Source organism: Epinephelus moara, chromosome 5, assembly GCF_006386435.1.
Source record: "Epinephelus moara isolate mb chromosome 5, YSFRI_EMoa_1.0, whole genome shotgun sequence".
Classification (NCBI taxonomy): domain Eukaryota; kingdom Metazoa; phylum Chordata; class Actinopteri; order Perciformes; family Serranidae; genus Epinephelus; species Epinephelus moara.
The window spans coordinates 13996700-14068582 of record NC_065510.1 but is presented as its reverse complement, the minus strand read 5'-3'; the positions used below and the strand labels follow the sequence as shown (position 1 = coordinate 14068582).

Genomic DNA, 71883 nt, shown 5'->3' with positions numbered 1-71883 from the left:
AAAGAAAAGAAGAGAGGCATTGTCAGTAGTTTTTTAACCCGCTATAATACAACTTCAAAGGTGTGTCAGTGCTTTATTATCTAGAATGTGGATGTGGGCCACAAGGGCTTTGTTTATAATAGTTTTCTTTACGCCTGACTTGCACTCCAAGTTTTAAAAGTCTTGGAGGTGTGTGTAGGTGTGAAACAAACAAACAAAAAGAAAGAAAGACAAACGTTGGTTTTAAACTCCAGCGCTCTCGTCTTTCTGACATTAACTCACACATGCACATACACATATCATGTATTATATATATCATGAATAATACTTCTATTTGATTTTATATATAAAGCCCAATATCATAAATCCCAATTTGCCTCAGAGGGCTTTACAGCATTTAACATCCCTCTGTCCTTGAGCCTATAGTTCAATAGTGAATCAGCATATGGTAAATGAGTGGTGACTCTTTATGGAAATAAAAGATAAAAACATTTTTATTTTGTAATTATTGAATATTAGTCTAGGGGAATCAATGAATTACATATTCATTACAACAATGAGTGTAGATAAGTTTGGGGACAGGGTGAAAAGCATTAAATATTTATAGATAAACATTATTTTTACAGACAAATTTGAAGTTATACAATTAAAGACATTTTGGTTTATGCGTCTGGATCAGGATAAGGCTCACCTTTCTGCGCAGGTCCTCGATGATGGCCTCATACTTGCTGTAGTCCCGGACCTCGGGGGTCTGCTTCTCATACCACTCTCGGATCTGAAGCTCCAGCTTGGCATTGGCAGACTCCAGGGAGCGCACCTTATCCAGGTAAGAGGCCAGGCGGTCATTGAGGTTCTGCATGGTCACTTTCTCGCTGCCTGAAATGCCGATGCTGCCCCCGGCACCTCCGCCACCTCCGAGCGCCCCTGCCAGGTCCAAGCCACCGCCAAGGCTGTTGGTGGGGTAGGATATCCTGACATTTTTCCCACCTGCGCCGGCATAGACGCTCGTGCCCCGCTTGGAGCTTGTCAGTGTGGGCACGGAGAACAAGGACGAGCTGGAAAGCGAATAGCGAGATGCGTTCATGGTGACTTCTGTTCTGGCTCGCGTGTAGCGTTGAAAACTTGTCAAAGTCAAAACGTGTCAAAGCCCAGGAGTGGTGGAGGAGCTGGTGATGAGAGGCAGCCTGTAGGATGGACTTTATAGGCTCTTCCGTGGAGGTGGGAGCGGCCGAACAGGTAGGTGGAATGATGCTGCTCGCCCCCATCATCACAGGTGTGACCACACAGGGCGTGGTGGAGGCATTCAGGTGTACTTCCCGATGTTTAACGACTGTCAGGGCACATAGGCGTGTGAGGCATTTTTCATTCAGCCTGTCAGGTTGAATTAAGCCTGTCTGATACACTTAATCTCAGGCGGAAACAAAAGATTAATATTCCTTTCATGGGCAGTCTGGCTAATTTGCTCGTAAAGTGGCCTCACCCAAAAAACTGTCTCACAAAAACCGACTCAAAAGCTAAATAATAGGACTATGTGTCAATTTCCTGATTGTACTTTTGTATTTTGACTGAAAAAAAAGAATCCACACATTCATACATGGCTCATTGTAGTGGAGGCTTTACTGAACTCAGGTGCACAGGCACATCTATCTGCCACAACCAGGGGGCGTATGTGGGGGAGTGTTGATCTATGCACACGACACTTGGTTCAGTCCTTTCACACTGACCGCCTCCCTGGGCTGGGGCTGCTATGGTGATTAATTGGCTCCTTATGTAGCAGGCTGCCAGAGCCTTATGTACACTCACACATTTAAAGGGACACTTTGCTGATTTTCACCCAGCTTTGTATCATAACAGTGTGGGTCGTATGTGTGAATTAATTGTGGTAAACTTCTCTCCATCTTGCCAGCGCCCACATCTCCTAGCTCATATCCTAACTCAGGGGCAGGCAACCTACGGCTCAGGAGCCACATGTGGCTCTTTGGCCCTTCTCCAGTGGCTCCCTGTGGCTTTGACAAAAAAATATATGAAAATGAACAGTTGTTTTTAACATTTTCATTTTCATTTAGGTAATTCTTACATTTTTTAATTGTATAATAAATGTGTAGCCGATACACTGAATAAAAAAAAAATGTTATAACATCTCATCACCCATGTGCATCATACTGTACATCCTAAAATTTGCCCAAACTCAAAACAACAGATTTGTTTGCTTCCACCACTAACGCTGCAAAGTCAAGTACCAAATGATTATTACTAGCACACTGCAGAGTAGCTACGTTGTTGTAAAACATATTAATAAATGCTCATGTAGACCTATTAGGCATGTTGCTTTTTTTTTTTTTTTTTGGCTCCATGCCACTAGCCACTAGCCACTAGAGACCATATTTTAGTGAGAGGCCGAGGACATTTTGGCAATTTTTGCAGGGCAGGTGGAAAGCAGAAAAAAGGGCATCCTCACATACCACTTTTTGTTTCCTTTTAAAAAAACAATTTAAAAGACATGTCTTGCAAAAGGGGCACTTATCTCGACAGAGGATGAAAGGGCAGATGCTTGAGCACTACCTGGGGCCTCGTCAGCCTTGTCATTCAAAGTGGCCTGCCCTTTATTATACGTAACTTTGAACCTTAATAAAAGGTAAACAGGTGACTTATATAAAAATGTATCCCCCGTTGATGAATAGCATGAATGTTGAAATTAGTTACAAAGGCCAAAACCGCTTTTTGTGCCAGGCTGTAAAGGCTTTAGGCTTCAGCTAGGCTTTATTTCTGCTGTAAAATTGGACATTTTAACATGGGGGTCTATGGTATTGATTTGCTTCTGGAGCCAGCCTCAAGTGGCCATTCAAGGAACTGCAATTTTTGGCACTTCTGTGTTGGCTTCACTTTTCAGCCGCGGAAGTTGCCACATGGTCATATTGCACCTATTTCAAAAGTATTTACCACACAGACAGACAGGTTTTATGCATCTTTCCAGCAGTGATACTTCTCTAAACCTGCTGTAAATATTCTCCCACACTTGCATGTAAAACTGTTGACACTACATGACACATTGCTGTCAAGGTGCTTGTAAACTTTTTGTGGAGCCATTTTGTTTTTGAGGTTACTTTAATTAAACTGATATGATCTTATAAGGCATTGGCACAATTCCCAAAGATCGCACAGTTAATTGACAACTTATTTGTTTCAGTGTTGCTGCCTCAGGCTGCTGCTGCTGCTGCTGCTGCTGTTGCATAAGCTGTTAAGCACTTCTGTTGACTTTCAGTTTTATGTCTCCAGCATAGTCGGATGTCAAACATAGGATCAGCAACTTGACCTCATAAGGTTCATGCTTGCACATGGATTTCTATAAACTCCAGAGGAGGTAAATGGAAAGTGCTGTCACACTACAGAGCCACATTCACACATTCACACAAGGGTGGCTACTGTACAAGGTGTCACCTGCTACTCAGTCAAACATTCATACACAGTGACACACAATTTGGGGTTCAGTACCTTGCTGAAGGATACTTCAACAGTCAGAATAGAGAAGTCGTCGTGATCAAACCGTCAACCTTATGTACAATGGGTCATGGTCTTTACTGAAAGCAAATCTATTTTTTCATACACTTGCAATTACTTGTGTGTACAGTATTTCTTATTTGTGTTGTAATGACAACCCAATCACCAGAAAATGAATTTGGCATTGTATGTTTCTGTAAATCAAGAGTACGTTACATCTCTACATTATTATGTCGCAGATAAGTTAAAACTTTTTCAACAATACTATGGTTAACATGTGGTTTTGTCTACGCAAACAAAACACTTGGTTGTTGCTTAAAATACCCAGTTTTGGATGCACAATCTCAGCTGGAAAAGGAACAGTGTCTCTGTAAAAAACAACCACTTTTCATGCCACTATCCCGGCAGCAAATGCCGGGTTGTTTCTGTTAAAAAAAAATAATTAAAAACCCCTTTTCACGGCAATATCCCCACTGGAAAAACAGCGACAAGTTGCTACAAAACACCTAAAGCAAAAAGCAGCTGGAAACACAGCAATGATTTGCTAAATAACAACCGCTTTCATTATTTGTCGATCATAAACAGTGGTCTGCATTGGTATGCAGCTTGGCAGGCGTCTCCCCTGGGTGACATGCATAATAATGATAATAAAAAAGTTAAACTCCTGATGAGACTTAAAATGCATATTTGTGACCAAACTCTTCTTTCACAATCCCCTCTCACACAGACAGAGGCCTGCAGTTTCCTTCAGATAACGATCATTTCATGCCATGTTGTGTTTTGATGATATCCTGGCAGGTCTGTGTTGACCAGTCTGTCAGTATTTTTTAATTCAAGTGACCTCGATTTGCAACAGGTGCTCTGCAGAGGCTAGTCACAGAAACACAGCATGCTGTCTGATCCGGCGTTGGCAGACACACATGACTGGGATGTTGTATTAGGATCCCGACTACAACCGTGTTTGATATTACAGTCATGTTTAGGAATCCTTCCCTCTATGTCTGCTGCCACGCTCGTAATGCTCTACTGTGCAAAATCTGTTTTGCAGTGCAGGTAGAAATTTATCTTGGCAGCAATAGTGGTACACCCCTGGATCTTACTTAGAGCGTATTATTTTTTCCATAGCAGCTGTCAAGCGGCCTTGTTTTAAATTCTAATAATCACTCTGAAACTGAACAGGCTCCAGTTCCCATGACGCATGTTTGTTCTCAGACACTTACAAAAACACGTCTATATATCATTTAAATTGTTTGTAATTACCAGTGCGGACCATGTGAAATGGATCAATCACATGAGACTGACAGGTGTCACACTGAAGTTAATGGGTGGATGAGCGGGTGCTGTGCTTTAATCAGGTGTTCCTAAGCTGTTAGGTTGTTTTGAGCTACCCTTTAATTTGCTTACAGTTTAATAGAAATTTAGGACACCTCCAGTTAACCTCTTCTGAGACAATTTAACTAATAACAGTGTTGAGCTATATTTCTCTGTAGGCATTTCTAAAGAACTGATAATCATGCTGACATGTAAATGCCCCCTGGGGCAAATATAAAAGGCTTATGATAAGCTGTTTTTATGTACTGACATTTGCCTAACAACACAGAGGTTTAAACTACGGTTACACTGACAAAGGAGATCAAACCAAGGTCAAAATGGCAGGAAATATTAGACTATGGAGAGACTAACACAGGAGCTGAAACTAGGCTCAAACAAAGGAGCCTAAAGCTGCTATATGCTGCAATATGTTCATATTAACAATGGATCAAATTACTGTGTAAAGTGAAAGAGGTTGCTTGTAGTAACAAACCCACAGAGAATTATCACACAGCTGTTTTTCCCCTCAGCTCTGCGGGGCGTTTTAGTGACTTTCGGCTCATTGTTTTGGTTTTAATGCAGAAGCTTTACTGTTTTTATTTACAGTCACCGCTGTTATCAGTGCCATTTGCAGACACAGCAATCAGTTGTTTCCCCCCAAAGAAACTCTCTTATAAACCTACTCAAAACCCACCTGCCTAGGACCAAATAGCAGACAAAGTCTAGCTGGTGAATAAGAGCATTAAGCAGGTAAAATCCAAATCAGAGTTAAAAGGATTTTTTGGACTTCAGCAGGTGGTCAGGACTATGTCAAATAAATGCTAATTTTGAGAAGTATTACCTTTTAGACATGCTAATATATCAGTGTTGTATGTTAGGGCTGCAACAACTAATCCATGAAATCGATTAAAACAATAATGAAAATAGTACTTGTAATAATAGGATTTCATCATCAGTTAGTTGGGTCTACATTATGACACACGGCATGTGCTAGGTAGCAGGCTGGCACTGGATCCATCGAGAGAGCTCGCCTAAATGCAGAAGGCATTACTGCGGAAACAAAGGCAGTGGAATCCCCATAGATCAAGGTGAAAAAAAAGTTAAACAACGTATTTATTATGGTTATTTGGAGGCTGATATCAAAAGGTAACACTTGATAAATCTAACAAATCACTTTATCAGGGGCCTGGCTACACCGATCCATCCCAAAACCAAGAGAAAACAGATGGACAGTATTTCTGTCCGTTATGTTTGTTTTTAAATTAACCTGGAGTCGAGCGTTTGTCCTTCAAAATGGATGCTAATAAGCTGAAATGAGGTCAGAGAGACACTGAAATAGGCTATGACGTAACATCATGGAGTTTTGCGAAAATTTCTAGCCATCAGTCAGAGACAGTCTAAAGTGAATCCTTTTTTACTTCACAACAGAAAGTTCAGCAAAATCTGAATTTGAAACTTATCCAGTCAAACTGTACCTGCATTTGACCTTTTTTCTACCCAGACTGAGAAAAAAAAATGACTATTTGTATGTTTTGCTCGCAGCCAATCCGCTTGGGTTCTTTCATTGGTCATGGTACATGTGGTTGGCTCACTGCTGGTGCAGCTTCAACCGATACAGTGAAGTGGATTGCGAGTTGGCAGTTCAGCGTGCTGAGATGCCAAAGAAAACATTGGAAAGTAAATCAAGTAGTTAATGGAATTCTTCCAATTACATGATGGGTATCAAAAAAGGCATAAAGAAAAAAGTATAAAATAAAGTACTCTGTCTGTATTGCTATCACCTGAGGGGAACTAATATTGGTAATGATTTTTTATAATATACAGTGATACCCAGCCCTTATTTAGAGGGGTGTCGACTCATAATGAACAAAGTGGCAAGTTTAATGAACTACTGTGCCCTTGTGTTGTAATGTCAGGCCTAAATCACTCACCTATTTTCTTTGCTCATTGTGTACAGATGAGATAAAAGGTCATATGACATATCAAAAAACCAAAGCCCAAGTGCAGCTCAGGTCTCTGTATCCCTCTACACCACCATGCTGTCCCAGAATGCCTTACTAATGACATGATAATCACAATAATTTGCCTTCATCTTGTTGTCAGGTTATCGCAGAGGTTAAACTAAACAAAGACGTGCCTCTTCTCATTTTAACTTATCACCTTACCAGACATAACCACAAGTGGTGCCTATCGCTAATGGCAGTCAGTCATTGACCACTTTTTTTTTTAATTCCCTGGTCAATAAATATAAGGGGTTTGGGTGGGCGAGTCAAAACGTGACAAAGCTGTATTCCAAGTAAGTTATTAATGACTATAGACCATTTTCACAACTGTCATTTTGATTGTCATAGTAGGAAAGGCACAAGTGAAATTGGTAACATTAACAATAGCTCAGTTCCATTAAGTGTCCCAGTAAGCTATTCCAGTGACAGCACGGACAATACCAGGGCCTCCCCAAAGTGGAATGCAGCTATCATTAATGTTCTTGGAGACACCTGTTTTTTCCTGTTATGACATGTAAAAATGTCCGCTGTGAAAAAGGTCTGTAGTCCACCTTCTCTTCCCCTGTCTCTATCAGTCGCTCACGTACACACTCACGCTTCGGCACTCTGTCCTTGTCTCAGTCCTCAGTCCTGACACTTGTTCCACTATTATGATTAAAGTTGGCATTTTGCGGGTCGGGTTTGGGTGGTTGATCAATGCAAATTTTTGTGGATATGGGCGGTGCCCTCTCCTTAACGGCCCTAACTTGTTGAGCTGTTTGAAATATTTGCCCATCCTTTTCATACATCATACTGAAAGGCAGCTAAGTGTGGCACTCCTATTGTAATTGTTTTGTGAGAAGCAAGTATGGTGTCACCCCGAGGTGCTTTCAAATGTCAAACAAATTATGACGAGGATAATAGTTTTTCAGCCCTTGTCACAGTACTCCATTTTTATCATAATGCTAATATTGAACGGGCTGAATATGATGTTAACCACCTAAGGTCCTCAGGTGTTAAACATTAACATTAACCTTTTGTTAGCATGAAATGTGTTAAAAATTATCTTATCCTTTAAAGCAAACTTAGTTTCATTTGTTGCGTCTTGCTGTGGTCCCTCGTTATTGCACAAGAGCCAGCGTGGGATAATGACACACTGTTTTCTAATGAATTCTGTGTGGTTTAATTTTCAACATTCTTTCCCAGGCAGTCAGAAGGAGCTGTCTGTTTGTTTCATGCAAATGTATCAGAAGTATGAAGCCGTTCCCTTCAGTTCCCTTTATTGTACAGTTGTAAAATACCCTCAAAGGAATTTCTTTCTTCTGTTTGCCACATTTGTCTTTGAGTCTATAAACTCTGAAATGTATGGAATGATGTGTGTCTGGTAGTGTTTTCAGACGGCAACCACATAATTCGCTGCTGGTATGATCAGCATTAAAGTCAGAGGTGTGGAGGGTTTGACAGAGCGAAGGGAACGTTCTTGGCTGAAAATGTGCACCTTCTGGTTCTGATAGTGTCGGAGGGAAGATGAGGATGGGCCTGTTGACTCTTGGAGTGTGTTTTTAAAGTCACTGTGTGGCTCAAGCACAAGTGATGAGCAGCTCTAGTTGATGGGACAGTGAGGTCTGCCTTTGGTTGTAATGCAAAAATCTCAAGTTATGATACAGTACATGGCCAAAAGTATGTGGATACTCGAACATAACTCTAGTTGCTTGTTTTGGGAAAACCTTCATTCCTCTCTCTTGAAAAGTGTGGCTCTTTGAAGTGAGCGTGTTCAGTGAGTGGAGGAGAGCAGCGACACCTTCAGTCAGCCAATCATCACACACACAGAAACGCAAATGAGCACACCCAACAACCAATCACTGGTCCCCAATGTTTGTCTGGGGAACTTCTCCTTTGTTTTTGCCCTAAACAAACTGCCTAATTACTGTAAGCTTCATTTTTCTCAAAGCAGAGTTTACAAGAGTGAGTTTATTCCAATGTTTGGATCCTCATGATACATCAGTTGCACAGTCAAAACTGGCCTCATAAAAAGGCAGCTTTAAAAATAGCTAATTATAAATCTAGTCAAAGTCAGTCAAGTTTAGCGTGACTTTATTTTGGCATTTCTTTTTAAAATCTTGTATATGTTTGAATAGTTAGTAATGATGTCCCAAATATACAAATTAGCGTGTGACATAATCCAGGGACATCTTATGACTATTCAAGTGGGCTTTGTTAGACTTGGGCAGTATCACAGTATTATGGTATACCAGGGTATTCAGATATCCCAACGGTATGTCGGTGAAGATTCTCAGTCATCCAGGTCATGGTAATCATAAGTGCTATATCGTAGGCAACTGGACTTGCTTGCGTTTCTTGTAGACGTTTCGCCTCTCATCCAAGAGGCTTCTTTAGTTCTGATCAGAACTGAAGAAGCTTCTTCAAGAAACGCAAGCAAGTCCAGTTGCCTAGACGATATAGCACTTATGATTCCCAACGGTATGTTTTTCAGTACCGTCAAAAACATAGACAGGCATTGCACATCATGCACCATTAGAGGTCAGTCTCTTCTGGCCTCTGCCATTGGTGGGGATAACGTTACAGGACTGTGAATAGCTGGCTAGCAATGGTAGAGAAAGAACATGGGGAAAACAGCATACTTTCACATCTAATTGGGTGAATTAAGGGTTAATTCAACCAAAGCAGAGTTGGTGATTGTTGGAGCAGTGGATAAACTAACCAAGACGGTTTCAGTGATTTATTTTTTTTTCTGTTGATTTTGAATGAACTATGTATTTATAATGACTTAACAAGACAATTAACTTAAATTCAGAAGGTTGTAGTTCTCTGTTTAAAGGCACTATGTGTAACAATTTCAGTTGTTCTTTGAGACAAACAAATTTTGCAAAAGTGTGTCCTAGCACATGTGTATTTACCTCCATCAGCGTATCTAAGTATGTCCGTAACTCCGAAATTCTCATTTACATATACATTGCGACCGGTGTCTCATCATGTACGTGCGCCATCTTGAAAATACAGGTACGTACAGGGACATACTTGAGAAATACAGTGACGAAAAGCAGCAGCAAGCAGGCTAGTCACAAGTGCCGGTGCATTTGAAAAAAGGCAAAAAGGCAACGTGACCAGTGATTTCAAAAAACGAGGGTCAACATTGGGGTAGCCTTTCCCAGGTGGAGAGAGTTGCTGCAGGAGAATCACAGCTAACAGTGGGTAACAGCTGTAAGCGACCAGCGCCGCTAACAGCACCGCTAACAGCTGTTAGCTGCTGTTAGCGCTGTTAGTGCTGTTAGCGGCGCAGTGTTGCGAGGAGAGGGATGAGGTGTGTGAGGTTGAGCCACTGGTCAGTTGTCAAAAGACAAGACGTGATTGGTTTGTTTCGATTTACACCCGCCCCAACAGTCCTACATTGTAAACACAGCCAGCATGTTGAGGAGGGGGTTTGTCAACTCGCGTCTCGTGTATCTGTGTAGGAGCCTGAATGAATACTCCATGAAGTATCGGATGACATGGTTTCATCAATGTTATCATAGCTTTTTGGTACACAGCGGCTACCGTTGTTGCAATATGCGTTTGAAACAGTGAGGCACTAGAGTGTGCTATCCGTTTGAATGCAATATACGATCTCAACACTAGATGGGAGAAATTCCTACACAGTGCCTGTTTAAGACGGAACATTGAGCTTGTGGAACGCAGCAAAGTTACTATTTAGGCTTTGGGGGATTAGGTAGTCCCGCACACAAATACCGTCATATACTGTATACCCTGCTAAAATTTCAGAAAGATATAAAGGTATGAAAAAATATATATAGCCTAATATAGTCTTTATACTGGCAATGCTGAGCCAGTCACTAATTTTGTCTGTCTGCCATTAATCTCCATAACAGTAGTCCGAATAGTATTTAATAATCATGTTTGAGTGGCAGGTAAACAGTCTGTGTGGAGAGGCAGAATACATCTGCCAAAATGCGATCTTGGAACCCACCGGCTATTGTCTGACGCCAATTAAGCTTTATTTTAGCTTCTTTTTTTTTATTCAACTGCATTCAAATCTGTTTATAGAGATTGGCCAAAGTGACTGGCACATGGAGGAGGAAGTCTTGGTCAGGATATCCGCTTGCCACACTGGATCAGCCCAAAATACTAGCCCCTGGCCACAAAGGCTTAAGATAATAACTGATGGCTTCCGAGAATGGTCTGCCATTTGATGATGAGCAGATAGCTTAAAACTTTAGGCTGATGAGACACGAGACCTGTGAGACTGAACCAAAACAGTAAAGTAGAGGGCCAGCTGTTCTTTGAGTAGACGTAAACAGTAGAGTTGGCTGATTATTTCTCATTGGTTTTTCACTATGAGCGAAATTTGGGTACCATGGTTGATTATTTTCAGTAAAGGCAAAGATAATGAGAACCTGACAGGTATAAATAAGTCCTGTTGGTTGCAGGTTGAGTGATGTGGTATACTTAAGACCCACTGTTATCCTTTACATATCAAGCAGAGGCACATTAAACCTGCTTTAGCTGAACATAGCCCCTACAGCATAGTCTGGTAGAGTTTATGTGAAGGTAATCCCTTCTGTGGTTTTGGATTTAAACCACAATACCTTCCAATCCAAAACTCAAGAGGCTTGCGTCATGATATCATGTTGGGACAAAAACCTTCTGGCATGGAATTTGTTTTATAACTGTTAGAGAATGGATCAAAGTGTTGTCTGTTGTCTGTCAAATGCCTCCAGTCAAATGATCCTTATACAGAAAACGAGGGATCAGATATGGAACGATCAAAGAGCTCCTAAGCGCCCACCCTCACGGGGAACAGAGGCAGAGGAATGTAAAGTCACAGAGGTCAGGTACATGAGGGAGCTCATAAGACTGGTCAGTGTTAAACCCGTAATCTGAGGCTGACTTGTTTGTTTTCGTCCTCTTGTAGGCAGTGTCCACCTCTAAGCCTCCACCTATCCTCCTGATATTTGCCCAACAAGTCACTACCTGCTTTTCCCAGGAGCCCTCAGTTACGTGATTCCTTTGGCCAAACACTCCTGCAAATGCCGTGCAACAGAGCGAGAGATTTCCTTGATCTTTGTGGGAGCAACATGACAACTCAAAACCGGCTCGGTGGCATTCCCTGTTTGCAGTCACAGCAGACATCATTTGTCCCAGACACTGAGAACAGAGCTTCCTGCAACGCCCTGACAGGTGTGAATTTTCCAGGATTTTACAACAACCTTATTACTCATCATCATCATCGCTGCTCTTTTGCCAACAGCAGGCCACCTTGCTGAGAGGTTGTGGGAGTGCGATGACGGTAAGTGTCCAAGCAGACTGTCTGGCACTGTTTCATTAGTCAGCATGCTGTGTGTGTGTGCGTTTAATTACAAATTTACATTAACATTTCCCTCCTCCCACACATTTCCCTACTTCACTCTCCTGTAATGGACAGTTCTTCCTCTTTCTCGTTCTCACTCCGTATCAGTCAATCAGTTCTTTTTCTGACCATACAAATGAGCGAAACCACAACTCTGGCGAACTGTCAGCAAAGCCACATGAGAACGTCAGCTGGTTACTCCTCCTCTCTTCTTTCTCTGCGCAAAGAATAAAAGATGAGACTACAGAGACAATATTTGTACAATGAGCAGATAAAAGTGCAGGCTCTCCTTTGATAATCCCAACATCCTGTCTCCCAGCAAGGCAGGCTTGTTTGCCATCTTCAAATCATCGGAATAGCAAATCCTCATACAATGTCTGCAAATTTAAAAAACTGGCTCCTTGAAGACAAATTAGGAACGGAGAAACACTTTAGAGACTATAAGAGTCTCCTTGCGCTGAAACCCCATATGAAAATAGATTCATATTCACACCTCATACATTTTTTGTAATGTGAGCAAGCATTTAATGTAAGTTGTGAGAAAACAAAAATAATTTTCTTCTTACAAAATCAAAAGTTGAAGAACTTGTTTTGGGCGGCACGGTGGTACAGTGGTGTCACCTCACAGCGAGGTTCCTGGTTCGCACCCGGGGTGGGGAAACCCCTCTGTGCGGAGTTTGCATGTTCCTCCCAGTGTGAGTTTTCAGTGGGTACTCCAGCTTCCTCCCACAGTCCAAAGACACGCAGGACGGGTGGTCTGAATGGTTGTCTGTCTCTCTGTGTCAGCCCTGTGATAGTCTGGCGACCTGTCCAAGGTGTACCCCGCCTCTCGCCCAATGTCAGCTGGGATAGGCTCCCCTACGACCCCTGACAGGACAAACGGTCCTGTGTGACTGAATTATTATTCAAATTTTATATACTTTGCATTATATTTTCGGGTCGTTCATTCGTCTGTCCCATTCTCATGAAGGTGATACCTCAGGATCGCTTTGAAGGAATTTCCTCAAATTTGGCACAAATGTCCACTTTGACTCAAAGATGGACCAATTAGATTTTTGTGGTCAAAGGTCACTGGGACCTCACAAACCACCTTTCTGGCTGATTATGACGACATTTCACTTGAATGTCTTAACAGGATAAAATGATGAAGTGATGACATTTTACACCCACAGTTCAAAGGTCAACTTCACTGTGACATCAAAATATTCTCCAAATACACTTTTCTGGCCATGACTCAGCGTCATAACTGAGGAACTGAGAGAATGACATTTAGTCGGATACTTAATGGGTGACACTAATCTTGGGTGTCTACCTTGAAACTGTGCTGATTGTATAGATCTTCTGTGCTGCGGGGGGGAAGATGTGTGTGAATCATCAGTGTAGCTCCTTTGCAGGAACATATTTACATATTTGAAGCATTGTCATGGCAAAATATGAGTCTAGACAGACAGATAAATGTTGACAGTAACTTGAGTGTCTGGTGGAGGCATACAACTGCGAGGCAGATTTTCTTCTTGTGCGTGTGTGTGTGTTCCACTTCAGTCTCACTTGGTCTTGTAAAACCAGTAACATTAGATGGCTAATATTGACTAATGTTTGTGAACTTAGAATGAACATTGCTGTGACCTGACATGCTAGTGTCACGTCAGCATTAAAAAGCTGAACTTTTGCAGCAGTGAACCAACACCTGTTTTGTGACAAGTTCAGCTTCTATGAACAAATTTGTGCCGTTGACCAATAGCAAACTGTCTTGCCTCTGACCTTTGAGGTAAGGGTAAGCTTGAGGAAGCTTTTATTAGCTGTGTTGCACCATCTTAACCTTCTCTGCTGGATAATAATCTACTCCACAAAAGAGGATCGGTTTGCAGACAGTGATGAGACAGCAGTCAGTAGCACAAAAAAACAATTCTTTAATCCATGATTTGAAGTTATTGTGATGATAGAGACCCGTCGAGCCAGCTGGCTTACTGACAGTTTGCGAAGTTGGTAGCTTGGAAGCTGATTCTGACTGACAAGCAAAGCATGGTCTCAGCTTGCCAGCACGTTAGCAGTTAGCTGAATCACCAACTAACTGCAAATTCACTGCATCATCAACCTAGATAAACTTTGCTGTGACATAGGGGTGATAATTTAGAATTTTTTGCGAGCGATAACTGGCCTTTGTCATCATTAATCCTTAATCATAAAAGGGCTGAAATCTTATTTGATTGTAGAGCTGTGTGTAGTGCTGCAAAGTGCTTTCTTGCCCACTCTCACTCTCTCTCATGACAATACTGCTGCAGGAGTGTGAGCTCCGTTCTGGGGACACTGAAAATCAGCCCACCCCGCACATTCACTGGATTGGGTCAACTGTTAGCATCACACGGCTAATGTTACCCTATGGGTTCAATGACAGAGTCGAGCCATTTCAGTATCGCTGTGAGTTTTTTGGAACCATTTAAAGGCTCAGTGTATGATGTTAGCCGCTGCTTCTGTGTTAGCTCGTGCCAACCAGGCAGATATTGAACTGATTGCTTTCATATAGGTTTCCACCCCTGCCTCTGGGTCATAAGCTTGTTGAGGGGTGCTTGTCTCCCTGGAGGAACATCATGGCATTGTCTTGGTGGCAGCATATTACTCCAGCCTGGGCAGGACCAGACTCCGCTGTCTCACCATCTCTATTTTTAACTGTTTTACCGATAGTATTAATCATTCAAATTTTTTTTATTGTCAGTTAACAGTTAAATGTTTAATTAGTTAAACACCTACTGTGACAGTTTTGGTGTGAGCGGACCTGCTACATTTTAGCATTTAGCATTTTAGCATTCACTTGTAGCCACAGTAGACACTGTTTAGCAAGTTGTAGCCTCACGTTAGTGGTATCAGAAAGTTCCAATTCCATAAACTTAGTAGTTGTATAGTGTCTCTGCATGACGTGACCTGTCACTCAGTTGGGGAGTCATGCCACGTTACAATCTTGTGTTTTCATTCTCCTGTAATAGTGAGCCGACTCATTTGTTTACATTTGGATCACAGCTTGGCATTTAAACATTCATTGAAATCGTCACACCCCACCTAAGCTTAACCAAACAAACATCTTATAACAACACTTTAAATATTTTCAGTATAGTACTGATGTCTGTGATGCTGCCATCTGCTGGATGTACAAGATAGCCATGGAAATGTCAGCGCTGAAACAAAGGGCTGTAGTTGTGGAGAATCTGTGTACATTGTATCCATGGAAATACTGAAGGGCACATTATAATATTTAGAAGATGAAACCTTTGACCCAGACAGACACAAACACTCAGTTATTCTAAAACCAGGCAACACTGTCATTGAGCAAGAGGTAACTCTGCACAGAGTTTGTGTGACTTAACACCAGAGCTGACTTTAGGGACACAGATTTCACAGTAATTATAGTACATGTATCGGTAACCTCTTATTAAAGCACCAGTCAAATACACACACACACACACACACACACACACACACACACACACAGGTCCTGTCACTGTGTCTCCCTGAACATTCCCTCCACAGCTTGTGTTGCTGCCTGTTTGAAAGCGGCTCAGTAATCCTGGATCAGAGAGCACAAAGGGCCCCAGAGTGCTGGTGATGTAAGCACTGTGTCCAGTGCGTACCCCCACTGCTCTCCCCTCTCCCACATGCTGCCTGGGGGGTGAGGTGAGACAGGGAGGAACATCCCTGTTGTGGATGATCCTGAAGACTACAGCCCGACTTGTAAACGGTGATATCGGCAGGCTAACGGCAGCCTGTCTGCTCTGTCTCAGGGGCCTGCTGCTGATGACCTGGGACACAGTGGGAAGGAGAACGTGTTGACCCGACCGCTGTAGAGGAATGTGGCTAAGCTGTGGGGAGTGGTGGATCAGCTCAGTGTGACCAGGAGAACAGACCGCCTCGTTATTACACTTACTGCGCCTTATTCGTGGAAGGCCACGTCGCTTCAGGTGAGTATCACTGGGTAAACATTTACCTAGTGAACGCCTTGGCAGCGTGTGATCTTAAATGGGTGGTGGAGTGTTTGCTGTGAAAGTTATAACGTTGGATGACTGTGCATGTATCCTGCAGGAAACAGAAGTCTGTCGGTCGCGTCCTATCTGAATGTTTTGACCATCATAGGCACTATCGGCTTTGTCATTTGACTGTATGGAAATGTCAGCGCCTCATTGTGTGTGCTTGTAAATATATTGGTGTGCGATCTCTCAGGTCTCAATGGACTTGCTGCAGGACTCCAGTCGGACCATGTGGGGTCTGAACGCCCGCCTGAAGGGCTTCCTGGAGCAGGTTAACAGGCTGCAGGAGGCCAACCAGAGGCTGGAGGCTCAGATAGCCGAGTGGGGTGTCAGGAGCACCTCACACTCCCGGGACTGGTCCCAGCAGGAACAGACTGTCAAGGATCTCCGTACTCAGGTCAGACTCTGTTTGTTAACTACTAGGTGATCATTTAAAGTCACTTGGGCTTTTAAAAATGTTGGAAATTGCACAGCTGTTTGCCAGAACAGTGTTGCAGCTTTGCTGTTGTTTAATGATTATGCTCCATTACATCAGCTCAAGGCCATATTGGCTGGCAGACAGCAGAAGCAGGTGTGTATAATCAGACAGCAAGGACTGCAGTCAAAACAGAGACACAGCGGATTACTAATGTTGCTGACAGCTGCATGCAACATCATGTGAACAGCCTCAAATACATGTTCACTTAAAGACCGGGTAAAGTGGCTTAAGGGCAGTGGCAACTCCGGGTTGAGGAAAACCGCCCCACTGCTGGCGGTGTTACATTACACTGATGAAACCACCATGTATCAACAACTGTTAAACACTCATAAAGTTGTTGTTGAAAGGCTGACAATGCATGGTGGCGAAACATAATAAACATGGGTTTGAGGCTATGAAAGTTGTAAACTACTGTTGATTATTTATGAATGTCATGCTTTTGCACCAGGAGGAACAACAACCTCTTCTTGATTCCTAAAACCTTTTCCAAAACCAACTAGAAATTGAAACTTATTTGTCATTAAGCTAAAAGACACATGTGAGTTCTATAAAAAGAGTTTTGAACCAGACCAATGAAATGCTTATTGTGTATGTTTTAAATGTGTTAAAGGTCCAGTGTGTAGGCTTCAAAGGGACATATTGGCAGAAATTGAATATAATATAAGAAGTACGTTTTCTTTAGTGTATAATTACTTGAAAATGAGAATCGTTGTCTTTTCATTACCTCAGAATGAGCTGTCTATATCTACATAGGGGGCAGGTCCTCATCCATGGAGTCCACCATGTTGCATCACCATGTTGTTCTACAGTAGCCCAGAATGGACAAACCAAACACTGGTAGTCTGCAAATAAGCAGATACACCGCACACAAGAAGACTGAACTGCTTCTTCCTGTCATTTAGTCTTCACTTCGGGTGTTTTGGGGAGGTAGACACCTCTGCAGATAATTTGGTAAAAAACTCTTGAAGTTATCAGAGATAAAAGTTGAGCACACGTTAGCAGGTGCTAGGCTAATGGCCTAGCTCTGACATACCAACCAGCATCGGAGAAACACTGATTTGTAACGTGATTTGTTTTGGAAAGAAGGAGACCTCTGCGGATAATTCAGCTCATGGTAATAATCTCCTGAAAGCCTTGATCTGAAATAAGTTGAGCACACATTAAGTTATCAGAGAGAAGAGGTGAGGCCACATAGCAGGCGCTGGGCGAGCTGAAGGAATTTTAACTGGGAGAAGTTTTAGCTGGTTAAAATTTGCAGTCATCACGGCAATACACCATTGAAATCCCCCTTAAACTGACACACTGCTCCCTTAATGTAAATGCTCCAAAAAAAGAAACACTGGCTGGAAATTATCCAAGACATTTTAGTTATGGAAATGTTGACATCGGATTTGAGAGTCAAAGGGAATAGATTTAATTTTTTTTTAGATTTAAATAGATTATTTTAAAAAATGAAACATTTATATAAGACATGCCACTAACTAAATGAATGCCTTACTAGAAGATACTTTTCCAGACAACTAATCATTGTTACTTTATATTTGTTATTTGGTTTGTGTATTCATTGTATCACAAAGGCCTTAAAAGCATTTAATTGTCTTAAATTCCGATTGGATGGATCTTAATGTTTTAAGTCACCCTGAGAATTTCCTGCATTGGCAGAAAACATAATTTCAACAGGAGAGAAGCATTCAACAAGGGAACAGACTTAACACCTGTATGTGTGCATTTTTCGCCCCTCTGTGCACTTAGATCACGCTGTGAGTCTGCATCATAAAAATAAGGCCTTGCGAGCCAGGCTGCTTGTCAGTGTATTTTTCCGCACAGAGCAGTAAGCACAGAGATGATCATCAGTGTCTTAAGTGCTATATCGTAGGCAACTGGACTTGCTTGAGTTTCTGGAAGACGCTGACAGAGCCATCTACTGTACGTCAAACAACCATTGTTAAACAGAGGAAGTGGCCTACGACACCACCTATCACCCACCTACAATGCGGTCTTGGGATCCCTCCCCAGACGACTTAGGGCCTGTCCCAATACCCACACTTCCCCTAGAAATACCCATGTGCACTTGGTTGTGCACATTCACGTTTAGGCTAGTGGTGTCCCAAAACAGAATTGAGGTAGTGGAAGTGGTTTCTAACACTTAAACCCGCCCTAGATTCCAAGGGAACCCCGACCCACACTTTCAACGAAGTGGAAGATGGAATTTCCCAGAACGCCTTGCGAAGTCAGCAACTTCAGTAAGTTTTGGAAAACAATTTGTTACTGTACAATCAGAATGCAGGCTATACAAACAGACTCATCAGCAACTCGGTTGAACACAGCGTCAAAATATTTAAACAAATCGACTTACCCGAACAAGATCGATCAGAACTAGAAGACGTCGTAGGCGCCTCCTGTTTTCAGCATTTCTTCTCCGTTGATTCATCAGACGGAGAAGAATAAACATAGCACACGCCACAACACAAGTGCCGGAGTCGGCATTTTCAAGCCTGAATGACTACCGGTATTTTGCGTCGCTACTACGCGTGACGTATGCCTGCACGTCTGCCACGCCGATTTGCATGAAGTTGTGTCTCATTTCTTAGGGAAAGATCTCTACCCTAATATTTCTCACTTCCCTCATCAAGGGTTATCTCGCAAACGAGGGCACTCAATACCAAGTGGAAGATTTAAGGGGTAGAAATGGGATTAGGCCTTAACACCCATTCACACCTGTGCCCAGCTAACCATAATAAAACACACGATGGCCAGGTGGGTCAACGACTCACATGTGACTTTAAAGACTCTGAAACTCAGAGAACATGTGACCTCAACAACTCTGTAAGGGTTCACACTCACACAGAGTTTAAAGCCTGCGACTCCACACCAGTCCGGTAGAACTGAAGAAGCCTCTTGGATGAGAGGTGAAACCTCTTCAAGAAACTCAAGCAAGTCCATTTGAGCCTACGATATAGGACTTTAGATTACTGTGACCTGGATGACTGAGAATCTTTACCAACATCATCAGTGTCATTTTGCCTTACTGTTCATTTTAAACTGACTTCAGTGTGTTTACTTGGAAAGAGTATTTTTTTATAGTTTTGGTGTGTATGTCCGTCACAAGTTTGGTCTTAAATCTCATTTAAAGTGGTGTTGAAAAGGTATTAAAAAGTCTTAAATTTATGTTAATCCATGAGTGAGAGGTAACTCTAGTTCAAATGAACTTTTGGAGAGGATTAGAAGCAGGAAGTGCATGTTTCATCACACCTGGGTCAGAGCCAGGGAGACACAGAAACAACGCCTGCTGTCACACACAAAAAGAATGCGGCACTCTTATTTACTCTAAAGGCCAATCCACTTAGGAGACCATTAACCGGTATGGTGATCTCATATGACTTGACTTAACGGTTTTTAACTGCTCCCTGGTGTTTACATCACGTTCTGCATGAGTAAGTGTCACTGACTGACACTTTAATGGCTCTTCTCGTTGCTCAACACGTCACCCAGCTCTTCTCCAAAGTTTGGCTGACGTTCCCATGACTATGACAGACACCAGAGCAAACTCTGCATTGTTCAGTGATCCAGGGGATGCTTCTCTGTTAACATATAGGATTACTTTATTGTTTATCTTAAGAATTTACAGCACAGACTTAATGACTGCCACTTAGCTTAAGTATCTCGTTGATTTACTAATTCACTCATCTCGCTGGGGCTCAGAAACAGGGCAGTGTAATAAAACATGCTCATAATGAGTGTGTGTTTATGATATAAATGTTATGGAATATTCCAGGTTATCTAAGGCTTGCCTTCAACATGGGTGTGTCTCATTCTGAAAGTGTTGGAATAAACAAAGGGATTTAAGGTGTGTTAACATCTTTGTGTGTGTGATAAGAGTCCAGGCGCCACCTTTTTGTACAACTGAACAGAGAGAATCAAATGAAACTGTAAAGAACAGTACAGTTTGGGCCATTTTTACACAAGCCTCTGTACAATTTAGTGACTGCTAATGCTAAACAAATAAATACAGTCATTTGTCAGCTGTGTTGAGGTAAGATATTGGCTTTATTCCACATACAGTATGCATACAGTTTGTACATAGCAAGAGATGAACTCTGTGCACAACACTGATTTGTTCTGAATGTGACTTGTCACACTTTTAACCTCAGTTTCCCCAAAAATAAAAACAAAATTTGATAGCAACAGCCAATTTATTGTGCTACAAACCAGAATAGTTCTTACTACATGATTTTTATCTGATTATAGAAGATAAACAAGTTGAGAGAGTGACAGTGTTATGTATTCTTGAGATATCACTATGATTCCCATTTTTCCAAAATATCGTAGGCTAATAATGACACAGCATGACTACCTCAATTTAATACAAAAGTTCTGGTGTGCTCGACACCTTTGGCTCATCACAGCTTTTTGGTGAGTGGGTGAATCTGCGAGACACAGTTGTCCCCGTTCTGTCAACAGAGACAGCTCATTCAGCAATCACATGTGGTGAGGTTTAATGGAGCAGTAATTCAGGATAAAAAAGGAGGCAAAAAATAATGACAGTTTTGACTTGGTGTGTAGCTAGCTTTTCTACACAAGCCCTTAATGCACAAAGGATTTATTTCATTACCAAAATATGATGTAATGCTTTTAAAGGGGCTATATCACACTTCCAAGAACAGAGCTGGGCTTTCAGTCCAATTTGACATAGTGGCCAAACATGGAATTACAACTTCCAGGTCCGTCACATGATGCCATAGGGCCCAAAAACAGTTTTTCCCATAGACTAACATTGTGAAAGAGACATCTGTGAATAAGTGGTTACATATTTTTGAGCATCACAACCCCCACAATATGACTCGTTTCAGGATTGGGATTTGATCCATTCAGTCTGATAACATTTCTGAAGTTCAGAAGAGCCGAACGATTGAATCATTTTATCCCCTGTCAAGTTAGTGGAGGGCTAAACGAGCAATTAGCTGCTCATAAGTCACTAGCATGCACTATGTGCCCAACAGTTTGGGGGCTCTGAGAAATTTTACACCTCAGAGATCAAATGTTCTTGGCTTCATGCATCACTCAGCAACATTTCTCTTTATATTTTTATGGAGGCAACTGAGTTGGGGGCTGTCAGCTAACGGTGCTAACTCCAAAAATAGTGCTAAACAATGGCAACAGTGCTGATAGAGCTAACGGTGTTAACTGGGTGGGGGAGCAGAGGGTGAGCACTGTGCTTCCCTAACGCCCTCTTGATATCAGCGGTAACTACCATGAGCACAGTGCAAAGCAGCAGCGATGAGCTAGCCAGTAGGGTGCACACATGTGGTCGGACCGGCTTACCACAACAAACCACAGTGAGGCTCATATTGCAATGCACACAGAGGGAGTGTAGTTTAATTCTCTGCCCAGGACGCCATTACTCCGCCATATCTTTAGATAGCAGATGGTGGTTTGCTGCTATATTAAACGGTATCTACCTGGATCTTTAACCAGCACCTATTTCCCCATGTTTTGTGTCTAAGTGACCAATCAGAAAAGCAATTTTTGCAATTGGTCTAGTTGTTTTGCCACTGACAGGCTCAGATTGTTATTATACATGTCTAACAACAGTATTGAAAGGATCCCTACAGAGACTGACCTCTTTGTTAAAGAGTGAGATCCTTTTTCTTTAGCCAGAAACAGCCCAAAAAGCACTATACTCAAACCAACCAACCAGGCTCCATTTAAAAAAGAATGTAATTTTATCATCATAAGATACACATCTTCATTTGTCTCTCCACTGTTTCATTAATCACCAGCTCTGGTTTGGTTGAAATAAACTCATAATTCCCATAGTTAGATGTGAAAGTATGTTGGCTCTATACATGCTTAAATTACTGTTTATTTAAATGGAGTCTGGTGTGTTTGCTGATGGCCCTGTTTCTGGTTAAACAAAAAGGATCTTACTCTTTAACAAAGAAGCTGACCTCTGTAGGGATCCTTTCCACAAGTTCTCAGACACTTTAAATAAAAATCTGAGCCTGTCAGCGGCATAAACAAGCACTTTTAATCAATCAATCAAACACGTCCTTGCCGGTTTCGTCGATAAGGCTGCAGCAGTCTCACTCAATACATGGGAAACATGGACAAATAGGGTCGGGGTTGGAAAATACCGAAATTACCCTTTAATACTCTGAATGTTAATGTTGAATGTCTTTGGTACTCAGCTTACATATCCCAGGAAGACCTGTGCCTCCCCTGAAAGCTAATGAGCCAACATTAGGTTAGTTTTTGGTCCTCATACTTAAAACTTGCAGAAGCTTGAATCATCTAAACAGGAATGGCACGTATGAACTGAATTGTACTGTATGTTAATATAGTATCCAACTAATTTCTCACAGGACAAAAGTTGTATTTAATTTAAGCTTAACTAAGCTTATTCCTCCAGTTGTCCTTGTTTAAACAATGACACGTCAAAATGTCTGCAGTGGGAAAAAAGCCTGCAGGGGAAAAACATGGCCTCCTTCAGGACAAGTAAACAAGCGATCTTTATTATGTTTGTATGGAAGTAGTAAAACATATCACAATATAATAATGTAGGATAATGTTTGAGATCACATTTCTAACTATGTCACAGTACAATTTCTGATGAAGGACTTACAGTTTAAAATATCGCTTGTTGTTCCCAAAAACAAAGTTACTATTTTTGCAGACCCACCCAAATGCCTCAGCTCCGACCAAAGTCACTGTGACAGCTGTAGAGTCACATATTGTTTTTGCATCTTCTGTCTAATCTAATGTTATTGTATCTTTGTTTTTGCCAGGTTGGTAACCTGCTGATGGAGAATGCCCAGCTGGCACTGCAGTCTGACAGCATGAAGTCCAGAGCTGCTGCCATCCAGGCCAGGTCAGCTGTATTTGGCTGTAGTTTTCCTGAAAGCTCTAACACTCCTCTCCCTCAGTCAATACAGGGCTTATTGTTATTATTATGAGTATATTAGGCCTGAGATGGCATCCCACAGACATGTTATGCTCATTCATACAATTTATGTCCAAAATGATCAGGTGCAGAGTAGAGGAGTGAGATGCATCTATCTTAATTGGTGACATAGTTAAACATGTAAAGAGAAGATGTGGAATCATCATTATTGGCCCATAAAAGCATCACAGGATACTAAGCATGGATGTAGAATAACTATTAAAGACATCCTGTTTTCATCCTGCTGCAATGCTTTTCCATTCCTCTGTTATCTAACTCAGACCAGTTCCCGCTCCTGTGAGCCAACCTGCATACAAATCCAGGCCAGGCTTTGTGCCGTGTCGGCACTTTCACTTATGTATTGATGCAGAGTGACACCGAGCCCCCCACCCCCCCACCCCACCCTCAACACACACACACACACACACGCACACCCTCCACTGTTAGCCATTAACCCCTGAAGGACAGCGACGACACGCTGCAGCTTGAAATAAAAACACCTGTTCTATTTATAGCTCCACCTGATGTGTCTCCTGACTAGCTGAGTGTCTGTGAGACTCTGGACTCTGTTTATGACACAGTTAAATGATGTCAAGGTCTTTTTTATCCTTTCTCTTGTAGTTTTGATTTTTGCAACATCCTCCTTCACTGCTATGCACCATCTTTAAACTCAAACCACAATCCTCAGTCACCTTAGAGGATACTCTCTAGCTCTTATCAGAAACCCCCTACCCCCTTTCAAGAATTTTGAAACTGGTTTTATCCAATGTTCAGATTTCTGTTCAGAAATATATGCAGATTAGCACATATTTAATTAAATAATGTCTTATATGCATATTTAAACATAAACTTCAAAGAAAACTTGCAATACAAACAATAATTGTCAAGACATAAGTGATCAAATAGGAAGGTTTCCAGGTTGACATCTATTAGTTAAAAATTTTCCTCTATTCACCTGCTGTGTTCCACTTAAACTGAGATTTTGGCAGGACTGAGGAATGCGTCAATATTTCAGGAAAGGAAAAACTTCCCACTTGACTTTGATCTGCGCTCTATTTGAATAAATGTATTTTCTCTGTGTTTATTGAAGGATTCTATGTAATTGAATTATATGACATAGTTAAATGATTAACACTGATTGGGTCTCAATGAATAGCCTTGGCTGTTGACTTCATATCACAGGTGTGAGACCGAGGAGGTGAACACCAGGCGTCTGGAGCAACAGGTTGCTCTGCTCAGGGAGTCAAAGAGGAAGGCGGATCAGAACAGCATCACGCTGCAGGCAGACCTTCGGCACTCCATGACAGAGCTGCAGGAGATGCACCAGGAGTTTGAGGTCACTAAATGTACTGCCTGCAAAAGCTTGATACCTTTCCCTTTCTTTTTTCTCTTCCAACTCATGCGTCTGCCTGTGTCACTGTGCCTGTCTATCTTTAAAGCACCCTTTATTCACTCAGACAAAGAATACAAAAGACTTAACAATGACGTCCTGCCAGTTGAGTTCATGTCTCGTCATAAGATTGGGAGAAAAAAAGATTGTTTATACAAATAGGATTGCATTTGGAGCCCTTTGTGGAATTGAAACGTTCACTTGGTGTGCTCCAGCGGCCTTGGGAGCAATATTGTCAGGAGCATTAGCTCTTGGTACGCTCATGAAAGTCAAAATGGTTTCAAGTGAGGGGCCAGAAACATTGATGATGCCTCTAATTGGCTCACAAATGGAGGATAATCCAGCACCTGTGAGGCAAAGTTTAGGGGAGCACTTACAGTGTTTTTGGGGCTAGAGACAGTGGCAGGACAGACTTAGATGTCATGGGCATTGGAGGAAATTACCTGAATAATTGGAAGATGGTGTTGGACTTCTTTATGGCTGGAAGTTGAGCAGTTTATTGGACCTAGCATCGACTATGGAGCCAAACTTATAAAAGGATTGGTCTCTCTTCTACTCAGGAGTTTTACAGAGAGAGAGCCACTCACAAGCCTCAAGCGGCCTCTTGTAGTGGGCGATAAGGTGTCTAAATGTGACATCTAACAGCAGCTTGCTTGTTTTTGGAGAGGGTGAGGGAGTTTGTGTAGAGGGCTTTGCAAATTAAGTACCACTGTGCACCTTAAACACTAATGTTAGCCATGACTGAGACACCTGGAGGACAGTGATCAATAGGAATAGTCTCTCCTGGTGTGATTCCTGGGTTAGCAGAGGACTGGTCATATCGAGGAGGAGCAGTTTGGATCAGGACAGTTTGGACAAAAGTTCACTGACTGACATTGTAGTTGTTCCATCAGAGCTGAGGTTATATATTCCTCTCTCTTTGGTGATGACATGCTGAGATGTTCACTAACCGGCAGGTGATGGTGAGTTGAATCAGATGGTGGGACTGCTGGACAGGCCTGCTTGAAACTTATATCTAGTGAACGTTTGCTGTAGGTCTTGTTCTAATAAAGTTATTCGTGCAGTAATGGTGGCCGAGGCAACCATACAAGGTGCCACCTGCGACTCAGTTTTTAGCTCACTCGCACACCAATGGAACAGCCATTTGGTAGCATTTTGGGGCTCAGTATGTTGCCCAAGGATACTGTGACTTGGAGGAGCCGTGGCTCGAACCACCGATCTTCCGATTAGTGGACAACCCGCTCTACCTCTAAGCCACAGCCACCCAAGTGTGTGAGCGTGTGAGTGAGTGTGTATGTGTTTGTGAAACTGAACAGTAAATTAGCCATGCAAGTAGCTTGACTCTCCACAAGTCGGAAATAGATCATTTGGAGTCGGCACTTCCGACTACCAAATCTTCCACCCTTAGTTTGGAGAAGCAGGCAGGAGTACTGCCACAGAAGCTATTGTGGACAGGGGCAGCGGAAAAACATATTTCAGCCACCTAAAAAAAAACAATATCAATTTAAGTGCATGCTATATTTAGAATATTTTTACTGCTTTACCTTGATGGAGAACTGAAGCCATTATATTGTTCTCTTGAAAGCCAGACTCCATTGAGAAAAACAGAGATTTAACATGGCTGAACACAGGAGCTGCTGATCCACCACTGCCTCGATCAGTTATTCTGTGTGTGTTATTGAGTGACTTTGGGGATTAGAAGAGTTAGTAAACTCACACAATAACACAAACAAAATAACCGATCGAGGCAGCGGTAGACCAGCAACTACCATGTTCAGTGAGCTTAAATTGCTGTTTTTCTCAATGGAGTCTGGTGGGTTTGAAGAGAGCAAAGACAGGAAACTGAAGCCTTTAAAAACTTCCATGTTGAAAAGGGCTTTCTGCAGTAAAGTAAAGTGGTGGAAATAATCTCAATATAGCATACACTGAAACTCTTATTAACTTTTTAGGTGTTACTTTTTTGGTGAGTCTAAATGCATTTCGTTGCTGCCCCCCATCCACAGCAGTGTATTGGTTAGCTTCTGTGGCAGTTTGTTTCTCCAAACTAGGGGCATGCTGATTGCCATCTACTGTATTTAACACTCTGACTATAAATAACTACCATCATACAACCCCATTCCAAAATTCTGGAATTATGCCATTAAGTACAGGTTCACAAATTTGTCCCCAGAGAATGAGGGAAAGGACTTTTGAGATGCTGACTGTGACCAGACAACTGGATTGTGTGTGTGTGTGTGTGTGTGTGTGTGTGTGTGTGTGTGTGTGTGTATTCGCTACATTTCACAGCATCCAACAATTCCTCATCCCTTTACCCTGACCTCATCTGCCCCCTCTCTCTTCCCCCTTTCCCACCTCCTCCTCTTCGTTTCCTCATTCTTGCTGACTAATGCTCCCTAACTTTTATTGTCGTTTCCTGCATACAACACACACACACGCATCTTCACACATGTAGGGCTCAGTACCTGATTCGTATGTTTTCTCCTGCCTCTGCATTGCGTGGGCTGCCTCACAGCTCTCTGCCCCACACACACACTCAAACACACACACACACATCACTCTTGCCCTCTTTTTCTCCTTCACATTCAATCACTTATTCAGTCACAAACAAGTTTCATCTGCCTTTTTGTCTTGTTTTTATCTTCTCACTATTGACATCATTCTCCTCTCACCCTTCCTCTGTCTCTCTTTCTCTCTCCCTCTCTCTGTCCCCCCCTCCCTCCCCCTTCTGATCCATCTGGTTGGCTGTTTGCAGGCAGCCCGGGCTCTGCAGCTGCAGCAGGCCGGCTCCTGTGATGCTCTGTTAGCAACGGCCACAGCAGCAGCAGGAGGGGAGGAGGAGGATGGCACAGGGATGGAGCTCACCCAGCTCCTCGACCGAATCAGAGCGCAGTGCGACCAGGGCAGACTTCCCGGCCTGGGCGAGAGACACCTCGGCCTGGGTGCCGTGTCAAATCCACTCCCCGGCTTGGTCGGGCCCAGCCGCTCTGGAGCAGCAGCAGCAGCAGCATCCAGAACACACGGAGTTCTCAGTGAGGTACGCATCCACTCCTGCATCTTCACTTATCTTTTTTTTCTCTCTATGCCTCTCTCATGTTGTCCTGGCCCGCAGCCAGGCAGACACACCCTCAGACCAACTCCAGGCTGTCCCACAGGCAAGGCTGAGTGATGTATATTGAGTTAAATGGTTATTGTTTGTTGACTGTGGTGAAAGGCTGGAGGGTTACAACTCACCGTGTGTGTCTGTGTGTGATTGTCTCCTCACTCCCTTCACCTTCTCACTGTTACACACAATTACAGTATTGTGTTACAGCACCAGCTACTACTCTGAGTGAATGATCCCTGATCTTCATTAAATATTTATGAGCCAAATTACAACCTCAGCATTCTCATTTACGAATCTTGCAAACATTTGCATCCTTTATCTACGATAACAGCAGCATTTTTCATTTCAAAGTAAGAGCTTTTCTACTGTTGTTTCAGCCTGACTGTCCTCCTTTTTATTATTGTGAAAGAAAACGCAGTCTGGGTGCCTTGTCTTACCCCAGTGTTCCTGAGCCACAGCACAATGACTTTGGTCTGACAGCAACAATAAAGTGCCTTGGCCGAGGGCTAAGAGCTACCACGGTGCTAAAATGGAGCAGGTTTTTTTGAAATGTCGTTGTTTACATCTGAGCTTCTCTGTCTCTACCACTGAAGTAACTGTTACACAACGCTGCAGTCCAGCCTGCATGACGTCCATAATTATCACAGAGGATATTTGCCTTAAAATAGTGCACTGTCTCTTTCAGAATAAGGGCTTTCCGAGCATATTAACACGCAATCAGCTGGATATTATTATGAACTGACACAGGTAAAAGTTGAGTTGTAATGTTAACTTCATGAGTTGATAAAGTCTAAACTACAATGTAGAGTCAAAATGCTGATGCAGGCAACAAAACTACCAACACTACAGGACCTTCATCATTAAATCCACTACTCTTTTTAATCTTAAAGGTACACTGTGGAGCTTTTTTTTGTAAATAGACAAAAGTTGTGTGCCTTTTGGTTATACCTTTCTTCTGTAACATCATGTGATTGTATGTTGTCATGCTTCAACTGTCTGTGCTGACTGTCTGCTTCTGCTACGTCCTCGAAAATGTGACTTTTGCTTGTCGTGTTTCAACTGGTTGTTTGCTCATTATTGTTTTGTGTTATTGCCTGCTTTTTACATGTCCTACTCTGCATGATGCTGCTGTATCTATAAGCTTTCCATCCTGTTTTGCTTGTGTGTTTTATTTGTTGTTTTAATGGCCAGTTTAACACCAGGCTGAGGAAGGATAACATTTAACAATTAGCCTTTTGGCTACACATTTACAGTGATGTTGATTTATGTGCACTGTCCCGGATAATAAACACATAAATAAAAACACATTGTGTGTATCCTTGAGGTCATGAATGTGCTCAACTCATTTCCTTCATCATAAAACATTTGCAAAGCTGATTTTCTGCATTCTTTGCTTTCATGTTTGCGAGCTTGTAGACTTCCTCCCTCCCCTTTTTGGCGTGTTGCTTTGTTTCTCAGTGGATGCCAACTGCTGATCTGTAAAATAGTGTGAAATCAGTGGCAGCAACATATGTTGTGTCGTGCATGTGTGCCCTGAGGCATGTGCACTATACAAACAAAACAGGCCCACCTGGAAAAACATTGCTCTATAGCACTACTAGTGGTCAAAACAGGAAGAGGCTCAGATAGAATCTACATAATGGGTCATAATAGAAAAATCAGATCAGTAAAAATATACACAAAGATATAGACACCAGTAGTCTGTCAAAGTTAGACCAGTGATGTATGAAATATCACCTGAGATCAGTTCTGGAATTAAGTACAACACAAGCACTGTACTTAAAGGTATACTATGCAGGATTTTCCTAGCAAGCTCATACAACTCATACAATAGTAATCACTCTCAATCATCACTATAAGTGTGTGGTGGTGAATTTATCTGCCATCTGCCTGTATATTCTTCTTATTTTGCTGTGCCGTTCCTAGGCAGAGCAAGCACGTGAGGTCTGGACTTTATACAAAGGTAGTGACCAGGCGCCAGACCATGAGCAACACGCATACAAGAGGAAGCTACGGACATCACAACACAGCAAATATAGCAAGGCAAAATGCCAAGTAGACAAATCTAGGGTTAACTTTCACTTTCACTCTTGCCGCTATTGTTTATATACAGTAGCCAATAATTCCTGCACAGTATAGTATACCTTTATGTGCAATGTGAAGCTATTTATACTTTACATAGTATTTCCATTTTATGCTACTTTACACGCCTACTACTACATTTCTGAGAGAAGTGTTGTAACTTCTTTCTCACTTTTTAATAAATTTGACAGCAGTAGATATCTCTACGTGCTTGTGACAGCTGTGGCTAAGGTATGCTTTGCGGTTTTCTGTCTGTCTCTCCCATTCTTGTGAACATGATACCTGAAGAAAGCCTTTAGTCAATTTTCTCAAATTTGGCACAAACGGCCATTTGGACTCAAGATGAACTGGTCAGAATTTGGTGGTCACAAGTCGCTGTGACCTCACTAAACACCATTTTGGACATAACTCAAGAATGAATGCATGAATTATGACAAAATTTAACACAAATATTGTATAGGATATGATAATGTAGTGATGATATTTTATGTCCAAATTTCAAGGGTCAGCTTCACTGTGACATCATATTATAGTGTAAAATACCTTTCTGGCCATTACTCAATGGCATAACTCAAGAACTGAGAGGGGAAACATTTGGTCATATACTGAATTAGTGACACTAATCATGACACTGTGCGGTGAAGATGAGTGTGAAGCATCTGTGTTCTTTGCAGCATCATCCACATCTGAAACATTGTCAACTACCATGGCTATACATATACTATATAAGTCTGGACAGACACGGATGTAAACTGTAACTTGACTGGTTAGCAGAGGCATGCAACTGCGAGGCAGTAATTTAAGTTAAGATTTTAGATACAAAACATATGATCAGAAAATAAGATGTGATGCACTGTTATAGATTATACTCTTGGATATGCTTTGTCATATTTTGTATTTGCTCTTTTTATTTATTTTTTCATATATTTTTAAAAAATATTTATTTATTATTCAATTATTTTATTATTTTCACTTTTTTTTCCCTTCTTCTTTTATCGTACATTGGTATTTGAGGATGTTGTGATTTGTACAATACTCGTTGGACAGGTGATAATGATTTGGTAGTCAGGCCTCTGTTCCTCAGAGTTGATCTCATTTAATTAGTGGCACCAGCTGACAGTGGCAGTGGCACTGATGATCGTCAAGGACTGAAACATTTGCTGCCGTTTTATAACTTTTTAATTCTATTTTTTGTACTTTTTTAGCACCCTTCTTTTGGTGTATGGATGTTCCGAATAAATTGCCATTTTCTGGCATTGATCTCAGCCTGTGAACTTTTTTTGTGGCTGTCCAGCTCAGTTGAATTGGTGTGTGGGTATTTCTTCTGCGAACCTCTGTCGATTGTCTATTTTACAGAAGCACCCAAGATAAACTTTTTTGTTATCCTAAGTAGGCGCAGTTTCACAGCAGCCCTAAGACTTTGTTTTGGATTAAACCACCAAACAGTATATAAAGTAGTTTAAATAAGCTCCACCACTTATGGTACATATGAATTTGTTAATATAATATATAATAATGTAACACTGTGACAGGAGCCATTCTGTATAATATGTAGGCTACTTTAACTTTTCAGTTTCAGTAAATAAGGACCTCTTCCATCACTGCCTGAGACAACAGATGGAAAATAATTTTCATTGCCATTGACATCCAACTTTATCCAAGTGTTATCAGTAATGAAGAGTTAATGTAGGATCATCTCTGCCTAAATTTGCTTGTTATATATTTCCCTATTAATTAAAATATACTTTATGCATCGAAGAGAAAACGAGAACCACTGGAGTAATAAATTAAACAGAGAATAACTCACATAACTTGAGTCATCTTCTTTTGTTTTTACTGTCAAAATATTGTCATAACTGTGCTGAGACAGCTTCGCCGCTTCACTGCGTTTGAACGGGGGCGAGGACGGAGGGTGTGAGGCGCCTAACAGCTGTACAGTGTGTCAACACAGCTTGTACAGCTGTGTGTACACGCAGGCCTGGGTGTCTACTCCGCTATCTGTTTACCTAAACTGACACACAAACTTCCAGCAGCACCACCTGTGGCTGCTTCTCCTGTTACCAATAAGGTGTGTGTGTGTGTGTGTGTGTGTGTGTGTGTGTGTGTAAGTTTTTCTTATCAGGCCTATTTGGTTTATGTAGTGCCGATATTAATTCCAAGAATCCACACACTCTCATCTACAACACATTACATGCACATTTTTGGGTTAGAAAAACAGTTCCTCCCTTGTTATCTCATGCAGTTGGAGTTTACTGAATTTAAAATGAGACAGCGTGTTTGAATGGTTGTGTGAGACAGTGGCTTTGGTGGTGGTGTTGGGGTTCCTGTGCCTATTCTAACGTCTGACCCCTGTCACCTCACCCAGGAAGAGGCAGCATGGACGCAGGTGAGCCTCGGCGGCGCTGCCCTGAGAGAGGCCCGGGCCGAGCTCGCTGAGGCCAGGAGGCAGTGGCATTCCCTGCAGGTGGAGATCGAGACCCTGCATGCCATGGTAAGAAAGCGCACGTCATCTCGTATCACCACGGCCAACTCCCCAACTATCACACTGATAACAAGTCTTCCACTGCAAGTGGCAGACTGCATGTGTTTATTTTGTAGAATAATTTTAAGATTCTAGTAATGACAATTTAAAGACACAGAATATTAGTAACATAAAATATAGCATAACATGCTGTAAAGCTATACGTGTTAGCCCATTATCTACAGTGTTTTCAAACATAGCTTTTCTACATGCAAGTGGGATGCTGAATCAGTAAGTTCATATGAATATTTTATCTTTATTAATGTAAACTTATACATGACGACTGGTAATATATTTCAGTGAGGTTTTGGAGGCGGGCAACTCTAGCTGTCAAATGTGTCACAGAGAAACTGACACCATATTTAACTCAAAAAGTTTTATACATTTACACGTATTAACTCGAAGGACTCAGCTGTGCTTTGAGCTTAATGCTAACAGTAGCTAGCATACAGCAGGTATGCTTAAAATATGACAGTGTACTGTACACCATAAACCATGAGTGTCCTTTTGGCTCAACACTACAGACACCTTGGTTGAGCTCTCAGCAGCTGGGCAAAGGAGGGCATGGCCAGACCAAACTAACCAAAAAAATTGGCAATGTTGGTCATGGGAAACCAGTGAAGGACGATGCCTCTTGTTTTTTAACAATTACACTATGTACAGTTAAAACATTAATAGGTTCTATGCACTTCTTTAAATTCAATGTGGAGTTATTAAAAACATAATAACCTTTCATTATCCTAATAGCTTTTGTACTATTTGCTTTTCAGGAGAAAGGCCTGGAGAGCTCCCTACAGAACACCCAGCGGCTGTACTCCACCCAGCTGCAGGACCTTTCCCAGGTGATAGCTGGGCTGGAGAGCGAGCTGGAGCAGGTGAGGAGCGGGCTGGCCACCCAGCGTCAGCGCCACAGCCAGCTCCTCAACACCAAGATGAGGCTGGAGCGAGAGATCGGCACTTACCGACGTCTGCTGGAGCGTGAAGAGGGCAGGTGAGGGCAAGGGTCAGAGAAAGGAATGAAATCGTCACAGGGAGCAGGAAACAATTCTTCAGTTGGGATTTAGTGGTTTCTGCGTCAGCCAAGAAACTAATTAATACTGTGGAGCTGAAAAGGTTTTCCCAGAGCACTCAGGCGGCTTTACAGACTGTGAAAAGGAACAGTGGAGCAAAATAAAAAAGACAGCACATAAATACTCATATTGATATAGCAAATTGCATATAAAAGGCAGACTACACACACAATGTATCCTCATTTAACGGTTCATAGGATATCTTATGAACATTTTGTATGGTATCTAATGAATAAGCTAGCGTCCCTCAAAGGGGGTCATCACATTACATAAGTAACATTAAGTTACGTATTTAAGGTAAATTTACGTAGGTTAGGTATAGGCAAGTAAAGTTACACTGGTTAGGTTTACAAAAACAGATTTGGTTGGATGTTGTCACGGTTCATACTTACTTTGTCGTCTTGTTACGTACTTAACGTAAATCTACAAACTTAGCGTAAAGCTACGTAGGTTAGGTTAAGGAAAAGAAACATGGCTGGGTGTCATGTTACATACATAACAGAAAGTTACATAGGTTAGGTTTAAGCAAGTGTCATCAAATTATGTACTTTACGTAAAGCTACAAATTTAACTTTAAGTTATGTAGATTAGGTTTTGGAAAAGAAACGTGGTTGGTTGTCGTCATGTTACGTACGTAACGAAAAGTTAGGTAAGTTAGGTTTGGCAAGTGTCATCATGTTATGTACTTAACTTAAATCTACAAACTTAACGCAAAGCTACGTAGGTTAGGTTAAGGAAAAGAAACATGGCTGGGTGTCATGTTACGTACATAACAGAAAGTTACATAGGTTAGGTTTAAGCAAGTGTCGTCAAATTATGTACTTTACGTAAAGCTACAAATTTAACTTTAAGTTATGTAGATTAGGTTTTGGAAAAGAAACGTGGTTGGGTGTCGTCACATTATGTACTTAACATAAAGTTATGCGGTTTAGATCAAGTGTCTTAATGTTAAGTTACAAACTTAACGTGAAATTACATAGGTTAGGTTTCGGAAAAACACATGGTTGGGCGTACTTAACGTGAATTTATGTAGGTTAAGTTAAGGCAAGTGTCATGTTATGTAGTTAACGTTAAATCACGTAGGTTAGACAAGCGTCATCATGTTACATACTCAACATAAAGCTACAAATTTAACATAGAGTTACGTAGGTTAGGCTTAGGAAAAGAAACACGATGACAACCTACTTAGGACAACTTAACATACTCAGCGTTCACTTGGTTTCACACGGGACACAGCACCATTTTCTTAAACATTCCTTTATATAGCTGTCAAACAGATAATATCATGTGTTGTGACATGTAACAACAGTGGTGGGAAAATGACAAGAAATTCTAGTAATTTTTTACGTACAAAAAAGCACGAATGATAAACTAAGTGAAGATGACAGACTTTCAACCAGTGATTCACTGCCTAAATATCTAGCTCTGTCTTGAAGCAGAGAGGTTGATAGAATCCAGACAGTCGACTTGTCTTTGTCTGCTCTCACAACCCTTTCCCTGCCAGCATCAAGCTGTTTTATGAGGGAATATTCCAATCTTGTGGCATGGCCTTTAATTATCGTAGACATCTCACATGCAGCTCCTTTGCAAATTAGCGCATTGGCTGCATCAGCCATGTGTTTGTCATTTTATAGTTCGAGGAAGTTAATTTGTTCGCCAGGTTACAGACAGGTTGGAGTGCTGCCTTTGGTTTTCCTCTTGTCTTTAGATTGAAGACGCTTTCAGTTCAGGATGTGACTTTGACTGATGTCATTGATGCAAGGAGAGACAGGACGTGGGATCTGAGATTTGCATTGTTTATTCATGTTTGAATTGGGTGGGACAAAACAAAGAGATGAGAGCGTCCTCATACATCAATAAAAATGACTCTTAGTAAAAAATAAAAGGCACAAAAGATAATACTGAAAGGTCAGAGCACGATACTTATCTATCATCTTTTATCCACCCAGGGTCTTGTTCAGGCTGTGCAAATTAAGTTCATATATGTGAACGAGAGAAGGAGTAGAAAAGCAGGAAGAAAGGAGGATTAAATAAGAGTAAAGGGATCAGGCCCCGAGAAGTGTGCCAGGATTTGAAGCCAATTTTACATAGTGGCCAAACTGTTTAACTACAACTTCCAAGTCTGTCATATGATGCCTTTGGACCCAGAGAGCCTTTTCCCCACAGACTTACATTGTGAAAGAGACATCTGTAACTCAGTAGATACATTTTTTTGAGCATCAGAGCTTCTTGTATAATGACTCATTTCACTACTTGAATTTTATCCATTCTGTCCGATAACATTTTGATTAAATTAGATAAATAAGAATAATTAAATAAATAAATTCAAGTTAGTGGGGCTCTAAACTGGAAGTCTCTATTGTGCTAGTTCTATGGGCCCAATGATGCAGAAGATCTGGGTAATTTTATACCTGCAAAGTCAAACTGTTTTGCATAACTGAACAGCATCCACAGGAATGAACGGGGCCCTGCCTCCAACACTGTATCCAGTTCTCCACACATCTATGAAAGGGACAACAAATAGATATATGCTGTAAAATGAAATTCTCAAGAATTGAATACACACACACGTACAAAAACAAACATTTGAGCCAAATTTCTTGGAAAGCCTTTCCAAAGCCTATGCAGAAAGCCTAAGGCAGAAAGAGCACACCTCTCCGCCCCTCCATGCACCTTCGTGGAAAGCCTTAAGGTAGAAAGAGCACATCCATGCACCTTCGTGGAAAGCCTTAAGGTAGAAAGAGCACACCTCTCCGCCCTTTGATGCACCTTCGTGGACAGCCTTAAGGTAGAAAGAGCACACCTCTCCGCCCCTCCATGCACCTTCGTGGAAAGCCTTAAGGTAGAGAGAGCAAACCTCCCTGCAGCAACAGCAGGAAAGCAGCAACAATAACCCCCCGGGAACAGAACAGAGCAAGCAAACAGACAAACATTGACAAACTGAAATTATATTGATAAGTCAGACGCAGCGTGAAAAGGAGGAGCTGGGGTGGAGGCAGGTGGCAAAGCAGCTTGCAGAGGAAGCAGCAACAGTAGGCAGGTGGCACCATCCCCGCTGGAAACACAGCGATGTCTCAGTTAAAAACAACTGCATTTCATGGCACCATCCCCGCTGGAAAAACAGCAAAGCACTGCTAGAAAACAACCACTTTTGTTATTTGTTGGTCTTGAACAGTAGTCTACAGCAGTCTGCACCTTGGCCGGTGTCTTTCCTAAGTGTTACGCCATCCACTATCCCCTCTACCTTCCGATAACAAAGTGAGCTCATATACTTTGTCACTTTAGAAACATTTATATGATACGTATGAAACACCACAAATCTTGTTTTTCCACTTACACTGTTGCCATCATGGAGGCTACCAAAATGAAACAATACAAATCAGAACCCAGCAACCTGCAATTAACAATATCGAACTGGTGTGTTAGTGTGATGAAGTTTAATATGAGACACCCTCTTCTGTCAGGTAATTCCAATGAATCACTGCTATATGGACCATGTGATGTGTCACCTCTTTGTGGAGGTACCTAGCACACTGATCAGATACTCAACGGTGGGGCAAGAAAACGCTGCTAAACCTGTCTGCTGACTGGTCAAGAGACCCCCCCCCCCCCTACATTTAAGAGTACTGTCTGCAGTGGAAACACTAAACATGTCTAGGGTTTAGGTACATGTCTGTATAGGTTACATCCTGGCTCTAAGGGCATTATTTCAAAGTGTTCAGTGGAAACATGGCTTTAGGCTGGTGTGGGCAGACAGTCCCATTGTGCTACAGACTATGTAAAGGTGGAGTGAAAGGCTTGGGGGGGTTCAGGGAGGTGTTTCTGCATTTCCTGTCTGCATGCTAAGCTAAGCTAACTGTCTGGTTTGTAGCTTGATGACTGATATTTATAAGAGTGACATCAATCTTTTCATCCAGCTCTTTCCAAGAAAGTGAACAAAAGTATTTTTCCTAAATGTACGTCACGTTAATCAAGACACACACAGACATGCATAAACATGCAATCCACATGCCTTCTGGTTGTCATCACTCTTCACTCTGCCCTTTTGCCTGCAGGTACATGGGCCGAAATGGGCAGCCAATGACTCTGCGGCCTTGGAGGTCTTCCATGGAGGAGCCCAAGGAGAACGGACTGGAGAACGGCTTCAGTGACCCTGCTATTACTCCGGATGAACCCAAGTCTGAGCCCCTGCCTGAAATACCTTCACTGCTCCCAGCAGACAGTGGGCTAAAGAAAAGCATACTGCATCGACAGCAAAGCCTTGTGATACTCACAGGTAACACACACACACACACACACACACACACACACACACACACACACACACACATGTATACTGTTTCACTACAGTCATATCTTGTTATAATGTCATTAATGTCTCCTCACAGAGCCAGAGCAAGATAAGGACTTGCCAATCTCCACTGTGAAGACTCAGGAGATTCTTCAGGGCAATGTGGTGCGGGAGAGTGCAGAGGGTCACGGCACCATTGAGTAAGTATCGATCTTTTCACCCCCTGTTGACTTGTCGTCAGCACCTTCGGTTCAGTCTGACATGTAGGCATTTTCGCACATAAAGCACCAACAGCATCACTTCAGAGCCCAGTGTTCTACATTACCCAGATAAATGCCTCTTTGACTACAAAACAACATAGTTTCTTGCTCGCTTAATCTCCTGAAGCCTTCACACCTCTCCAGCTTTGAATCAGTGAGTTATTTATTGACTCATTAGTTCGTGATTACACAACCATCCACGTCCTCCCCGCCCCGGCGACGTCTGGTCCAGCAGACAAGATGAACAAATTTTCAAAGGAATTACCATTACAAGTTGAGCAAGTTACAAGGCATAAAACGTTTAGTTGGCTGCACAGGTTCCCATGAGTAATTCAGCACAGCACTGCATGGGAATTTTCCTCCTCTATTGGCTTGTTTGATGTGGAGTACTGTCCTGGTGTGGAGTCTTCAGGGTGTGGCACCTGTTATTGTTGGATGAGACATGAGTGGAATTCTTCAGTCAGGTGTAACCAGCCACATGCACGGAGCCAAAAAGCGACACGCAGGGATGCATAATGTCCTTTGAGAGCCATGCACAACACACACGCTGAATATTCCTTGCCTGAGCCTCTGAACAGACTCTACCAGTGAACTCTGTCTCTGTGTCAAAGGTCTGGATGCTGAGGCATTTCTCTCCTCCTCTCTTTTTTTATTCGGTTGTAGCTCCAAGTTCTCTTTCTTGTGTTTATTGCCTCTTTTATTAAGCCATCACTGCGTTTATGTGTCGTATTAAAGAAGTCAGGCTTGGACATACTTTCCCTCAAGTGAGGGTCCATGTCAGCCTCCAGCAGGAAACGGGAGGGCTGGGAGGTGAGCTTACCATCCTCCTACTAACAACATCAGGTGAAACTAAAACTACATAGATGCTGCTGGGTCTGGAGTAAGTTGTTTGAGTGCAGACGACACAGCAGCAGTGGAGAAGGAAAGAGTACATGCACTAGATGTGTTCACCACTACGGAACGTTGTTGGCACCGACAGTTTTACTCTTGAAATACAAGTGGGTACAACGTAGAAGAGAGAAACTGATCCCTTTTTTAGTGTCGATCCTACTGAGGCTAGGATCAATCTTCAAGACATGTTTAACCCTGTGGTCTCTCAGTGCCTCTCAGCTGTCCTCTTAGCTGCTGCTACTCGTTCCTCTGAGGCAGCTAGAGTAGGCCTGTATCATGCTTGAGCCAACATGAAATTAATCGCAACAAAAGAAACAGGGAAAAAGCAGTTACAGTTTATTGAAATGTAATGTCACTACTCTACTGCTCTGTTGATCGGTACTGAAAAGCCTCACCGTAGCGATTTGCGACTTGTGACTTGCCCCAAGTTGCTTTGTTGATACAGAGGTTAGCCTACTACAGTTGCAGTCACAATGGTACACATAAAAATGGCCAACACTCTGACCATTTTGCTACGTTGATTTGAATGGGAATGTCCATTCTGCTGTCATTTCATTTCTATGGGATGTACATAAGCTGTTTACATCCCAGCACTAGTTAAATCCTGTGGTGATAATGGAACTGTGATTCATTATACAGTGGAAGCCAGTCAATTCAGCATTTGGCATGTGCTTGTCTGACCCAATGATTTAAAATATATACATAACTGGACCTAGATCTAACCCAACCGACCCAACCTGGTGCATGAAAGAGATGAAAGACACCAGGAACTTGGGCGGGTCTCAGGTCTTTTTTATGGACCGGACAAACCTGGTAATTAAAATAGCTAGTAAAGACACTGTTCCCTTTGTTGTAGTTGTTATTGTTGTGAGCTGCACCTGATCACCCGGTGCTGCTGCTCAATGTTTTTTTCACTTTACTTTCACTTACTTTACTCTTGTAATTTCATCCTAAGTCTCATCACGCAACTTACACACACAGTACTTATGCATTTCTGTTTTGATCAGCGCCGATCATGGGTCTTCTCAGAGTCACTCAGTAATTACACATAGTGATAAACAGACCTGGGACGCGCTGTAATAGAGTAGAACAAGACCTGGACAAGACTGGCCATAATAAAATGTGGACCTGAAGCCGAATGGTTCACAGTTCAGGTCTAGGGTTCTAGGGTCCTTGGGTCTAGGTAGACCTATGAAGAACTCTAGTGTGTATCTTTCAGAGAAATATTTTGTATTTAGTTCGGTAGAAATGGCAAGATCCCAGACCCTGATCCACAGTATTCAATGCCAGACTGGTTGCATGTTGTTACAAAGGAGGTGCATATTCTGACATGTAGCTCTTGTAGCAGGTCACATCTAAGGCAGCTGAAGTGCTCTCCCTTGCTGCCCCCTGGTGTTACTTTGCAACCAGGAGCATCATGCAGATATTAAAGAATGAAAGACATTTTTTATGACACACAGTACCATTGAAATGGCCCATCCCACTTGGGATTACATGACACACAATGATACTGTGAATAAAAAATAGACTCTTGGCAGCTGACATCCACATTCATCATTGCTGTATACCACATACAAAAAATGTACACCTTATGACACAAGAGATTATAGACCTAAAACATGAATACACCAACACAAACTTTTTTACTCTTAGTGCCCATGTGTTGTCCAAATAATCTGATAATGCATTATGTTCTGTGACATTTATCATCATCACCTTTTATTGCCACGACTTCTAACCTCCTCCCCTGCAGGACAGAGAAGATTGACAAAGTGATAAAGCAGTGGGAGGGCTCCTTCTTCAGGGGGAATCCCAAGCTGCGGAAGAAGTCTGTGTCACTGCGCTTCGACCTGCACATGGCTGCGGCAGACGAGGGGTGTGCCCAGACTAAACAGGACAGCCTCCCTGATGTGGAGGTGCGTCTCATCATGAAGAGATCTCGCAGCATCCCAACCATCACACAGTAGCTCTCACCAGTCGGCCAGAGTCAGCGCTGCTTCACAGATGTTTGTGGTAACACTGGTGATGTTGAAGTTACAGAAATAGCAGCTGTGTCATTGAGAACTGGGATATGACCATCCATTGCTGTCATGCTTAATATGAATTTTCAAATCACAACCTTCATTGAACTTTGCATCACAGCTGATGACTGAAAAAGTTTTCTCTCATCTAATCTTGACTCTGGCAGGATAAGCTTTACCCGACAGGCTTTTGTGCTGATTTAATGGGGCCATTTTTATAGTGTCAAAAACCCACATGGCATATATCAGACCTTCATTCATTGCCTTACAGAGGATATCAATTTAATATGTAAACATATTTCTAGATCAAAAAAGTGTCTCTCAATACCATCACTGTTTCAGTATGAGGTCACTGGACAGAAGAGATTATATTGACCGTATGACTCTGCTTAACTACAGCATTTAATTCCAATTAACACTTGGTACAGGAGGCTGTGTGCACAGATAGATGGAGATAAATGGAGGTGTGGAGTCACAGATAACCATGAGCTGCTGTGAACTATCTAAAGGTGGATATTTTTTTGTTTAATTTCTTTAAGAGACTGTATGAAAATTATTAGGGGGAGGAGGGTGCAGAAGAGGGGGTGAGGATTATTTAAGTACTGCAATGCTATCTCTTCATTTAGCACTTGATTTATCACAATAGATTCTCCCAAAATTCACTTTTTTCTGCATCTCATGAGAAAGCAGAACAACAAAACAACAGGGCTAGGATATTTAGCGAAAAGAACAAATTATTATGTTTGTCAAAAGCACAATTCTTTGTGCACTTATTGAAGGAGAAATGCAGCTTATTCTCATTCCCAGGGCATCACATATCACCGCTTTGTCACACCCCTCAGCGTGTGATATCGACGCCAAAGGCACCTGTGGCGTCGATATCAGGCCACAGCTACCAGGCTTTCAGCAGATTCAAATGTAAACCCATCCACAACAATTCCTTTAGAGAGTGACTGACGTTGTATGAAGAGCAAAAAAGCGTACTGTGGGAGAGAGGTGAGGTGGTCAGGTCAAACACAATTGGACTTTCATCCAGGAGACCAGTCCGTGTCCTGTGTGAAACCAAAAGTCTGTGTTGTTTAACCTAACGTTTGGAATTTAAGCCTGCTCATTGCGCACTGACGTAACTCACATGATGTGTTTACATGACGTTACGGTACATATGTACTTATTTTAACCCAAAACATGATATTTTTTTTTTAAAACCCAACCAAGACGATTTGTTGCCTAAACCTAACCGCAACCATTTCACAACATTAACCACGTGTTATAATGTGTTTAAGTTGTGCAACCTGTGCGGCTTAGACGCCAAAGGGGCCTGACGGTTTATTGGTATTTAACGACCTGGGATGAGAAAGGGTTGTAAAATGAGTTGTAAGAGTTAAATTGGTCTTTGTCTTTAGAACTCGCTGAAACCAAAGTGCATTGTGGGTCTGATTGCCATTTTTGAGGTATTCTGGGTTTTTTTGGGTTTTTTTTTATTTACATTTGCTTTTATGTTAAAATATATAGCACTAAATAATTTGACATTGCTTAAATAATTATATTGTAACTTTATCACAGTCTAAAAGCACTGGTTGTAGACCTGCAGCAATTAATTGATCAGTTGTCAAGTATTAAATTAGTTGCCAACTAATCTGATATTCTATTAAACGGTTTGAGTAATTTTAAGAGGAAATAAATATTAATATTTTATAGTTTCGTAACTCCTCTATGACAGTTAACTGAATGTATTTGGATTGTGGGCAAGACATTGTAGGACATCGTCTGAGACATTTTTCACCATTTTCTGACATTTTATAAACACTTAATCAAGAAAATACTCAACAAATTAATCAACAATGAAAATAATAGTTAGTTACAGCCTTATTTTTTTCCTTTCTAACCAGTGGTGTTAGTGATAAGCTTATTCTGTTAATATATTGTTTTATCCAGTGTAACTGATTGCTCATCGTAAACATCTTCTAACAGACAATTTATTACTTCTTACATCCTATAAACAGACACTGACTCATTCAGTGAGCACTTAATATAATTCGGTATTAATTTTACCTCCATGCTGAATAGACAGCCATAACAACACAGTTTTTTTTTTTTAGGATGTAGGGGCATCTACTGGCAGAAATAGAATATAATATCCTGTTGTATGTTTTCATCAGTTTATCATCACCTGAAAAAAATAATCATGTTTTCATTAACTTAGAATGAGCCATTTATCTACATATAGAGCGGGTTGTCTTCCAAAGAGTTCACTATGTTGTTCTAGAACAGACAAACCAAATGCTAGCTCAAGATAGGGCCATTTGCATGGATACATCGGACACAGTAGTTTTCCCACATAACTGGCACACAGGGGAAGTTTCAGTTTTGCAACCTCACCACTAGATGTCACTAAATCCTACATACTGGACCTTAAAATCAAAGTTCTACTGAGTGAAATGTGATGCCTAATTTAGCAAAAGACTTCAGTGACATTAGTTATACAAAATAGTGGTAGTATAAATAACTTTCGGCAATCATTTTTATATGATATGAAATAAGTACAGTTGTAAAGAGGCCATTGGTGGTGGTCAATGAGCTTCAACATACTTATAGTGTCTGAACTGCTCACAGGTATGCACAATGATACTATAAACAAGATTGTTGTTTGTTGTTGTATCATCCAAGTACGAGGTTAAAGGCAGCAACGTGGGGTTAGCACCTTTTTGCTGTCGGGGCATGTGGATTGGTGTCGCTAATAGGTAACAGTTTTGCCAAATAACAGCTCCTGACATCCACACTGAGTTTGTCTTGGTCTGGTATTCTCTAAGTTTGCTTTCGCGTCATCTGTCTGATAATTTAATGGGTTGGATAACTTATTTGTTGTTTACTGTACCGCTCGCTGTAGCTATACCTTCAAAGTGGCGCATCAGGGACATCACACACGATACACACACGTGGCTGACAAAGACCGATAGAGCTGTAGTACTTTAAGATTTTGTGGAGAGGGGCGTTGCACTTCTTTTCTTAGTCGAGGGGCCCTAATAATTTCCCTACAGTCCCTAAACGCTTGCACTGCAGACACCTACAGCACTTAGAAGAACATCAGCACTGAGAGAGAAATCCAGATTGTGTGTACTTTGCGGGTCTTTTGTCTTTGCAGTTCATTCTCTATGTTGAGAAAAAAAAAATCTTGCAACACAAAGTGATAATGTAGCTACATTTTATGATGCATTATCACAAAAAAAAAAAAGGTAAAAAAAAATGCTCACTGTGATCTCAACGGCAGTGAGGCTCTTAACACTCACCATGTGTCTCAGAGAATTTAGATTCCCTGTCTTAACCAGAGGAGGGCAGTATTTGTAAATAGTTAACACTGCAGTGTATCTTCAATGCTCAACTCCGGGTTGTGTAGCACATGCTATCTGTTACACCTTAGATTAAGAGTTTTTATGCTAAACTTTGAGTTGGCACCAAAGATATTTAAGAAAATATATATAATAAGAAAAAGGACCATTGTGCATTGCATTTGGGTGCCTCAGAATATATTGAGAATATTTAAAGATATTATCTATGCAGTTCTGTGCTTGATTTTGCTTTGCTTCATGAAGCACACTTCATTTTGGGAGCTCTGTAACTTCAGAATGAAGCATTATGCTTTTATCTAACAATTTATCATTTAAAATAAAAAAATAAATATGTGCAGACTGTTGTGTGTTTTCTGTCAGACATACATCATCATAAATCTTCATTGATTTACTAGAGGACATAAAGCAATTAACCACAGTGTCTTCCTTTATGTTTACAGGCTTTGATGATGTGGTAAATCACAAGATAAAGCTGTGTTTTTCACACTTTGACGCACGCCATCTCTTTTCGTCAGACATAAACATCTGTAAGCATGCACAGACACAAGTTCAACAGTTCAGCATGTTTATTTCTCGTCATAACAACATGAATATACAGAGAAGAAATGTTTACAGTGCAGCATAATAAATACATTCAGAAATATACAACTGGGGTATATGCAGAGTTTTGGCTTTGAAATTAAAGGACAATATGAGAGTTGTTTTTCTTATAGTCTGTTAACAGAACCTTCAAAACCCCCCATCACTATATGTAATAGCATAGTGCAAATTTACACATCAGTTTACATTGGAATAAGTCAGTATCCAGCTCCATGCCCTATGTAAGGTGCTGGTTTCTAACATTTTCTACAAGAACATTTTACATTGAATTTATTAGGTATTACAAAAATATCGTTGTGTTTGTGTTAACATTTTTACAAGCTGCATAGAAAATATTTTAACAGTAGTAGAGTGCCATTTAATTACTGGTTCTTTGTTCGATATGTTCTTGCTTGACAGCGATTCAGTCTTGTGTATCTTCATATATGCAACAGTAACCTGTCTTTTCAATATCACTTTAATCACATGACCACGGTACGAGTCTGGGTCATCCCAAGCATTTATGAATCAGATTTTTCTGATTTGTAACCCGACAGGTACAGTTACCAGTTTAACCACAGCAGTAATGACTTACAGTGTCCAGCATATTGGTCAGGTTACATGAGGAAAATACAGTGTAAGACAGACAGTGTATGTAGGGCCTTAAGGTGGCTTGTAGTGTTATGTTGTCTCAGTGCTTGTGTGTCTACGGCTTGGATATGGCAGCCTGAATGACCTGGATGACTTTGTTGCACGGCTGCAGGGGGTCATATTCTGCAAAGACGTGGCATACGTTCTCCATGCCGGCCTCCACACCCTTTGCCACGAAGCCAAACATCCTGTTGTGACAAAGAAATTTTACATTAGATTGATTTTTTTCATACAAAGTGGTTTTTACAGTTAAATACAAAACCCTTCTCTGATTTTGTAAGCAATTCAACTTCAAACTTACCTTGCACCGAAACTGGAACCTCTCACCCACCTGTAAGAGTAAAAAAAAAGAATATTAATAGATGTGGTCTACTTTGGTATTCTGTGTAAACGAAAGCACTTTTTCACTAGTATTTGATGCATAGCAGGAAAGTCACACGTGTAAGTATTAACATCTTCAAAAAAAGGTTACACAATATTTTTTCCACAAGCATATAGTATTCTGAAAATGATTCCTTTTGATTTCAGAGCTTGTTGCTGCACACTCACAGTCGATTGTCTGGATCTTCACCACCGTAGCTGAGCAGGTGAGCAGGATAATGGCGTCTGAAGAAGAGCCTGTGAAGAAATGATTACAGCTGTTAGAAATTATCAATCTTAACAAAATGCCACACACAAAACACACCATGATTTTGTGGTGTACTGTGAGTAAAAATCTCAATGGCAGGATGAGGGATGTGTCTCTTCTTACTTCCTGTTGATGTCTGTCAGCGTGACACCCTTTGAAGACACCTTCAGATTGACTATGGCTGGTGCGAATGAACCCGAGGCCTTCTCAAATGTGGACGACACCGCCTTTTGCACTGCACAGGGGCCCGTCAGCATTTCAGTGGGGACAGCGTTCAGATAGACAAAATTGGAAGCTATGGAGAAGGCAGATATTGTGATAGTTTGAGTAGGAATAGAGGTTGAATGCACAGACACATGAAAATGAATGAAACTCCATCATGGATTGTTGATCACATCCCTTCTTTTCATTCTCATAGGAAAAACAGACATAAATAGATCATTTCAAATATGATTTAACAGTATCAATATTAAACAAGTGTACTTTGAGGTGGTCACAATTAAACGTCACTCTAAAATGTGCGGTTTGATCACACAACACAATGCCAGAGATGTCAAGTTTTGAGAGGATGTACCATTGGCTGACTGCAAGAATGTCCACCAGAGTTGTTGCCTGTGAACTTAATGTTCATTTCACTACCATACGCTGTTTCTGAAGTAATTCACGTTAAGTTGGCAGTACATCCAACCGGCCTTACAACCGCAGAACACATGTATCCACACCAGCCCAGGACTGCCACATCCAATGTCTTCACCCGCGAGATCGCCTGAGGCCAGCCACCCCAACAGCTTATGCAACAACTGGTTTGCACAACCGAAGAATTTCCGCACAAACCATCAGACACCGTCTCAGTGAAGCTCATCTGCTTGTTTGTCGTCCTCACCAGGGTCATGACCTGACAGCAGTTTGTCATCGTAACCGACTTGTGCAGCTCAGAGGCCGGTTGGATGTACTGCCAAGTTCACAGAAAAGACATTATAGATGGTGTATGGTGGTGAAATTAACATTCAGTTCAACAGCTTTGATGGACGTTCCTGCAGCAAGCATGCCAAAGGCACGCTCCCTTAAAACTTAATAATTAATTGAGACCATCCCAAGGCACACTTGTGTAGTAATGATGCTGTTTAATCAGCATCTTGATATGCCACACCTGTCAGGTGGATGGATTATCTTTGACAATAAGTGCTTACTAACATGGATTTGAACAAATTTGTGACCAAAATTTGAGAGAATATATATCTCTATTGAGTGCATGAAGAAAGTCATAGATCTTTAACTCAAACCTGTAACAACAGGAGCAAAAACAAAAGTTTTGCTCTTAAATTTCTGTTCAGTGTATATTTATTTCTTACAGGAAACACAGTAAACCTTAACCAAAACTTTCTTCTCTCAGTGTGTTTTTTTTTTTTTTTTTGTATTTTTATTATTTTATTATGGTATTATTACTATTACATTTTATATATCTTTTTAGATTTTATTTTTTCTATTTTTTCTATTACATTATTATCATATTTTATTTATGTATTATCATATTTTTAATTTTTTTGTATTTTCTTAAAAAATGTTAGATATAATTGAAAATATATAAAAATTAGATCAACACGTTGAAGTACTTGGATGGCTGTTCAGTTGGCAGTGGTGGAAAGTAACTAAGTATTCAAGTACTGTTCTTAAATACAATTACGCAGTACTTGTACTATACTTAAGTATTTCTAGTTTTGTATTGTATTGTCTATTTTACTCCACAGTACTTCTACTACTCAATTACTAGTTACTTTGCAGGTGTTACATACAAAATACAGGCTACTTTCACATCAATAAATACAATTTATCAGTTTTCAAAAATAAACTACTTAACTGCATGTAAAGTATTAGCCTCACCTCAACATAAAATACTACATACAATGCTAATAAAATACAGCAGACAGGTGACATTCTTTTGCTTAATGAGTACTTTAAGTAGACGTTACTGATAATACTTATTTACCTCTACTTAACTGTAGGACTTAGTTGTGGTAGAGTATTTTTTATACCTTAAATAGTGAATACCTCTTTCACTTGATAGATTAACTACAATTACATCTAATTACTTTCATCCATCTTCCAGGCCCTTTAGTTTAAAGCTATTGTTATTACACAGCGGTTAGTTCCGACAAAGTAATTTGATTGGACAGATATAAAACAACGTCACTGGCACTTTTAACTATGTATGTATCACTCCGCTTCACAGGCGTCCTACTTTCCACTCGCTAATTACATTAACCGTTAATTAACCGACATAAACAGTCGTCGTAACAAACAAAGCACCATGAAAACTGATATATTTCCACAGATAATATTTCTGAGTTAAGTTAGTTAACTAGTTAAGTTAGTTGTCAGAGGAGGACGACTTGAAGAGAAAACCCTGGATAAACCGCTGAAGACCTCTAACTTAGGTGGGCTCATGTGACATCAGCCGATGTCGCAATCCAGGTAGGCTACTGTGTTGACCAAGCCCGCGAACGTTACTCATCACAGCTCACACATGCCAACAAAGTGACTGTGAGCAGACTCTTATTGCACAATAAATGAAAACACACAGATTAATGTACATGATATAAAGTAGCTGGCCTGCGGTAACATGTCCAGCCCAAGCCCTGTCGCGGAACTAGTTGTGTTGGCGGAGCCATGAAAATGATTAAATGAACAAGTCTAAATCTGTTGTCACTCATTATTGTTAACAAATTAATTGCGCTAGAGTAACTTGTTTAAAGGTGCTGTCACATTGGAGGTCGTGCTGTCATACTGAGTATCCTCAGCAGCACTGGACCTGCTGCCTACAACCAAATCACAGTCCTCCAGATAATCAGTACAAAGCACTGACTCTCCTTTGGCATTGCTTAGCTGTGGGTGTGATTATTTTTTAGATATAAAACGGAGTAGTAGAAGGAAGAAAACATATTCACATATAAGAATCAAATAGATATTATTCACAAGTAAGATGGGGGAAGATATCCCTCTTGAGAGAAGTCAATTTACTGTAAGATTTAAATAAAAAATGGATATGATTTTAGCATGTGCAGGATGATGATGCATAAACCAGCACACTGTTGGGAGAAATGAATTGGTACAGTAGCCAATCTTGTTGTTACAGCACAAAAGTGGAAGTCTTGTAAAGGGTCAACTTGCTCCACTATTGGGAGCAAGCTGCAAAACAAGCTATATAATTAAATACAACAAATGGATTGTCTATCTAGAAGCCTTGTAGTCTTTCCTCCTGGCTTATTGTTTTAATCTCAGAATGTCTTCCTCCAGAAAGCTTGCTAAAATTATTGGCTAATTCTACATAGATACTAATGATTACTATGCAGCAAGAATGCATCGATTCAGATTTAATGTCTCCATGCATTATCGCACAGCCACTCGATACATGTGTTGAGAGTAGATTTAGTGCCATATATTGGTTAGGAGAGGAATTAAGGGGGTGGTGCCCCATCTTACCCACAGGTGTAATCAATACCACTAATCAGCCATTTCTCCATTCCATTCAAGAGTCTGGGTAAGCCGCACTATACATAACAACAAGACCCCGCTCCTGACACTGCTAAATGGAAGGCAGCCTTCATTAATTAAGGTTATCAGTTACACCTGTGTGTGCGCTTTTCCTGCTATGATGAGTGAAAATGTGAAGTGATAAGGATTTACTCTTCTTCTACTTCTGTGTCTTATTGTTTGGGAAAGTGAAATGTGCATGTGGCACCTATTCCCGTCACTGATAAATTCAAAAACCCTGGACTTTAACATTACTTGCTAATCAAGCATGTCAAGTTAAGTTTAATCGAGTTTATATTCTTTACTGTTGTTGTGTCCCACCTGTTTTGTTGTTGTCCTCTGATGCTGGTTTGTCATTAGCCCGCTCTTGTTCTGTTGCGCCCAAAACTGTGTAGGCAAATAAGAGATTAGGTTTTCATCTTATACCTTCTTACATACACACACACACACACACACACACACACACACACACACACAATGCCCTGCAGTAGTGGCTTACCTTGGGATTGGAGCAGTAATTTGCAGGGTAGTGCGTAAGCAGAGATAGTGTGCTGGTAGACCAGGGCAGAAAGACTACCTGTAAAGATAACACAAAAAAAACGATGAAGTACAAGTACCGTCTCATTCTGGACCATAAAAGGTAATAAAAATGTAAATGTCTCACTGACATTATTTTAAAGTGTAAAAGGGGGGTGATTGCAGTGTTGTTTTCTTAAATTTAAATGTTTGGCTCATTCCAGGATCAAATCTAGTTTTGATGTAAAGAGTGTAAGGTGAAACTGAAATGGGCTTCTTTTTTTTTTCCCGCCGTGGGGATTTTACAGAGATAGATTCATAAGATAGAATTCTATGTAAGCTGATAAGACAGAAAGAAAGAGCCCCAGAATAGACATTAATAATGGGTCCGTGGGTGTGAGAACACACCCTGTAAACTCATACCTTTGAAAAAAAAGATTAAGATCCACCCCACTACTACCCACCCACATCTTAAAAGGCCAGACATGGCTGAGTCAATTCTGGCGTGGCATCATGAGCCAGACCAGAATGTGCTCATACTGAGTAGGCAATTGCATTTTGAGTGAGTTTTAAGGAAATTAATCACTTCTTGATAAGTAACTAAGTGTCTCTGCTGGCTGTTAACTTACCAAAGTATGGTTCCTGAGAGGAGCCTTTGATGCGTACGCCCTTTGCTGATGATTCAATAAGGAAGTGTCTGACAAGATCTGAATTGCTGTCTCCTGTTTTGATGAAAGGACAAATGTCAGGGAGAAAATAAAAGTTAGGTGCAGTCAGTGAAGTAAATGTACAATATATGATATTGATATGTAAAAGTGATGGCACTGGCAGTTATTTATGTAGCGCATGACTGATCCTTTATTATCTTACTTATTTTTATTTATTTATCTTTAGTTTCCTGCTCCACATGATGCCAAGCCCATATATAATCTTTCATTTGAATGTAATTTAAGCAGCAAACTTTGACTTATTTCAGATCTCCTTCTTTCAAGGTCCCTTATAAATCTTGTCTTATATAACCTTATAAAATAATTTTGTTTGACTATATTTGTGTAAGTTGTTTCTCAAAATAACATTGATGTCAGAAAGCAAAAACCTTGTAGTGACGTCCCAAAACCAAGGATGATTACAGTCTCTAATTGATCCGAGAGATAATTCAACAGAGGAATATCGATGTGCTCTGAGTCTGCTCACTGAAATAGTCTCAGCGCCCGACACAGTGCTCACATGTCTTTCATATCCTGCATTCCCAAAAAGAAAAAGTAAAAAAATACAAATCTGCAAATGAAATAAACCTCAAAAGTGTTTCGTGAGTGAGGTCCGTTTTTTCCTCTCGGATTGCTTACACTGCCATAAACAGCTGGTTTTCTTTTGTGTTTACGCAGCGTATAGTGTGGGTGGAAAAAATAACAGCACTGTCTCCTGCCTGGCCGCAAATAGAGCTGGATATCATCAGACATGCCCATTCACATCAGTGGAGTTGGGTAAGTTACTCCGCGTGCCTTTCAGTTCTCTAGTTATAGACAAATGACGACAGCCGCCCCGTGCAAAACTGTGCTCACGTTGTTTGTTTGTGATTGTGGTGTCTGTGGCATTCATGAGCTTCTCTTTTCTGCATCTGACCAAACACTGCTGTGACTTTTGTGACGGCACTTGACTTAAGAGCAGACAAGCCACTGCCCTGACTAGTAAAAGTTTACCTGGGTAGGCGGTGGAAGTGAAGTTGGCAGCCGATTGGTCCACCTTCATAGCCAGACCAAAGCTGCCTCTGTAGGAGGTGCTGTCTCTCACCACAAATGTTCCTGCTTCTCTGTCCTTCACCAGGGCTTCAGCTAGAATGAATGAAACAGCAAATGCTTAGAGGAAGTTGCAAATGTGTTTGTATTTCTGTATCTGCACTGCAGCAGAGACCTACATCCTGGATGAAAAGAAAACACTAGATGGTGCAAGATGAAATAACTTGAGTAAAGTAGTTATGTTTCGTTGAGTGTGTTGTTTGAGATTCTCACCTTCTGCTCTGTTGATATGCGGACGGAACCAAAACTGTGAAGTGTCCATGACAAACTTCATCGAGGGCTGGCTGCCATAAAAACGGGCTTGGAAACCTGAAAACCCATAAAAACACGACAGTGGGGTCAAATACTGTTTGAAATATGGAAGCTGCCAGCAAAACAGACTACTATGAGATGTGCCACTCACTGTGAGGAGACAATGGCTTTGAGTTGGGCGAAAGGAGGTTCTGCATCAGGTCAGTTTCTGATCCAGGAGCCTGGATGTACAGATCCGGCTGTGGTGCGCCATTGACAAGCAGTACAGGAACATCGCTCCAAGAACTAGAGAGTGAAGCCGGACTGCTCTGCGCTCCTTTGCCGTGAAGCTCCCGTCCTCGCCTTAACAGAGGGGGCTTGTCTGGGCTGTGCCTGTTATCAACCGGCGCTGTTCTGGAGCCGTCACTGAAGGAGATGGACGTGCCAGTTAGGATGGACTCTGGGGAGTCGGCATCTTCACTGGCCAGGGACAGGTTGCTATACAGGGAGAGAGAGGATATATGCAATGAACAGATCAATATGCTGTATCAGTAAATATGAACCTTAAAGAGGACCTGTTATGCTTAATTTTAGGTTCATACTTGTATTTAAGGTTTATATTGGAAAATGTGTAAAGGCTTTAATGGTCAGAAAATACTTTATTTTCGTCATACTGTCTTTGCTGGAACACCTGTATTCACCCTCTGTCCGAGAATGCTTTGTTTTAGTGTCTCTATAAGCCCTCTCCTAAAAAAGCACAGTCTGCTCTGATTGGTCAGCGTTTTCGGATCTGCAGTAGCTAGGTGTCTCTGCACCGTCACTGCAGCCAGGGAATGACTGTACTGGAGAATTGTGGCACTTTTGGTAACACAATTACCAATAAGAGCCTCTAAACACAACTGGACATGTTCCAGGAGGAATATGATCCGTAAAGCATAAAAGGTCCTCACAGTCCTTTAATTTGTATCATGAGAATGAAATTAGACAGGGTTAAAATTTAGTACTATTATTACTGATATAAAACTTTAGTTAAACTGCACAAACACGAACAAGAACAAGTTCACTTCAGCACAGTTAAAATTTTACAGCATATTTAAAAGATGCATGTTCTAGACTTGTCTAGTTGCAGGCCTTGCTTTGATTGTGAGCTTTACCTGCCAAGGATGTAGCTTGTGTCTGAGCATGTTGATGTGGAGATAAGCGAGATAGCACTATTTCTGTTTGAGCGTGACAAGCGCGTGGGTCCTTGGGAAAAGGTGGCGTCGAGCTTCGGAGACGCATGTCGTCGGGGTGCACTGCCAAATGGTAGCGGAGGCAGGGAAGATGTAGGGGAGCTGGAGAACATCAGTGTGCCGTGGGGACTGAAGCTGCTGTATGTAGGGATGGGTATACTGGGTGACACAGCTGGGACCACGGTGGGCAGGGAGCAAGGAGAACATCCTCTGGGGACCAATTCACACTGGGAGACATCTTCATCTGAGTCGTCTGAGAACGGAGAGGAAAGTGTGAGCAAAGGCACCGAAAACAGTCGATAAAATGTCATGAAACCGTCAGTGGAAAAACCCTCCGTGCTCCATGATTTCTCTGACTTCGAGCTGTGGTTTTCTGTTAGTTAAAAGGGCTTGGCCTGCGTATGTAAACACCATTTCTAAAGCTCACCTGATAGACATTGATATTTCTCATGCAGGTACTTGCTTGCACAGCCCAGGTCATTCCTTCCAAACTAGATGCTTTGAATTGTCTATTTCTGCTGTTGCGATGATACCAAATCAGCGAGTGGAGTCCCAACTTGTTCTTTGTGTGCTTAAGAATCTGTCTGCCTCACTGTGTTGATGGCAACTGAGTGAATTCATTTCCCCAGGGTACTGTTGTAGCCTGTGGTCAACGTGTGCCAGGTGCCGTCTGCAACCCAAGTTACATAATAATGACTAATGTTGAAACAGAAATAGCAAAATGTGTCCGTGACTGTAGACAGGTGCTGTGGTGAGTGTTGTTTCAAGGGGAAATAATGTGTTTTGTAACAATAGGTGAGGAGTCATCAAGAGAGCGCATGAATTTTACCTTTTGCTGTTTTGCCTGATGGAATGAACTTTACCTTGATTTCTCATCACTGGTGCTTGATTTCCTTCAACACACTCGGCTCTCTGTTTCATATATATACCTCTAAACATCTCTCAAGTAAAGATGAGCAACAGGAAATCCATTTTTATGCTTTGCTGACTCTTGTGCACACATTCTGATCAGAGCAATGTGAGTGAAGACACCCATGTACCACCCTCATGTGTGTCTACTTCAGTGAGCTTCTCTGCCTCTGTGGCCTTACATGTGCAGGGTGTGGTACTGGTGTTGGCAGTCATCCCAGAACAGCTGAAATGGTGCAATTATCCCATGATGAAAAAACAGATTTAACTATCTCAGAAAGGGCGGGTAAATTTCCAAAGTCCCAGGCTGTGTGTACTATTTGTTTTATGGGGTGACTAGTTTTACTGTGCTCTGTGTCACACCCCTGCAATGTGTTGCACTGCAGCCCAGTCGCCAGAAGAAAATGGGCATAGTACAATTCTGCAATAACACATATTACATTTGCACGTTTCATATGTATCATCAGTATTTCTAACTCTCATGGTATATGAGTGGAGGTGATGGCGAATGGCGTAACACCTAGGTGAGATGCCTGCCAATCTGCAGACCACTACATGCTGCTGTTCAAGACAAATTTTTTACCGAGACACTGCTGTGTTTTTTGTATTTGCAGTTTTAATGTATCCGCTGCATAATGATGTACAAATAAGAAGTGAGAAAGAGTTTGAATAATGTAGAAAAGAAAGTGGCTTTACAGTCGTACCTGTCGGAGGGCTGATGCACATGGGACTTTTGTTGACCTCAATGGGTGTGAATGTCGGATCCATTTCCAGGATGAGCTGGTTGAGACTATCCAAGGAAATATCAAGCTCAGGGTCACCATGGTTACTGCTGGGCTCCGTGACAGTGGGATGTTGTTTGACTGTCTGCTGCGCCGAGTCCAGGCGGATAGTCTGACCCACTCTCAGGACATGTTTGGGTATCATTTGGGACATGCCTTTAGCTGCAGGCATCATGTTAGGAGAGCTCACAGTCTTCTGGGATTACTGCCGACAGAGATACAATGGAGAGAGATCGGTTACACTGTCTTTACTGTAATTATAGCCTTGCTTTTGTCCTTTCTTTGCAAAACAGATCCATCATAAGTTTTTCCCAGATACTCATATTCACAAGAAATGAAGTGCATTTTGACCACGGTTATGCAGCATACATAAATACGTATATCTAAAGTTTTTTATTGGTACCTTTGGTGATTCAGTGGTCGAATATAACCAAGCACATTTGCTCAAGTGTTGTACTTGTGCTCCACATAAGTACTTCCATTTTATGCTGCTTTATACCTCTACTCTGCTTCATCTCAGAGGGAAATATTGTACTTTTTACTGCACTACATTTCTGTGGCCTGACAGCTTTTGTTACTTTCAGTTTACAGTTTTTTGTCCCCTTCCTGTCCAGTGAGAGCCATGTTTGTTCAGATGTGTTGATGGTAAATGTTTGAGATAAACTGATCCTTTATGTGTTGAAAGAATCTCCTACTTCTTAAGAGAAATTAACTCTTTAAAAACCCTCTTGGATCAGCTGGAAAATGCATCATCACAAAGCTCATAAAAAGTTGACTTTTTTTTGTGATGAATGGTTCTCACAGGACAGCGACACTACAAACATATGATGTTCTTATAGAATATAATGCATTGCTGTAGTTTAAACTACTCAATAGTATGTAAAGGGGGTTAAAGGTATCACAACCTTGAACATCAACAGCAGTAAAATGCAACGTACACATTATGGAGCAATAATAGAGGGAACATTTTACTGTACATCCAGTACTTTTATTTTAACAATTTGAAGTGCATTTTGTTGATAATACTTACTTCTACTTAAGTAAGGTTTTGAATGCAGGACTTTTACTTCAGTAGATTTTAATAGTAAAGGTTTGGTTAGTTCATTCAATTGACTTAAGCAATATAACACTTGAACGTTGGTAATCAGTAAGTGTCCGATAAGTGCATAAGTCAGTACATTAAGGCTTCCCCCATGTTCCTGATGAATAATGACACAAGCTGAGTAAATGGCGTACTCCAGTGCTGATATCAGCATGAATAGCTGCTCAGGAAGGGTGTGTCATTTGGGGGGTGCTCACACTGTGTCTCCCTGTCCGTGTTTCAGACAAGGAGTGGTGCCCAGTGAGTCACCTGGTGGACTGGTGGTTACCATGACTACATTAGTGTTTTTCTACAACAGCCAAAACATTTTCTAAAGTAGCCTACACACAAAATCTGCTCTTTCTGTTTGGAAGAATTTAGATAATGAATAATGTTTTTTTGCTTTTGAGAAGCACCTGCTCAGGTTCACAAAACTGAAAATAATGTGCCATGAAGTAACACTGGCGTACGAGGTGCCATGCATTTTTTGACTATTCAGCATTTGTCGATTTAGTAAATGCAAACATACATATGGACATCATAATCTACTCTGAAGTAGCTTATGTCCCTGCTAAGACCTGCTGCAGCACTAATAATAATAATAATAATAATAATAATCATAATCATAATAATAACACCACATAAATCATGAACAGGGAGCAATCTAATAAAAATAAAATAATGCAGATATATGTATTCAAAGCTGCTGATACACTGACTGACCATACATATTTTTACTGTGACTGATTATATATCTTAAGTTAAGGCAAAGAGAGGTCACCTACCTTATTTTCCTCTGGTCAAGATTCAGTGGCTGTAACGTTGTTTAACTCTCAGCCTCTTCACTCTTTTACTGTGACATTACTCATGCTGCCTGCTACTATTAATGAAATCCCTGCCCTTTTCCTGTCAGCCTATCAGCAGTGAGGATCACTTTTTTCCATGCGGTTCCCACTGATGACGTCATTTCAGTAGTGTAAGGTTTATAGCCTGAGGGTTAACACCGGGCTGTACTCTTCTAAAAAAAAGTGCATCGGAAGTCAGGTTTGTTTCATTTCTTGGAAGCAAAATTACGCCTGTGTTTCTTCTTAATGATGTTAATCACAACGCAGTCAGGACTTCCGTCGCACCATTTTAGCTTGATTAACTTGACAGATGAATGCCCATTTGTCTGTAACTGACCAAACTGACACGTTGATTCTAGTGTCCACTTGACATATTACACTTCTGATCCTGTAAAGGAAACCATTAACATCTCTGGCCCAGCTTATTAATGTGATGATATTCCCCTTTTTTCTGTTGAGCAATCCTTAACTTACCTTCAATATATTTCAATAGATTTTACTTGTTGATTCTAACAGTGCAGTGTAATATAGAGAGATTTTTGACATTTTTAGCCTTGGGTCTTGAAGCAGTGTAGCTCAGAGACAGCTCTCTGATTCTGATTTGTATGTTGTAAGGCAATGCCTCTAAATTTAAATGCAGCTTTTGACTTGGATTTGTATGTATACCTTTACAAATTGCCATTTTTATTACTACTGATTCTAGTATAACTGTGCACTGCAGTTCTGTGTGCGGTTTGTTCAAGTGGTGTTGCCGTACCCCAGCTGAAGTTGTTGCACGACTGCTGTGGGTAGGAACAATCAATGTCAAACGGTGTCCCATCTCTATTTAATTACTTTAAAATGTATTAAAATGTGGAAAACTAGAATGTAATGTGAGTTATGTGGGCCGTATCACTGTCAATTGTTTTTGTTTTTGTTAAGTGTTAGTATATTATAAAAAAAGAGGCATAGTTTGATATTTCATTTTAAGAAGTCATAGATAAAATCACTGTGGTCGGCTTCCTAAAATGGCTTTCAGCCATCAGAACCCCTGATCTAAGATATTTGTGTCAAAATGCTCTAAAATAGTCAGTTTAGCTGTTAAGTTTCTAAAAGTTTTTCCAGGGGAGATTCCACCCAGACCCCACTGGAGGGCTGGATCGCAGGAAGTGTCGATTGAAAATGGTCTCTGCCAGAGCTAAATAAGTATTTACAACCCTGATCTGTAACTTCTGCTGAAAGGGTGTGTCACTCTGCTTCCTCCAGAATCAATTCGTGTACCAGCATGATTTTCCCTATAAATAACTTCTGTTGGGAACACCATCTGTGGCTGTGTCATTCTAATAAGGCTCAACTATAAATGTTTACATTAGTATATAGAAGCTTTCTGCAATTAAATCTCAGCAAAACTGAAATTATTTGCCACCACTCTGGTTTCTTGTCTATTAAGCCTCTACAAACCAAGGTTATTATCCTTGATTATAATGCCCAGCTAAACTTTAACAAACATATTTAGTCAGTAATTATTACTTTATGTAAAGCATATCCTTCCCACTCAAAATCCATAATTTTGTCTCCTCTTGTCTTTAATATGTAATGAAATGTAATCTAGCATCTTGCTAGTACCTGTATTTTAATCCAGTTATTTTTAATTACAGTAATTAATCATAGTCATAGCAGGCTTTAACATAATTTACCACGACTCTGTTAGCACTTCACCTCACTGCTGTAAAGGTAATGTACTGTCTAAATTTAAAGACTTTCAAATCAAGAATTTAACTCAAATAGAATTTCTGCAAAATTCTGTGGCTAGATTACTGACTAAAACTCAACTCAACAATTCCTCCAGTCCACACATCACATCATTTAATCTATAGCTTTCAGATTTTGAATAATTTCCTCACAGGGTTTATGTCTGAAATGAATTATTTATCTCTATGTGTTTTTCTTATGATATATATACATACACACATATACATATATATATATATATATATATATATATAGCGTATGGCTGGTAGCACTTCTTCATGTCCAACTTAGGAAAGTATGTTTTTAATCCAAATTAATTCTATTAATGCAGCTTTTAATGTTGTTGTACATCTGAAGTCATGTTTCGGTCAATTTAACCTTCTTTAATATTGTAAATAGCTTAAAATATAAATAAGAGACTGGGTTTGTTTAGTTAGTCTAATGTATGTGATTTAATGCTCTTCAAATGGTTGAGTAAAAGACCTGTATTTTTTTTTTCTATTACGCTGTAGTGAAAACAAAAAACAAAAAAGACCTGTTTGGCCTCCTTTTTTTTTTTTTTTTTTTTTCTTTATAAAATATTTATTAGTTTTTTAAACTTTTATAGCAAGTATAGAAGATGGATACATATGAAGTCCACAGAGAGAGGTAAAAAAAAAAGGTACAAAAGACTTAACAATAGAAACAAACCAAAATCACTAGCTCAGATTCAAACAAGCAGCACCAGATTACAATGATAATGTGCAACAAGTACAATCAAGAAAATCCCTGCAGCATGATGGCAGAGACCCCAGGCTCTGCTTAGTTCAGGTAGGGTTCCCAAATCATATATAATTGGTCTGTTTTTGAATGTAATATTCATGTAATGTATTTTCATGGCACAAAATCGAACAGCACTCTATTTAACAGCTAGTACTTTCTCGTTAATCCATTAATCCATTCTTCATCACAGTCTGAGTAAGAAAACAGTCCAGTCTTGTTTTTTGTCGTTACATGTCTGCCTGGGAGACCCAGGATGAGGGACAATGGGTCCATCTCCAATTCCAAACCTTATAGTTTTTGTATTGTAGACAGCATATTAGACCACCAGTACCTTTGCAGCTTACAGCACAACCAGAGAAAATGAGTGGAAGTACCAGTTTCTGTCTTGCGTTTAAGGGGTGAAAGAAAAGGGCTGAAGTGATGGCTGTGGTTGAGGGATATATGCATTCAATCAAGGGCGTAGGTTTTATTTAAACATTAGGGGAGGGGCACATGTGAAATAGATTTTGAGCATCAAACATGTGGTTTCCTGTACTCTGGTGACTTTTATGCACCAATTTGTGCCCTTTCTGTGTCAATTTGTGATTTAAAGGTCCTTTGCTACCTTCATGTTTTATTGGGGGGGATTCAACTGTAGATCCCCCAACCATAGACTTTTTTTTTTTTGCATGTTCTTTTAGGTCATAACTGACAATAGGATGCCCCAGTAGCTCACCTGGTAGAGCGTGCACCCCATGTATGCTGAGTCCTACATGGGTCCTGAAGTTTGAGTCTGCAGCCCTTTGCTGCATGTTGTTCCGTCTCTCTCCTCACTTTCAATCCAATCCAGTAAAGGCAAAAAAGGTTAAAAAATCATCTTTAAACAAAAGAGAGACCAAAAAAAACAGCAAAAAATGATAACCTCTGCTATGTACATGTACATGTTTTTGTTTTTTTTTAAAGACTTTTGTCGTAATGTTCAACAGTCCACTGTGTGGCCTGCAGGCGTGAATAGCAGATTGTCCACTCTGAAACAACTTTAAGGAGAGAATGTGGTGGTGGTCTCTGTGTCGGTGGCGCCTGAGCTCCTCCTCCTGCCGCAGGTATACTTGAAGAACCTCTCCTGGCTCATGCAACCCAAGTCCTTCAGTAGCTTCAGGAGGTCATGACGAAACTTCACACCGATGAAGGCATAGACGAAGGGGTTCAGGCAGCACCTCAGGAAGGCCACACATTGGGTGACATCGGTGGCATAGAGGAGTCTGTTCTCGAAGTTGCAGTCTGGAGTTCCTCCTTGTGCTGTGACAACTGTGCTCACAAATAAGACCAGGTTATAAGGCACTTGGCAGACCAGGAAGACAGCTACCACAGCAAGAATCACCTTGATGGCCTTATTTCGTTCAAAGCCACGAGCCTGGCAGAGGGTCTGGACAATGCTGCTGTAGCAGATGCTCATGACCAAGAGCGGGAGGGCAAAAGCCAAAACAATCTGGCTTGCCTGCATGCTGACACGGAGCTTGTCAGCATTGCTGGAGTACGGGGTGCAGGTGTGGTTGTTGATTGTGGTGTACTTCATTTCTGGTATGGAAAAGATCAGTGCCATCACCCAGATGGCAGCTGATGACACTTTGCCCAGAAACACTGCTTGGGAGCGGTAGCGGTGAGCGGAGACAGCCTTGGCGATGACGAAGTAGCGTTCCACGCTGATGAAGGAGAGAATGAACATGCTGCTGTAGAAGCTGACCTTGTAAATGGTGTGCATGGTTTTACACACCAGCAGGCCCAGTACCCATTCTGTCATGGAGTTGGCTGCCCAAAAGGGAAGCGACAGAGCAAAGAGCAGGTCTGCAAAGGACAGGTTGAGCAGGTACACGTCCGTCATGGTTTTAAGACGCTTGAAGTAGAAGAAGGTGAGGATGACCAGGAGGTTCCCTGTCAGCCCCAGGAAGCAGATGATGGTGTAGAAGGTAGGCATGAACCAGCGGCGGAACTGGCGGTTGGATTCTTTCACACAGAGCTCAGGAAAGTCATCATAATTCCAATCGGACATGTTACCCTCATAAGGGTAGTTCATGTAGGACAGGTTATAATCCAGGTGGGGGTTGCTGGTTGTATTGTTGTCATTTTGAGTCAAGCAAGACTGTAATCAAAGATAAAATTAAATGATAAAATACAGGCAAGTAAAGCAACTTTGCATAGGTAAATCAGAGAAAAAACAATCTACCTGCTTTAGACCTTTCCTAACCACTTCCTTAGAGGAAACGGTGCTTGTGAGTGGAGGGTTGTGGTTAGTTACCTGCTGCTTTAACCTCTAAGTGGGTACATATTGCTACAAACATCCTATCCTTCATGTTTTCGACTTTAATAAGAGATGCTGCAGTTGTGTTTCATTCTTACCTTAAAATTCATCACCCATATCAGCAGTATAGCTGGCAGAAGGTTTTGGAGATCTGAAAAACAAATGGAGTACGTTTCTATCAGATCAAGCACTGTAATAGTATGATTGACTCTATCCTTAATAAGCATTGTGGACGATCGTTATGTGCAATGTTAGAGAGTAGTTGAATGAGCAGTTAAAGGTGTACCACAATCCCATCGGTTGAGGGACACATGAGAGAAAGATTTACAGAAAAAGGGGTCAAACTGAAGCAGCAAAAGGTCAAAATGTCCTGAATTTTACTCATTAGTATGGGTTAAACTTAAAAATGCAATCAGTCTTTCATTAGCTGCTATCTGCCTGGTGCATGCCTGTATCCGCTTTACGTCTGGAACCTCCCGTCTACAATGGGCTTGAGACGCACCCTTGTTGAGGACTTGGCTCAGACTCCGGAGTTACTCTCTTATCCTGAAGCCTGTTAAGGAATCTGATCCCGTTTGATTCGGTGGGGGGAACCTCTTCAATTGCATGCCTTTGCTGACATCAACCCCAGCAGGATTCGAACCCTGGACCTGGGAAAGTCTTCCGCATGGAAGACGAGTGCTCTAATCACTACATCTGCCTGGTGCATGCCTACATCTTTTAAACTTCATAACCCCCAGTTAAAGATACAGTTGGTAACTTTTATTAAAAAGAATGTTTGTTTAGGGTCATATTTGCAGAAATTGTCTCTACATCCACACAGACGTTTAAGAGACAGATAGTCTATGAAAAAAAATCTGGTTGCTCCTAATGACATTTGCTAAGATCCACTGTAGCAAATGCCATTGGAAGCAACACGAGGAGGCAGAAGAACATGATATTTTTTCACAGATTATCTGTCCCATGTACAGCTGTGTGAATATAGTGACAGTTATTTTTATAAAAAAAATTACCAACCACAGCTTTACTAACCCAGACTTTCTCTTATACATGTGTAGAGATGATCTATTGATATTGTTTTCGTAGACCTCACAAAGCCCCTCCAAAACCACAAAAAACTACTGTTATCATTAGTAACACACCTCTATGTAGAGTCTTGGTGGAGTTCCCCTTTAAATGCTATCTTGTGCTCGTTTTGATTGTGTTTAGAAATTACTGGCGGCAATAACACACTTATTGTTGGAAGTAAGAGGCTTCCTGTGCAACCAGTGGTGATGTGGTTTTAAACTAGCTCATTGGAAAAAAAAAAAGGACTTAGTTCCGTATTTTTATAAAGACTGTTAGTACTACTCATTATTCATAAAGTGTGCAGTTATTGTTACATAATGTGATTTACCACATGACAATACAGACTGCAGCATAAGTCAGATAACCTGATGTTGGTAAAACTCCTAATTACGGGTTCTGACATGAGAGATGTTAGTCATTGCTGCTATCAAAGAGGATAAAACATATACAGCACTGACACTGCTTTAAATCATTTTTACAAGTTGCCATGTTGAATGTAGTTGTTAACGCAGGTCAGAATCAGCTTGACTGTACTTCATTCATACTCATTTTTTTCTCATTGCTGTCAATGAACTTAGACTCAAATTGACTTAACAGCTGAGAACAAGGACATTAACCGGACCAAAAATAGCTAAAGAATAGGAGGACTATGACAGTATATACTCAAGTATTTGAAGAAAAAATAGATGTATATATAATTATATTTAAAAAACACTAATAACCAACAACAGGAATAAAATAAAAAAGTCTGTATGCATGCATAAATATACATATGCGCCTTGGTAGACACAATAACTGATTAATTTTATACCAGAAATGTTTATACAGCCAAGAATTTAGGTTACCTCTTTCAGCGTTGGTTTCAACATTACTATGATAAACTTTTAATCGTTACCTGAGCTTAAGTGTTTAATCAAAATTATTTTTTTAACATGGATTAATTCACCACAGCATACACAATAATCTTTTAAGTATCTCAGTTAAACTCTGATAAGGTACTCACCGCTGACACAAGTCATGTTGACTGGGAGTAGTACGCTGTACGTAAAGACACAGATGAGTGAGTGTGTTTGATGGTGGTTTCCCTTTGTTGAAATGAAAAAAAAAGGCTGCTGCACTGAAACTTTTCTCCTCGGCTCTGAGGAATCATGTGAGAGAACTGTGAAAACCACAGACTCAATTTAACATGTGAAGCAAAAAATGGTTATTTTTCAACAATTGGTGCTACAATGTGCTTTTCATTTTGTTCAAACTGCTATTGTAGTAATATGGTGACTGATGACTATGTCAGATAATGATAAAATTATTACCACTTCCTGGACCTCATAGCTTCAAGTCCCTACCTGTGTTTTGAGTATATCGTAATTGTGTACCACAAGAAAAACATGCACACCTCGTGTCAACTTATACAGAGCATTTCTAATCAAACCAACCACATTTGGTGGGTTTGATCTGTTTCAGTTAGACAGACTCGTGTTTCCATGAAATGAACTACCTGAGAAGGAGCCAGGGCTGAGATGTAAAGCTTTAACTGAATCTTATGGAAATCAGTTAAATTAGCGAAAACCTGTGGCTTTTTGTCAGATAGTGACAGGTATGATAGCTCAGACCCACACACTGCAGTACTTACCTGATAACGCTCAGCAACTATTTTCCGTCAGGTTATTATTGCTGTTATTATTAGTATATTATATTCATATTTATACTCACCATTTACCGTACTTATTGCCGGACCTTTCTTATTACACTATTTTAAAATAAGCATAGCTATGCACACACGTTACTAATACACTCCCACACACAAGCCTAACTCTGCATAACTTTCATTTTTGTCTTTTACGCTCTTGTACCCACACCCTTGCTCTTGATATATTTAGTAATATATATATATATTTATTTATTTTTTTTCCTTCCTCTTATTTTTTTTTTTAATTTATTATTATTATTTTATTTTATTTTTGTTTCCCCTCATTTATTCTTCCTCCTTAAAACTATACCTTCATGGATGGACACTTCTGCCATAGCTGCTGGCGCCTGCAGGTGGCAGGGGCAGTGTGGACAGGATGGCAGAGGACTGGACCACTCTTATTTAAACCATGTTAGAATTTGCAGTACTTACCAATTCTCACAAAGCAGGCCCCCTCCTGGGGGCCTGGGGGCTGCTCCAGAGGGATCCAGTCCAACAACGGGCTGGCCACCTCCTCAGGACTTGGTATGCGCCCAATATCAGTTAAAATATTTTGAATGCAACATTTGAAAAAGCAGGAGAAACCATCTATTATGTCATGGAGCTCAGACTTAGATGGCCCACTGAGGGCGCTATGTTCTGTCCAGACATGCCACTGTCAGTGTTGCTTTCAAGGACCCCCATCCTCCCCTGACATTTTTATTATGCCTCTGTGATAGCTGTAGCAGGTTATGTTTTAGGGTTGTCTATCCATAGTCCCACACGTTATGTTTGTCTCATTCTTGTGAATGTGATATTTCAAAAAACCCTCGAGGTGATTTCTTCAAATTTGGCACAAACACCCACTTGGACTCAACAATGAACTAATTACAATTCAGTGGTTGAAGGTCAAAGGTCAAGGTCACTGTGACCTCACAAAGCGTTTTTGGCCATAACTTAAGAATTTATATGTTAATTATGACAAAAGTTAACATGATGAAGTGACATTTTATATCCAAAAGGTCAAAGGTCAACTGCAGTGTAACATCATAATGTTTTGCAGAAACACTTTTCTGGCCATTATGCAACATCATAACTCAGGAACAGAAGAGACGTTTGTTCAGATACCAAACTGGTGACACTAATCTTGGGTGTCCACCTTAAAACTGTGCTGATTGTACAGAGCTCCTATGCTGCTGGGTACAGCTTGACTGGTTTGCAGAGGCATACTACCGCAAAGTGGTGATTCTAGTTTATTCTACTTATTTATTTTCTCTCATACATTGTCAACTGTTTTGCGTGCTGCTACTACTAATTATTATGATCATTATTACCGCTATCATACGTTCATTCTTGTTTGTGTGGCTTTGTTTTTTGCATTGTTAAATGTTGTACATCCACCTTTTGTTCTTTGTTTATTTCTGTGTCTGTGATTTTTGTATCTGTAAGTCACTATTTAGTTTTGTATTCACACTAATAACCAAAATATGTATCAGTATGTTTTTAAAGACATGAACAGGGTTTATCAGTTTTTGTGTGTGTGTGGTTTTCAGTGTGTTAAATGGAAACACTTAATGTTCAATGTTACTTTGTACTCACAAGAGGAAATGCTCAGTCACTTAATAGTTTTATGCAGTATTTAGTATATGAGTGTTGGGTTAGGGTTGTGTTTTTTTTAACCATTGTACTGTACATACAGTGTGCAGTGTTATGGCGACAGGGCCTTGTTGTGCTGGACGACAGATAAGGCCTTGCAACACTACCCTTTAGCCCACTAAGTCAAAAGATGTGCACAGGCTTCTGCACACCTGTATCTCTGCGGTTGTGGTTTCTAGCTTTCACTCGAGCCGGTGCTAACCGCACGGTAAAAAACGTGGCAAGCTGCAATGTAGGACACATGTTTCACCTTTAAAACATTAGTACTATGAATTTTAATCAGTACACCATCTTGTGACAGGCTCAAATCACTGGCATCACCACACATAAAGCTTAAATCTCCTGGCAGGACAGTGTTTTAGGCAGAAACACTGAACTGTGTCAAAAACAAAACGGGTCTCTCAGGAGGATTGCTAGTTCTGCACTGAAAACAGGAAATCAGAACAATTCCCTCTCATCTTACCCACTTCCCTTACCTATACGGTGCAAAGGACAAGTAGCTATGCAAGCACACTGTATGCAACTATGAATGTTTGATTGAAGCTTCTGCATACCTGTCTGCAGCATGCTTGTTCCTGATCTTTTATGCACCACAACTGCTCACAGTAATGTTATGTTTAAAGCACTGTTGTACATTTTAAAGGTTCTACTGTATATATGAGGTTCTGAATAGTAACACAGCAGCAAACTATTGCTAGTAAAGATACAGTGGAGTAATGGCATCCTGAGTAGAGAATGAGGTCACACCATCTCTGCGTATTGTAATACGAGTTCCTCTGTTCTTTGTTTTGTAGCTAAGCCAGCTGTGCCAAGCCCCCAAGAACAGCGCTGGGCTTTGAAGCCAATTTGACATAGTTGTAAGACTGTTTAATTACAACCGCAGGTTTCGTCACATGATGCCACTGGGCCAAGACCTTTCCCCCATTGACTTAGTCTAGAGTCTAGAGGAGACACATGATTCAGTTTTTTTTATCACCATTTACGTTAGTTGAGGGCTAAATTATAAGTTAGGCACTCTGCTGGTGAAAGTGTCCACACAGTGCAGAAGCAGAGTGGAAGATCAAGGTAAGTTTATACATGGAAGTCGAACTTTTTTGGCTTCATGCGCCACTTAGAGACTTTCATAGGAATGAACATTGTATCCAGTTCGCACACATGCATGTTAATGTACGCGAGTCCTCCCCTTCATGTCCCACCGGCTAGCTAATTGCCACCACTTTACACCTTGTCATATGGCGGTTACCACTGATAATATTCACAGAAGCGCACTGTCCACGTCAGGTTTCCCCCCAGGTTACCACTGTTAGCTCTGTCAGTGCGGTTAGCATCATTAGCACAGCTAGCACTGCTAAGCGCCACCATTTCAGCTCATTCACCTCCATGTTTGCTCAGGATGTCAGAGGTGAGAGCCAGTGCAGGCAATCCCAGTCTAGACTCTGAATGTCTTGAAACACCATTAAATTACGCCTGTTTGTACCATAAATATAAATTTATATTTGTTTATACTCAGAGATAATCACCTTGCATAATGTTTTTTGAAAACAACTGAAGCACAAACTTGTTCAGGGTAGAAAAGTTTATTGGTATAAATATGAAAAAGGAAATTCATTTTAAGACTGCATGTTTATGACTGTTCTTCAAGCTGTTTCACGACATGAAAATCCATGTTTAAGCAAACCTCGTTACACTGTGTACACAATTACGGTACATTTAAAAGTTTTTAGGCAGAAAATTGCAATATTGAGCATAACACAGAAATGTTCTAAGCGTACTGCTTTTGATTTGATTGACAGCTAGCAAACTTGAGAACACTGGTAGTTGAGCATTGTACAGCATTGATGATCATGTGATATACTTATGGATGGGCTGGGACAACCAATACACAAGTATAATAAAAAATGCTGATAATAAATAACAAATAACTACTACTAATGACTACAAACTCCTGAGACAATACTGTCACTGTAATACTGATACAGAGAGTAAACAAATGTTCTCCCGCCAAGGAGATGGTCACCCAGCTCTTCACAAGTAGGCCAACTTATTCTTAAAAAAATTGCAACATGCAAACATAATAAAAGCAACAGGGACACTACAATACAAAGGACAAAGTTAAATATAACACTGAGCAATGTTTGATTCATGTGACAGCTTTTTTCATATAGCCAGTCTTAATCTGCGACGATCTGGGATCTGCCAGACATAGTGCTAGAGATATGTATCAATATGTGCTGAAGAGGGCTTGTATGGGTTCTTCCAAATGGCAATGAGGCCTATGGAGGAAATATAGTGCTTTCAAGCAGGCTTTTGTGGCGCACTTAGCAGCCTTTAATTTCAAAAAGGACCACTGCTTCGTCGGCTTCAAGTGCTTTACATTTTTCATTTATTTGTATTCAGCGCATGTCTGTGAGGCTTGGTGTTTTTAAACTCAACTAAAACATCATCTCTGCCTCAGGGTTGTTAAACACTGAGCCTGTCTAGACGTTCTTCATATGCTTTGACAAACTGAGATGATACTGTGCAATATACAGTCAGGTCCATAAATATTTGGACAATGATACAGTTGTCGTCATTTTGGCTCTGTTTGTTAAACACTGAGCCTGTCTAGACGTTCTTCATATGCTTTGACAAACTGAGATGATACTGTGCAATATATGTTACTGAAGGGTGATGTCAGAGGCCAACAGACGCCTTACAGTTCACAGACAGTCAGGTGTTGGACTCAGTGGGCTGTTCTCGCCCGGCTGGGCCCCTCTGGCAGCTCACTAGTCGGGGCATCTTCTGTCTGAGCAGAGGTGGTCTCTGAGCCCGTGTTACTGTCGCTGGTTCCCTCCTCCATGGCTCCCTCTGGGACGCTCTCCTTGTCCTCTGTCCCCTCCTCACTGCCCGGAGGAGCCTCAAGCTCCTCGGAGGCTTTCGGCTTCCCTGAGTCAGAACAAAGGAATATTTTGCACAGGTGCGTAGGAGAGGGACGAGCAGAACACAACTTCTGGAAAAAAAACTCCCACACACTGTCTAACTTGCAAAAATTATGATTTTGATGCTGCAGTGTTTTGGTGACTATACCTTCATCAGGCAAACAGTTTTGTAACAACGAGAGGCCATCTTAAGTAGGAGTAGCTGTGAGTTTGTAATCAGTCACATTACCCATGTGCAGTGGAAAAGCGTAAATACCAAACACCAATTTGTTTAACAGTCAAAAATATTATACACAGAGATGAAGGAATAAAGAAGTAAAGATTAAAAACTGCCTAGTGACAATCATAAACATACCCCAAAAAGTTTAAATTAGATAAGTACGTTCTTAAGAATAAATGCTTAATGCTTAAGAACTTTTGGGAATCTTTTTATGTTACAAAACTTTGCCTGATGAAGGTCTAATTACTGAAATGTTGCCGCATTTAAATCATTATTGATTGATCGTTAGACAGTGTGTGGAAGTTTTTTCTACAAGTTGGCTTCCCTGAGTCAAAAGAGTAAGAAAATTACATGATGTTAAAGAAATATTTCACAGCTGGAAACATGGTCTTCTCACAAGACTATCTATGCAGTAGAAATATGCAAATCGTTTTGCAATGTGTGCTATATGACCAGAGAAAACAGAGAAAAAGGGGCTGTGGCATTTGCTTTTGCTCAAGAGGTAGAAAACCTATAACTACCAGGATGCACTGCACCGCACTGGGCTGATAAACGTGGGTGACGTAATGCGAGTTACCACACTAGAAAACAATATGCCAGCTATTAACAGACGATCTTGAATTTGGTGCTGGTAAGATGGCTGGAAAGTTTAACATTGCTCATTTACACATGCTACCCATGCTGCTATGATACAAAGCTGGTTGAAGTCAGCAAAGTATCCCTTTTAAATGTTTAAAAAACATGACGCCCTGCAACTGAGTCAGATAGCACCACAGCCACAACTTAAGACCAGTGTGGCTCACCTGGTGTATCTGTGGTGTTAGATTCTGCCTCCTCGCCCTCCTTGTTGCTGCTTTCACTGAGAGAATTTTGCTGGGACTTGTTGCCATGTGTTGCACAAATGTGTTTTTCTTCCTCTGCTAAGACACAGGTGGGGGCCTCTCTTGCACCTCGGTCTCCTGCATCCTTCTCACGTTCTGCCATGCGTTTGCGGGCTGCCTCTTCCGCTGCAGCAATCTCTGCAGAAATCTTCTCCATGTCCACTTCCACTTTCATACAGCAAAGCTTAAAAGAACAGTAATGATGGAATTCATGTCAAAATGAGAAAACAATGGCTGCACTTTTGAGTAAGCTGTGCATGCTCATTAAAATTATGTGCCTTTCACTTTACAAAGGTCAGTGTTGGCTGAACATGCACGTGCAGGTTGGACACAAAGCAACAATTTAACTACATTATGTAACTGAATGAGCAAATAGTTCTGTTCATAAGTACAACAATGTTTCAGTACAAGTTCAGTCTTGAAAATGCTGCTTCTTAATGCCTCAGTAACTTGATGCTGCAATGAGCTCTGTGAAGGACAAATGGCACCACCTGTTGTGAACAGTGGAAACTGCACTTGACTGCACAGTCCTGCATCTCATTTCAGAACAAAGTTGTTATTATGGGGGCTGCAAATTGTAAATGATGACAGATACATGATCGCCAGAACATGTGGATGGAGTTAGCAGCAGCTGGTGGCTGTAAGGAATGCGAGGCAGCACGCAAAAAAAAAACAGGCAAAATGAAGCTTGTGTGCGAGTGAGTGATGACCGAGCTTGATGTAGAAGATGCCGTACCCTTTTGAGCTCATTTGTGAAAGACTCTGTGGCTTCGATGAATTTTCTTTTCTTGTCCTGGTGGCGGTCTTCAATCTGAAGCAACTCTGCCTCCAACTTTCTCTGTGACACAAGACAGGCACCACAGTTATTATATTATTAACCCATAAAAAACAAAACCGTCTGCTAAGCGCCACCATTACGTGAGGATTAGAATAATGACCATACCTGGTGTACCATCAAAGACTGGACCTGGCGTTTAAGGACCTGCATGCGAGCAGTGGTAACAACTGACCGCACATCTGGGACGACGCTCTCACTGAGGATCTCGCTGATAAGACGGTGGTTGCGTTGGAAACGAGCCGCCGCTGAGTGCTTTATTGAAAACCCATCGTCGTAATCTGAAGACATGAAAAAAATCTGAGTTATGATTGTCTTAGAAAATAGATTTGTGTACACCTGTCAACAGGCAAAGAGAAGACGTGTTACGCAGTCACCATCCACAAGTATGAGAGGCTTCGGCAAATTACAGCACACGTGATACAAAACAAAATTATGCAAATACTGCTGTATCAAGACGTTATAAACATGCGGAGGATATTGCTCAATATTTATACAGAGTTGGAGTTAAGTATAGGCCATTATGTCAAAATACATCCTTA

General features: G+C 41.0%; 5 protein-coding genes across 8 annotated transcripts in view; 1 reads left to right on the top strand and 4 right to left on the bottom strand.

Annotated features, from left to right (window-relative positions):
* krt97 (keratin 97) overlaps positions 1 to 1171 on the bottom strand; it is a 4813-nt gene extending 3642 nt beyond the window's left edge. Inside the window, exon 1 of the mRNA XM_050043534.1 lies at positions 671 to 1171. Coding sequence (XP_049899491.1) covers positions 671 to 1063 — 393 coding nt within the window. The 5' untranslated portion in view covers positions 1064 to 1171. The remainder of the gene's footprint in view (positions 1 to 670) is intronic.
* A 10757-nt stretch (positions 1172 to 11928) lies between these two features.
* Positions 11929 to 44841, top strand: krt222 (keratin 222). Its single transcript, XM_050045424.1, has 11 exons — positions 11929 to 12075; positions 15909 to 16085; positions 16345 to 16548; positions 23415 to 23497; positions 24752 to 24905; positions 27712 to 27993; positions 32510 to 32635; positions 33436 to 33656; positions 37791 to 38011; positions 38124 to 38226; positions 40931 to 44841. The coding sequence occupies exons 3-11, from the start codon at positions 16351 to 16353 to the stop codon at positions 41142 to 41144; spliced, it is 1602 nt and encodes a 533-aa protein (XP_049901381.1). The 5' UTR covers positions 11929 to 12075; positions 15909 to 16085; positions 16345 to 16350; the 3' UTR covers positions 41145 to 44841.
* A 261-nt stretch (positions 44842 to 45102) lies between these two features.
* Positions 45103 to 57329, bottom strand: LOC126390913 (tensin-4-like). Its single transcript, XM_050045423.1, has 13 exons — positions 57267 to 57329; positions 55323 to 55605; positions 53632 to 53962; positions 52650 to 52975; positions 52460 to 52555; positions 52151 to 52282; positions 51080 to 51172; positions 50434 to 50511; positions 50256 to 50321; positions 46527 to 46698; positions 46325 to 46393; positions 46077 to 46106; positions 45103 to 45963 (listed from the first exon to the last, which is right to left on the bottom strand). The coding sequence occupies exons 2-13, from the start codon at positions 55573 to 55575 to the stop codon at positions 45831 to 45833; spliced, it is 1779 nt and encodes a 592-aa protein (XP_049901380.1). The 5' UTR covers positions 55576 to 55605; positions 57267 to 57329; the 3' UTR covers positions 45103 to 45830.
* Positions 57330 to 59816: 2487 nt separating this feature from the next.
* On the bottom strand, positions 59817 to 64234 carry ccr7 (chemokine (C-C motif) receptor 7). The gene is made up of 3 exons (XM_050044746.1): positions 64169 to 64234; positions 62196 to 62248; positions 59817 to 61938 (listed from the first exon to the last, which is right to left on the bottom strand). Exons 1-3 carry the CDS (start codon positions 64182 to 64184, stop codon positions 60838 to 60840), a joined length of 1170 nt encoding a protein of 389 aa, XP_049900703.1. The 5' UTR covers positions 64185 to 64234; the 3' UTR covers positions 59817 to 60837.
* A 4853-nt stretch (positions 64235 to 69087) lies between these two features.
* Positions 69088 to 71883, bottom strand: part of smarce1 (SWI/SNF related, matrix associated, actin dependent regulator of chromatin, subfamily e, member 1) — a 9739-nt gene continuing 6943 nt past the window's right edge. For 3 of the 4 annotated variants that reach the window (XM_050045519.1, XM_050045520.1, XM_050045518.1), the window contains exons 8-11: positions 71450 to 71622; positions 71243 to 71344; positions 70429 to 70690; positions 69088 to 69412 (exon numbers count right to left, since the gene is read on the bottom strand). In XM_050045519.1, coding sequence (XP_049901476.1) covers positions 69210 to 69412; positions 70429 to 70690; positions 71243 to 71344; positions 71450 to 71622 — 740 coding nt within the window. In that variant the 3' untranslated portion in view covers positions 69088 to 69209. The remainder of the gene's footprint in view (positions 69413 to 70428; positions 70691 to 71242; positions 71345 to 71449; positions 71623 to 71883) is intronic. The other variant, XM_050045521.1, reaches the window with a different exon arrangement.

Bases quoted from the DNA above. Each gene is read 5' to 3' on its own strand.
- krt222 (XM_050045424.1), top strand. From the start codon at position 16,351: ATGGACTTGCTGCAGGACTCCAGTCGGACCATGTGGGGTCTGAACGCC. The intron at 27,994-32,509 runs GTACGCATCCAC...CACCTCACCCAG, and splicing joins CACACGGAGTTCTCAGTGAG to GAAGAGGCAGCATGGACGCA. The intron at 38,227-40,930 runs GTAAGTATCGAT...CCTCCCCTGCAG, and splicing joins GAGGGTCACGGCACCATTGA to GACAGAGAAGATTGACAAAG.
- LOC126390913 (XM_050045423.1), bottom strand. From the start codon at position 55,575: ATGATGCCTGCAGCTAAAGGCATGTCCCAAATGATACCCAAACATGTC. The intron at 53,963-55,322 runs GTACGACTGTAA...CTCCGTTCTCAG, and splicing joins GTGCATCAGCCCTCCGACAG to ACGACTCAGATGAAGATGTC. The intron at 52,976-53,631 runs GTAAAGCTCACA...CTCCCTGTATAG, and splicing joins ACAAGCTACATCCTTGGCAG to CAACCTGTCCCTGGCCAGTG.
- ccr7 (XM_050044746.1), bottom strand. The intron at 61,939-62,195 runs GTAAGAATGAAA...CTTTGATTACAG, and splicing joins TATGGGTGATGAATTTTAAG to TCTTGCTTGACTCAAAATGA.